General features: G+C 37.5%; 1 protein-coding gene across 1 annotated transcript; it reads right to left on the bottom strand.

Moving 5' to 3' along the window:
- Window positions 1-3050: 3050 nt before the first annotated feature.
- Window positions 3051-41602, bottom strand: SERPINB5 (serpin family B member 5). The gene is made up of 7 exons (XM_001365432.5): window positions 41473-41602; window positions 18769-18943; window positions 14572-14709; window positions 12282-12399; window positions 10557-10699; window positions 6379-6546; window positions 3051-5495 (listed from the first exon to the last, which is right to left on the bottom strand). Exons 2-7 carry the CDS (start codon window positions 18934-18936, stop codon window positions 5103-5105), a joined length of 1128 nt encoding a protein of 375 aa, XP_001365469.1. The 5' UTR covers window positions 18937-18943; window positions 41473-41602; the 3' UTR covers window positions 3051-5102.
- Between the last annotated feature and the right edge of the window lie 30487 nt (window positions 41603-72089).

Consider the following 72089-nt stretch of genomic DNA (forward strand, 5'->3'; position numbering starts at 1 on the left):
TTTTGTCTCATTTCTCTCATTATTCCATGTTCGCCATTTTTTTCTTTCTCTTTTTTTAGGCAAACAGGGTCAAATGACTTGCTCAGAGTCACACAGATAGGAAGTCTTGGAGACCAGACTTGAATTCAGGAAGATGAATCTTCCTGACTCTAAGCCTACCACTGAGCCACTTAGGTGTCCCATGTTCATTTCTTACAACATAGTGATATTTCATTACATTCATATACCACATTTCGTATAGCAGTTCCTTCATTTGAAGGACATCTACATTCTTTCCATGTTTTTGCTACTACACAAAGCTATGTTACAAATAGTTTCGTATACATGGTATCAAGTGCTTTGTTTAGAAAGTGTTATAGTACTCTGACTTGTGCAAACATTTACTTTAGGCAGAGTTGGTCTTATAGTGTGGGGCTTGGGTAGAGTTGGTCTCTTGGTTGGCTCTGCATCCCATTGTCTTAGACCTCAGAGTGGTGACAAAGTCATGAATGACACACATCAAATTTGTAGATATTGCAAATCTGAGAGGAGAGCAAACACATTGTATCAGAATTTTAAAAGATCTTGGTGGATTCAGGGTCAAATCTAATAAGACAAAATATAATGGGTAGAGGTGTAAAGTCTCACACGTGGGGTTTAGAAATGAACCGGGGTTCTAAAAATTAGGAGGGAAGCAGGACTAGAGAATGACTGGTCTGACAAAGATCCAGTGATTTTAGGGTACAGCAAACTTAATATGAATTACACAAAAATGTAATAGGGGAGCTACATGCAACCTTAGGATGGATTGAGAAACAAGTGAGGAAGGAGACATTGCTCCCTGGTCCAGCCATGTCTGGAGTATTGTGTTCCTCTCCATACACCCCATTTTGGAGATGTCTTTGATAAGCAGGGGAGGATCCAGAAGAGAAGTAATGAAAGGCTTCAAAATCATCTTTACAAAGCCCAGTTGAAGGAATTTCCAGAGGAGGGGCATTTACTCTGGAGAAGAGATGAATTGGGGATATGAGCTGAGCATAATAAATGATGTCATATGAAAAAGGGATGAGATTTGGTTTGCTTGATCACAGGAGGGAGAGCTAGGAGAACTAATTGGAAATTATAAAGAAATAAATTCAGGCTTGCAGTCAAGAAAAACTATAACAATTAGAGTTATCCAAATAACTACCCCCTCATTAACCATCTTCACCTAAAAACTACTTTACTACTTATTGGATAATGTAGCAGGGATTCCTGATCAACTGTGAGAGTTAGACTAAATAATCTCTGAGTTTCAATTCTTAGATTATATAACACAATGATGTATTATCTCAAATTATATTGATCTTTAACATTTTTAAAAAATTATCACCTCTGGAATACTATTGTGCTAAAAGGAATAATAAAGTGGAGAAGTTCCATGGAGACTGGAACAACCTCCAGGAAGTGATGCAGAGCGAGAGGAGCAGAACCAGGAGAACATTGTACACAGAGACTAATACACTGTGGTATAATCGAACGTAATGGACTTCTCCATTAGTGGCGGTGTAATGTCCCTGAACAACTTGCAGGGATCCAGGAGAAAAAAACACCATTCATAAGCAAAGGATAAACTATGGGAGTGGAAACACTGAGAAAAAGCAACTGCCTGAATACAGAGGTTGAGGGGACATGACAGAGGATAGACTCTAAATGAACACTCTAATGCAAATACTATCAACAAAGCAATGGGTTCAAATCAAGAAAACATCTAATGCCCAGTGGACTTACGCGTCGGCTATGGGGGGGGGGGAGGAAAAGAAAATGATCTATGTCTTTAACGAATAATGCTTGGAAATGATCAAATAAAATATATTTTTAAAAAAATTATCACCTCGAGGACAGGAATCTTGTCACATGCCTCTTTGTATCCCTCCACATAATTCTATCTCATGGCCTCACATATAGTTCGTTGTTGTCGTCCAGTGAATTTTCAGTCATGCCTAACTCTCCGTGACCCCATTTGGAATTTTCCTGGTAGAGATATTGGACTAGTTTGCCATTTTCTTTCCCAGCTCATTTTACAGATAAGGAAACTAAAGCAAACAGAGTAAAGTGACTAGCCCTGGATCGCATAGCTATAAGTGTTGGGAGTCAGATTTGAACTTAGGAAAAGGAGTCTTCCTGACTCCAGGCCCAGGGCTCTATTCATCTGTCCACCAAGCTGCACCAACTATAGTAGATGTTCATTAATTTTTTTTTTTGGTGAAAAAGTATAAGATCCTTAAGGGCAGGGAGTATTTCAGTTTTGTCTTTGTACCCCAGAACAAAACTCCATGCCTCAAGAAAAGTAGGTCCTTATTAAATGTTTGTGGATTTATTGATGATTAATAGCCAAAGCAACAGTAGAAACAGCAATACAACCTAATCCACCACTGTCAGGAAACAGACATGGTTGTATTCTCATATTCGGTTCCCTTCTGGTTTACTACCAGGAATAGAATGTCTGTTGATTTTTTCTAGAAAAAAAATGGAAACAGGGTATGCCCTGCCTTCTAATTGGGCAACATAGGGAGCCCCAACTGTACCAGAGAATGTGTAGGTTACCCCAAAGTCCCCCAAATGGAAGCCTGCTTCCACCTGTATAGGGAATGTTGATTAGAAGAGATGAGTATCAGGAAGACCAATCATCCTCAGGCTAGGTGGGGGACCAATGAGAAGCAACTTCTTCCAAGTGGGCATGCCTACTTAAGAGTTAGCTCAAGTTATGAGTCAAAATGGTGTGAAATTACTGATTTTAATTTCATGCTCCAATGAACCAATCTGAGCAGAGATTGTTTTTTCCCCAGTTGACTCCAAGGGTTCTGACATCAGGACATCTTCCACAGCATAAAAAGGAAGATCACAGGATCTAAATTATAGTTCTAGAACTGGAAAGGTTGCAGAGACCATCTTGCCATTTTACTGATGAAGAAGTTGAGGCTCAGGGAGGTGAAATGCCCTAGGTTGTACAAGTGCCAGGGATAGAAACCAGGGCCTCTTTTTAACTTCAGAATCACTTCTTTTTCTATTGTAGCACAAGACAAGAATTGTGTCTAAGATCACCATAATTTACTTCAAACAACTGCATAAGATGCTGCAAAAACACATGCTCAATAAGAAAAAGTATTCTTGAAAAGTGAAATACAATTTATCATAACAAAGAAAACAGTCTATTATCCAGAGCCTGAGGGAGAAGGGGGCTCCAGCACTCCTTTGCAGGCCTTTTTGTTTCATTCCATCACATCTTGGTAGGTGAAAACATTGCAGAATATCTTATTTTGTTTCCTTCTTTTCCCTCTTTATGATGAGTTTTAAAAAAGGAATGGAGATGGGGAAGTGGAAATGAGGAAGGTTTAGGGGAATGGATAAAGAGCATGAGTAAGGAAAGGAAGAAAGATCTGACATTTGGTAGGCATCCAAAATAGGGAAAGGCCTGGAATCCTTAGCATTGGAGAAATTGGTGAAGAAAGTGGAGTAGTTTGACTTGTGGGAAAAAAATGCAGGGGAAACATGGTAGTTGTCTTTGAGTATCCAAAGGACTGTCAAGTGGAGAAAGGCTTAGATTTGTTCTATCTGGCCCCAGAGGGCAGAAGTAAGAACAATCCCTAAAAGTTGCAGACTCTTTAGAGCGCTGTGAGGAAAAAAAACTTCTTAGCAATTGGAGCTAGAACCTGTCACATAAAGATTCTTTTTATGTATGGATTGGACTTCGTGGTCACCAAAGTTCCTTCCAACTCTATCAAATGCTGTTTTGGACTTCAAAAATTTAATCATATGTAAGTTTAGCAGATTGGACTTCTCTGACCCTTCATCTTTGATATTCCTATATATTTTTCTCCTTCATTAAGGCTTGACTATGACATATAAAAACAGAATATCATGTAGATATTGCAGAATAATTGTGTCCTCAGAAAATGGCATGCATAACAGAAAGAAAGCTATGGACATTTAACTTAATACTTTATTCTGAACAGGAAAAGGTGAACTCAATATCAAACACATGCAGCAAAAAAAAATAGAGATGGAAATGAAACCAATTTATAGGCACTCAACAGAGGATCCCAGTCACAAAGTTACCCATTAATTAAGGAATCATATTCCTTTTGTGTAGAATTAAAAGATGAAATCAATGTTGTGTGAGTACAAATGGGTTTTGCAAATGCCCATTGACTCCGAATCCCAACTACCCCTTCATTTAATCAATCCCCAAACTAGAAAAATTATAAAAAGGTCAAGAGCCCTTTACTGATTTGAGTTTTATTTTACAAAAACCTAACAAATTCCCATTCTTCTCCCACCACCATGTCACAAGAATCCATTCCTCTAACATTCTTCCTCCCAAGCTCAAAGGTCTTTTCATTTCAAATTGCAAGAATTTATAAGCATTGGAGGCACCCAACATCTGGCGTCCAAAACTTTTTTATTTGTGAGTTGGAAACTACTGCTACCTTCTAGTGGGCACAATACCAAGCAGATACACCAAGAAAGAGTTCACTGCCTGAATAGATCTGACCTTTCTAGCGGGGTTTACAGTGTACCTCCATCCTTAACAATAGACTACTTTACACTCTAGCTAGAAGCACTAAGCAAAACTGGACCAAATGAAAAATCTGTCCAGATCCAATTTGGTATGGCTTCTGAAGTCTGACACAGACTCCTGTATTCTCAGTCCAGCCAACCCTTGCATTGCCCTCGAGACTAACTTCAGTCACATACCAAATCTTTCACTTCATCTGAACCTGCACCTAGAGCTAGCCTTACCAGAATTTGCTACACCTGAATGGCTAAAGGCAGAAGCTCCTCCTCTGGAGATGTTTGAGAGTAGTCCCCAAACAAACAATTACCAAATAAATATTAAATCTGCATAACAAATTTTTTTTTGTTAAAAAATTCACATTATTCTCTTTTTTTGAGAAAAGAGTAAAATAAAAATAACTTTTAAAAGAGGGCTATTCTATGTGATATCTGCATATGAAAAGTATTTATTGCTCCCTAATCCAAAAATATTAATAATATACCATAATTAGAAAGTAATTCTGTGGGTACAAAGTTTCTAGAAACCTGCACCTATAGAGAAGTCAGATGGTTGATTAGAGACTGTGTTAAGGAGAACAGAATTTTCCAAAGAAAATGATATTACGTGTTTTGTTGTGTCTGATGATATAAATAAATGGGTGGTCAGCATTGAATTCATCTTTATGTTGCAGGATTCGAGATCCTGGTACCTCTATAGAATCACCACCATCTTCTGTTATTTCCAGACAGGTTCTGTGGATAACATTAGACAAAGCCACTCCCTTAGTCTCTGACAGCCCTGAAAAATCACTTGTACTTTCATCAAAGACATTTTTCATTCCAAGGCTCTCCAGAACTGTTTTAGGGTCAACAATTTTTTCCACCTTAAATTTGGGAATTGAAAGTTTCACTTTGGTGCTGGCCATTGTACTGGGGTTGGTCCACTCCTGCAGAGTCTCAAGGCTGAGGTCTTTTTCGATCTGAAAGGAAAACAAAAGAAACAAAGCTTAGTTTATTACCAAAGGGAATAAAAGAAAAAAAAATCCTCTTTACCTCAACTCCAAATAGGCAAATGACCAATCAATCCACAAGGACTTATTAAGTGTCTACTATGTTCTAGAAACTGGGCAAGATGCTGGGGACACAAAAATAAAAAACAACACCATCTCTACCCTCATGGAGCTTACAGTCAACCGATGGAAATGACAAACACATGTCTAAGTAGATACAAAAAATAAACAAGATAAATACAAGGTGATAGAGGCTGAGGGGAAGGGCAGAGAGGAGACACTAGAAACCAACAGAATCAAGAAAGGCCTCCTTTTAGGAGACAGAAGTGGAGCTGAGCTCTGAAGGAAGTTAGGGATTCTAAAAGATAGAAGGAAGAAGGAGGCACATTCCAGGCATATTGAGCAGACTGCAAAATCACAGAGAGGAAAAACAGAATGCCATGCATGAGGATCAGAGAACAGGTCTAACTGGCCAATCGAAGAGTTTTTATATGAGGAGGATGATAAGCTACTTGGAACCTAATTTACAATTACTTTTGATAGATCTCAAAGAATAGGATTCATTCCGCTCAGCAGTTTCCCCCCTGTATTTCATTTCTATTGAGTGATGCTCCCATTTCACAATCCCTGCCTCCCATTGAGGCAGCCAAGTACCGTAAAGGCTAGAGCTCTGTGCCTGAAGTCAAAGAGATGTGAGTTCAAATCAGATCTCAGTTACTAGCTAGGAACCTAGATTTTATCAGATCCCCAAATGGCAGTTTACATTTTCTATTTTATTTATTTCTGTTTCACTATTTACTATTTTCCCTACTACAAGGGAATGTTATGCTAAAGCATTACCTAGATTCCTTACCTTTTCCAATCCAGTTGAATCATCCTCCACATCTTTTGGTAGTATAATGAGCATGCTCAGGTGCTTATTTTGAAAGGGAAGTTCTATGATCTTGCAGTTTATATCTTTGATGTTGCCCATACAAAATGTAGCTTCTATATGCATCATCTGCACTGGTTTGGTGTCTGTCTGTAAAATACAGGAGACATGTAAGTATCTACCATGACCATTTAGGCAGTTAGAAAAGACAGCATGTGTGCGCAACTTAATTTGCTTTTATCAGAGACAGAGGACTTAGAAAACAACATCTAACCTACTACCTATTTCCAAATAAGGCCACTTCTCCAAAGTTCCATAGAACAGTTACACCCTCATTTGGTAAGGCATTCCAGGGTTTCACAATAACTTGTCTTTGGCTAGATGGAGAAATTATTAGCACTAGTCTTGGAAGCATTTTGTATGTCATGTACACCTTTTTCAAACTAGTGAAATTTTAAAAAAATATTTTCTAAATGCATAAGATACATTGGAAATTAATTGTAGTGAAGTAGTTATCAAAATGTGTTTTAAATTAATTCAGAGACCACAGTTTAATAACTCCTGCTTTAGTTCCAATTTTATTTTACAGACCCAAAATTGAAGTCCACAAAGAGTAGGTGACTTGTCCAAGATCACACAGCTAGCCAGTGACAGGGTTAGGATTAGAATTCTGGTCTCTTGACTTGTGAGCCACTTACTACTCTTTCTCTCTTTTAAGGCTATGCTCCCTCCCCTTCCATAATTCCTGATGAAGCTAATTTCAATGCCAATGATAATGCAAAATTTTATGTCCTTTTTAGAAAATTACTCTACAGGGGTAGCTAGGTGGCTCAGTGGCTAGAGAACCAGGTTTGGAAATGGGAGGTCCCGGGTTCAAATTTGGCATCCAACACTTCCTAGCTGTGGGCAAGTCATTTAACTACAATTGCCTAGCCCTTACTGCTTTTCTGTCTTGAACAGATACTTAGTAAGACACAAAGTAAGAGTTTTTAAAAACTAGCTATTCTATAAAAGAAACATTCATGTAGAGTAGAGTTGATTGACTCTATTGTTGATTGTATTCCTTCTGGAAACAATGGAATAAAGTTGGCCCTGAATAATCATATAGCTCTCTTATGTTTGCCATTCTGTTTCCTTTATTTTTTTTTTTAGTATTCTCTTGGTTATCCCTTTGCCACATGGTGTAGCAGAAAAGAATATTGCATTAGGAACCAAAAGACCCAGGTTCTAGTTTCAGCCCTGCCATTAACTCATAAACTAGATGTATGACTTGGGCAAATCACTTAAACTTTGTACAGACCTCACTTTTCTTCCTCTGTAAAATATGCATTAAGTGGTTTCTGAGGCCCCTTCCAGTTCTACTGTCCTTTAACTTATGGAAAGTACACTGTTGCCATACTCCTACACACACATCAAAAATTACTTGTCTTAAGTTTATCTCTCTTGTTAATCGATGATCATTTAATTCATACCATGGAATAAAGAATTGGCAAATCAACGAGTCACCCTTCCCAGTGAGGCTTTGCCTTTCCAAAGGTTCTAAAGTTTTCTGGTAAAAAAATTCAATAACTATGCTAAGTTATCAGGGAAAATATTCATGGGCAATCTTCAATTCCCTGGCAGGCAGCCACCTACTTCACTTCCTTCTATTGCCCAGAAACCTCTAGAGCTAGGCTGGCTAAAGTAAGTGACCAGCTTCTTTTCCTGGATTCACTATAGTTTAAATGGGTCAGGGATTAGACTCCAGTTTTTAAGCCTCTATCTAGTTAAATAATTGACAGGCCCTGAATTTAGATGATTGTGGTTTCCCCAAAAGCTTCATTTATTTCATATGCCAGCACTGAATTTGGGTCACCTTTGTAGAAATAGTCAGATGTACTAAACTACTCATAAATAGCTTCAAAAATTTAGGGCAAGCCTTGAAGGAAATGGCATAAGATGTGAGAAAAGCTTTAATAATGTGGCTCAAAAGTGCAAGAACTGACAGAAATCCAAGCAATCACAAGAAAGTAATGGCTTCTGCTGTCCTCAGGAAGAAAGTGTCACCAGAGTCTTCGAGGGACATTTTATTGCCCTATTAAGGGAAACAGAGAAAGATCACTGGCATTCCAGTCCCTTATTAATTCTATTCACAGCATCAGGTTATCAGGCCTGGGTACAGTTTGAACAAGCTTTAAAATTTAATAAATGAGAAAGCTGAAGTGCTAAGGTTTTCCCCCATCTCAAAGAGCATTCGTTCACAGTTTTGACAATTCAAAACTGGAAAGCCTATGGAGATTTCAGGGAAAAAAGTCAAGGATGCTCTGACCTCCCCTTCTCCTCTACCCTCTTCTCACCCTTACAATCTAATTATAATTTACTTCATTAAGGTAATGACTAGCACTCAATACTATTATGGGACACCATTTAATGACAGGTTTGGAATTTCTTTGCAGAATTGTTTCTAGTAAACTCCTTACATGAGGGTCAATGCAATATGACAGAAAAGGAAAATCATAAATGTTAGAGGGGAAATGAGAAAATTGGAGCACTAATACACTGCTGGTGGAGTTGTAAACTGATCCAACTATTTTGGAGAACAATTTGGAACTATTCCCAAAGGGCTAGTCTAAAACTGTGTGTATATAATCTTTGATCCAGCAATACCATTGCTAGTTCTGTATCCCAAAGATATATATTTTTTAAAAGCAAGAGACCTATTTGTTCCCCCTGATAATTATATATATAAAACCATTTCCAACATTTTCCCAAAAATATTGAGTCTTGAATTCTCTCCCTCCCTCCCACCTACCCCCACACTTTCCTTGAGATGGTAAGCAATCTCATATAGATTTTACATTTGCAATCATGTAAAACAAAAAGGACCTAGTTAAATACTTATTGTATCTTTTTATGTCAACAAAGAATTGGAAATTGAGGTGTTATCCATCAATTGTGGAATAGCTGAATAAGTTATGGTAGATGATTATGATGGAATATTGTTGTGCTATGAGAAATGATAAGCAGGATGATTTTGAAAAAATCTGGAAAGATCTTTATGAATTGATACAAGGTGAAGTGAGAGGACCAGAAAAACATTGTGCACAGTGACAGCAATATTTTTTGATGAACTGCTATGAATGACCTAGTTATTTTCAGCAAAGCAGTGATCCAAGACAATCCCAAAGACTTGGGATGAAAGATGACATATTCCCTCTGAAAAAGAACTGATGGAGTTTGAATACAGGCTAGAGCATACTATATTTCCCTCCTTCCCTCCCTCCCTCTCTCTCCCTTCATCCTTCTCCTCCTCAATTCCTTAGCCTAATGCTCCTCCTCCTCCTCTTTCTTCTTCTTCCTCCTCTTTCTTCTTCTTCCTCTTCTTCTCCTTCTCCTTCTTCTTCTCCTTCTCTTCTTTCTTTTTCTTCTCCTCTTCCTCCTCCTCCTCCTACTTCTTCTCTTTTGCAAAATGACTGATATGGAAAAATGTTTTACATGGTTGCACATGTAAAATCTATATTGGGTAAGAGGGAGGAATGGAAGGGAGGAGGGAAGGAAAGAGGAATAGAATTTGAAACTCCAATTTTTAAAGAAAATGAATGTTAAAATTGCTTTTATGTGTAATTAGGAGAAAATAAAGTATTGTTTGAAAAAAGATAAGAGAGCCAATAACTAGCCTAATAATAATCCAACACCATGTGGGAGTGGCTACCCCCCATAATAAATTGCTTCATTAGGAATCTGGCTAACATAATATATACAGATAAATCCTTGTGGATCTTTAGAATCACAGTCCAATGCCTTCCTTTTCAGACAAGAAAACTGATGTACAGGTAAGACAACTTGGACTGCCTCACTTTTCCTCAAATATAAAATGGGGATCAGAGAATTTTAAACCTACCTCTATATTAATACTTACAAAGTAGTTCAACCATTTTACAAACCAAAATACAACTATTCCTATGTCACAAATGAATAGAGGCACTCAGAATGTTAGTGACCAATTATGGAACATCCAAAGATAGGAATTGAAATGTGATAACCAAATAATAAGGGCCCTTTTCAAAGGGGCTATAACTATATGAGACCTCACTCACTGAAATATAAATCCTATAAAATCTAGCTAAACTCAGCCTTTGATAATAAACACTTAAGACTCCTAGGACACTTGGAGCACATACCTTGTTGATTCTAAATGGACATTCTTTTGTTTCAGATTCAGGAAATTTCTTCATCCATTTTCCTATAAAGTAGGCTGCATTTACCACAAGGATCTTGGTTTGATCATTTACATTGTCCTCAGTCAAGATGTTCTCAAAATGACCTGAAAAAAGTTTTTTTTAAACCACACAAATTTTATAAAATGAATTTTCCAAATTTGACATCTATTCTTTGCCTTTAGGTTTATGCAAGGGGAGGTAAAGTCATTCAATACTTCTACCTTTTTCTTCAGACAACCTTGGGCAGGGCATATCCAATTCCTTGGGGTGGGAAAGGGAGAGGAAGCACAAAATAAGCTCAAATTTTCCCAGCTAACTAACTGGCTCAAAAAAAATTCCTTTGTAGAAGAAAGAGGGACTGAAGAAGGAGTCCTTGCTTACATATTAACATAGAAGCAGTAGGCATCTCTACAAACCATAGATATTCAGGGAAGCAGAGGCCATAGGATATAAATAATACCAGGTACACAAGAAGAATTGAGTTGAGAGCCAGAAGAGCTGGGTTTGAATCTCACTTATGCCTCTGACTGTGTGGCATTGGACAAACCATTTCCTTCTCTGGATCTCATTTTTTTTACATCTCAAATTTAAAAGCTGGACTAAGTATTTATACCTACTTCAAGTTCTGAAATTCTATGATTTCTATGATTCATATATCAATTGGCATGCTAAAGCTCAGAGCAAACTGAAGCTGTCAAAGCCAAGAACAATGACATGGTAGAGGAGGTACAGATGGAGGTTGCTTTTTTAAATTCAAGTGGAAGACCACAGAAGCATTGCTCTGAGTCAATAGGGACATAAGAATAAATGACAAGTAGGCAAAATTACACAGATGTTATTTAGCTTCTCTTTTCTCTGATAAAGGGAATGATAATTGGATTGAAATAGATGGATCAAAAGTAGTTAATGGGGACAACCACTTGTCAGGCAAGTTATAGTGGAGATGCCTTTCATATGTGGTTTGGATTAAGTGGCCACTGTGATCTCTTCCAGCTCTCAAATTCTATGATTCTGTCATCTGCCATTCTGTGTTAAACTACAGATGAATAATCAAATCAAGCTATCAGACCCAAACTAAATCCCAAGACTCTAAAAGAAATTATTTATGTGACTGCTGAGGCAACAGTCTTCAAATGATCTCAAAGAAGGGTGTCACATAACTAGAGGATAAAATTGTCTCAATTTTTTTTCCAGATGAAAAAGGAACTGATATGGGGGTATATTATTCAATTCTTTTAAATGCATAAAGATAAAGAACATTGACCCAGAAAATTTGAATTCATATCATGCCTCTTGAGCTTACTATCTGTGTGACCTTGTACAAAGAATTTTAATTCCTTGGGCCTCAGTTTATTCAACTGTAAAAAATGAGGTGGTTGGACTAGATGACCTATAATCCCCTTTCAAATATTATCATTCTTTGTAGACTTATGTAACTGTAAGGTTAAATATTGAGAGCTGATCTAAAGGGGGGAAATAAAAATAGAAAAACTAGAATATGAAGATAAAAGAGAAATGCCTTCATATTGGGGAAATCACCGGATTAAGATAATTTGTTTTTGCCTGAAAACTCAAAGTTTCTTCCAGGTATATAGTCAATCTGACATTGTTGACTCAGAATAAGAGAAGAAGAAAAAAAGCAGAATCTGGTCATGGCTATATAGCAATTAATTAAAAAGTACTTGCCATCGGTAAGGTCTTTAATTGATTTGTTAATCTGGCCTCTAGTGTCTTCCAGTTTATCCTTAAAATCAACTGTTTCCATTTCATTTGCATAGGGCCTTTTGGTGGCACTAATAAATTCCTGAAAAACACATTTTACAATGCAAACTCATTATACGTTACTTAATTAATGTGCTACAACATAATGAAGCATGTGTACACTTTAGATATCAGGATGGCAAACTGTTAGGTGGCACAAAAGATAGAGCCCTGGGTCCACAGGATCAAGAAGACCTGCATTCATATCTTAGTCATAAACATTCACTTGGCTAAGTCATTTAACTTCTATTTGCCTCAGTTTCCTCATCTGTAAAATGGAGATAATAATAGCACTTACCCCCCCCCCTTCCAGGGTCATTATGAAAATCAAATTAAATAATATTTATATAACACTTAGTATGGTGCCAGGCATATAGTAGGCACTATTTAAATGCTAGTTATTATCATTATTAAATCCAGCTACAGTCTATTTTCATACTGCCTGCAAACTAAGAATGGATTTTCCATTTTTAAATGCAGAATTTGATGATTCCCAATTTATACAAGTTGAAATAGTTCTTTAACAATTTTTGGCATCCCTCTGTTGAAATTACCTGAACTTTAAGAATGGGCACCTTTCTTGCCTGCTGCTAAAAGAAGTATAATTATGGTAGGATATTTAGCTTAGGGGTCTGGTCGCCAGGTTTAGCATGCTTGAGTCTCATAGTGCTTTGGGGGGAGAGAGCATTCCATAAGATGCTTGCTGAAATTTGGGACTTTTCTGCTCATCAGATTCAGAACTGATTTTTGTTTAACCTACCACCAAACAACTGAAATATTTAATATTGGACAAATTGGTGACTTTTGAAATATATTCTCTCATCCTCTAGTTCTGGTACTGTGGGAGGTTTAAAAAACAAGACAAAGCATTGTGTATAATCAAGGTGAACCAGGGAGATGAGAGAAATATCCAGATAATTGAAGCAAAACACTCTTGAGGAAGAATCTAGACTATCTAGACTGCCTGCTATTGCTGATTAGATTCATCACAATTTGTCTGGTTCTTTGGCTGTTTTTGTCCAAGTAAATGTAGTCTAGGGGTAAGAATAGAATGCAAGAATATTGGAGATTAGATATGAAAGGGGTACAAATAATCTTCCACCTTATCTATTTTTTCTGTTAATTGATTCTATCTGTATCCCATCTGTAAGGATTGAATTTATTTTCTAATCCACTAGTGGTTTTAAACTTGGATCATTCTAATAAAAGCTTCCTTATAACACTGTCTGCTGAAATAAAGTTGGGGGAAAGGCTATATGCAAAAATTTTGTGCAAATACAGCACATAAAAATAGAAGGGAAAGAGATTTTCTCTCCTGTTACATCAATATTATTGGCTGAATGAATGGTCAGAGAGCATTAGGCCAGGCAGCAATGGGTTTAACTTGTTGCTATGACATCAGTAACTGGGCTAATGCTAACTGCTAGGTGGCACAATGAATCTGGCATCAGAACTCATTTTTCTGAATTTACTTCTACTTACTAGCTTCGTGTTGTTGGGCAAATCACTTAATGTGCCTCAGTTTCCTCATCTATAAAATGAGATACAGAAATAAATGGCCAACCATTCCAATATCTTTGCTAAGAAAACCCCATGTGGAGGTCATGAAGAGTTGGACATGACTGAAAAACAACTGAACAACACGATCATTGACAGCTCAGTCAGCTTTTAAATGCTAATAGATTTTATACAAATATATACATATATAAAACATATTTTGCATTATATAATATATATCACATATAACCTAATATGTATATCTTTTCCATATTGGGATCATAGATTTAGATCTTTAGAAAAGTCATCTAAACTAATCTCCTCGTCTTATAGACTGTAAGTGTTTTGCCAAAGATCATATAACAATTGGCAGGTCTGCGGTTTGAGTCTAAGTTCTCTGACTTCAAATCCAATCTTAAACTGAACATTTCCTTGATTCAACCCAACATGAAGTTCCAGGTACAAGTCTAAAGGTACAGAGTGGGATCTGCTGGTCTAGAAGTTTGGAAGCATCATCAGTTGTCAGATGCCCTGGCTTTTGCTTAGTACCTCCCTAGTTGCCCCATAGATAATTAAGAAGACCAGCTGAGGCTTGGATGTCCCCAAATGGTCCAAGAATCCCAAATGTCCCAGTGAGGCTACGACCCCGTGTGCAGTTCTAAAAGTGAGAAAGGAAGCATAAACCAAGTTAGTTTGTTCATTTTTTTAAGCAACTTACCGTACACGGGTTTAGAGATTTATCTATGTAGAGTCTTTTGATGAGCTTCAAAGAGTAGAAAGAACTAAGTTTGTTTACATCAGAGGTCACTGTTTGAAACCCAAAAGGCACCTCTTTGACATTTTCAAAGTGAAGGACCTGTGAACAAAAGAGGAAGTTGCTTAATGGAAACCATTGATCTTTTCTGTCACTTTTGGACAGCTCAATTCAAGTAACAAATACTCATTTATTGAATGCTGGCCAAGTTCAGTGTCCTATGCTAGGCACTGGGTAGGGACCAAGACACAAATCACATGAACCACAGTTCCTGATTTCACAAAGCTTGTATAATAGGGGAATGTGGCACAGGAATAAATAACTATATGCCATTCTCTGTTAATTGTTTTAGAAATAGATTTGGGGGGCAGTGAGGTAACACAGTGGAGAGCCAGGTCTGGAGTTGTGAGGTCTTTGGTTCAAATCTGGCCTCAGACACTTCCCAGCTGTGTGATCCTGGGCAAGTCACTCAACAGCATTTGCCTACCACTTCCTATTCTGTCTTAGAGTTGTTACTAAGTCAGAAAGAAAGGGTTTAAAGAGAGAGAGAGAGAGAGAGAGAGAAATGGATTCTCCAATTCGATGCTCTAATGTTAACATTGGACACTGTTCAACTATGATAAGTTTCAGGCTTCCTCAGAGAAGGAACTAGGATCATCATCTGAAGGATGAAAATGATAATATTTAATAATAAATGGCATTTGTATAGCACCTTAAAGTTTCCAATGTCCTTTATTTTTTTTAAACCCTTACCTTCCATCTTAGAATCAATACTGTGTATTGGTTCCAAGGCAGAAGAGCAATAAAGGCTAGACAATAGGGGTCAAGTGATGTGCCCAGGGTCACGCAGCTGAGAAGTGTCTGAGGCCAGATTTGAACCTAGGACCTCCCATCTCTAGGCCTGGCTCTCAATCCACTGAGCAACCCAGCTGCTCCCCATCCAATGTCCTTTATATACATCACTCACTTAGCCTTGAAAAAACTGCAAATTAGGTATGATAGGTATTATTTTGACCATATAAGCAAGGCTGGGAATTTCTGTGAATAAGGCTAATAAATATCAGACCCAGGCTTCTGCACTCAGGTCCTCTTCTGTCTGAGTCTATAATGTGTCACGCTACAAAACTCCTGTGAAAGGGGTGTACTGGTGAAACACTAGCCCCAGACAGTCTGGGTGATTTAACCAAAGCCTCCCACAGTGAAGAGGGATGAGTCCTGGTTAGAAGGCAGAGCAGGACAAATCAGGTACTGATGCTCCTAGTCCTTTCAAAAATACTCATTTCTCCAGAGGGAAAATGGACTTATTGTTAAGGTGCAGCCAGGGAAACAATAACATCATCTTCATCATAATAGCAACCATGTTTACTGTGTGCCAGGCACTTTATAATCTTTATCTCCTTTGATCCTCACATCACCCCTGGGAGAAAGCTATCATTATTCCCATTCTACAGTTTAGTAAACCGAGGCAAACAGGGTAAGTGACTGGCCCATTGTCACAATAAGTCTCTGAGGCTGGATTTGAAGTTGGGTTTTCCTGACTCCAAGCCTCATGCTCTGTCCATTGTACCAGCTAATTCCTCAAAGAGTTGTGTGTCTGAGGGAGTAATAATCCTAGAGGAAGAAAAATGTATGGGAAACCCAAGAAAGCTGTTCTGAACCATTCTAGATTTGGTCAGTATAAAAAAACAAACTTGGTAAGCCACCTCAAGCCCAGCCTTTTAAGGTCTTTCATAAGCTGAACTCCACTTAGCCTGGTCAACCATATCTCCTACCCTTCTTCTGCATTCATTGTCTGCTTCTGCAGCCTCTCTCACTCTCCTTTGGCCAAATCCTATGCAGTTCCACCTTCAACTCCTTCCCCTACCTGGATTACATCCTCTTCTCACTTAAACATTTCATGGAACCATAGAGGTAGAGGTGGAAGGGATATGAGAGATCATCTAATCCAGCAGACTTTTTCACGAATAAAGAAACTGAGGATCAGACATGTTTTGTTTTTTGCCCAAGGTCACACAAGTCCCAAAGCTGAGATCTGATCTGGAATTTGTTTGACTCCACACCCAGCACTGCTTCCACCATACTGAATCACTCAAATTCTGCCCATCCTGTGGAGTCAGACTCAAGTCCCATTTACTCCTTACAGTCTTCTCCAACCTTTCTAGCCCTGGTGGTTTCTCTCCTATGATTTCTCATTGCACTTAACTTTAATACTCCAATTTAACAACTCAGAATTATCTCTTGGTTTCATGCAGTTTTGCTTGCCCAAACATCAAAAAGGCTGGTCTTATAAGCTTTTTGACCCTTTTCAATGAGCAGCTAGGTGGCACAGTCACACATTTCACATCTGCAGTGGAGAGAGGGCTGGGCCTAGAGTCAGGAAGATCAGAATTTAAATCTGGCCTCAAATACTTAATAGCTATAGTCCTGGGGAAGTCACTTAACCCAATTTGCCTCAGTTTCCTCATCTATAAAAATGAGCCAGAGAAGGAAAGGGCAAGCCACTCCAGTATCTTTGCCAAGAAAACAGCACAATAACAACACTTAAAGCATTGAAGCATTGTTATCAGCTAATAGTTAATATAGAGTTTTGAGGAAACAAGGTTGTTTGCCAGGGAGAACATTCTCTTTATACTTTCCAGAAAAATGGATTGGAATTGTGAGGGGGAAAGTAGTAGGGAAGAGACAGATGAGGGAAGGGCTGAACTTATATGTCCAGACCTCATGCAACCATGACGCAGAGAGCCTGACCCAGGGAGCCCCCAGAATGCTCAAGGGCTCATCCAGGCTAGAAGTTCTTGAGTTTCTTGGAGGGGAAAAAAGTGCTATGTAAATAAAAACATAATCATTAGTAGAGTAATGCTAGATAATAGATAATTTCTTCTGATGACTACAAATAAATAAGGGTGCAGATAAAGGTAACAAGATGCTTGGAAATATAATCTATGGAAATAAGCACTGATGTGGAGACAAATTTGGGTAAATAAAACTTTGCAAACTTTACTGCACATTACTGCCAAAAGAACCAACTTATCCTCACTAGCAATGGAAAGCATTGATTAGGCCTGGTACTCTATTGGCCATTGACCAAAACTATAATGACAAGGATACCTTGATATAGAGGAAAACAATAATATTTTACATTTGCAGAGAACTTAGTAAGGAAGGTCTCCAGCATGTTGGGTGAGCCTCCTGTGACAAAGGTATGGGAGAATATATCTAAGAATTGATAGGTATGGATGGGTGGTAATATGTGTTACTGGAAGGAACATTCAAACTGAGGAGATCCAAGATCTGTTTGGGCATAGTAATTCTCAAAATTTTTTTCATATACATTATGTTATTTGATCCTTACCACATATACCCTATAAGATTGTAAGGAAAGGAACTATCTCACCCATTTCATAGTTTAGGAAACTATGATGAAGAGATTAAATGACTTGTCATAATTATTGACAAATCTTGAACTCAAATCCAGTTTCACAGAGTTCAAGCCTAGGGATCTTTCTACTACAACACACTTCTTTCTCTTGGGGCTCCAGTGGTATGAATCAGAAAGAGACCACCAGCATCTATTTCAAAATAGTTGAATGGATTCCACAAAACCATGCAATTCAATTTCAGAAATTGCCTATTCAATATGGGAACATGGAGATGAAGAAAATGGGCCATGCCTTAATTTTTGCACCTTTTATATGCTCTTCATGTTAGAGTGTTTTGGAGCAAAATATATAATTCTCTACATCAGAAAATTTATAAAGAAAAAGAAAAAACTTAAGTCCACAAGTTTAAATGTGTTTCTTTTAAGTAACATAATAATGAATTCCATTTCTTATTTCATTCCTTACCTCATTTTTTATTTAATAAAAGGATACAAATCATTCACCTTTATGGTTTTCATTAATATATTTTATTTTTCTTTTGTCATTTTCTCTGGCTTTGATACTTATTTTTATATATTTCAAATTTCATACTAAGCAATGTTTTCCTGTTTGACTGTCACTTTATCCAAATACTAATGTTGAGATTTTAATAGTTACACTTTTTAGAAAAATTGCTTATTTTAAAATTAATACTAAAATTCTTCCCATTCCCCCCCATATTGTTCAAGCAAATGCAAATTATAGCAGCTCTTAAAAATGAAAAAAAAAATCCAAAGCTCACCTTTCCAATTTCATTTGCTGTGTCACCTTTGGTGCCCACTTGAGCCAGGGACAGAGAAGTAGAAAGACATATTGGAGAAAAAAGGACATTGTCTGTCGTTCCTTTGTCACACAGCTGTTTGAAAAGATCAACTGCAAAAGCTGAATTTGCCAGTCGTAGAGCATCCATTGTGAGTCTGGGAGAGAAAAGAAAAGGAACATATTATACTCATAAAATTACATACTATCTTAGAGTGGGAAGGCCCCTTTGAGTCAATTTAATCCAATAAGAATTTTCTCTATAGCATAAGAGATAATCTAAGCCTTCATTGCTACAGAATAGGGAGGTTGAGGGAGAAGGACATGCAAGATTCTTCAAGCAAAATAAAAAGCTAAATTATTTTTTCAAAGAAGAGGCTTTCTTAAAATTTTGGTCTTGAAATTATTTCTGAACTGTACCACTTCTACACTGTAATGATTCTGTCTTTAATAAGTAACTGTTAACCAAGCATGATAGCACACATCTGAAATTCCAGCTAAGGAGACTAAAGCTGATGGATTGCTTGAGTTCTGGAGTTCTGAGGTGCAATGAAGCATGCCCATCTAAGTTTGGCCTCAATTTAGTGAGGGCACCTAGGAGGAATTGGAGAAGGTCATGAGATTGACTAAAGAAAAGCAGACTGACCCAGGTCAGAAACTTGGGTACCACAGAGAGTTCCCCTAAGCATCAGGGAGGGTGTCCCAGAAAACTGGCTCAGTTTCTTTAAATAGCAGGGGTGGGCTATGAGTATTCCCTGAATTCCAGTTTAAGTGAGATAGAAGTACTCAGTCTTTCAAAATAATAATAATAATAATAATAATAATAATAATTGCCAAGTTGCTTTTGAGGAACAAGATAAAACATGGAATAAAGAGGCAAGTGGATAGTCATAGAAACCTCTAAACAAATATTTAAAGGGTTGAGGACTTTAGGGTTTGAGTCCTCCTAGGCTGGGGCTCTGAACCTTTTTGATATCATGGGCCCACTGGGTAGTCTGGTGAAGCCTATGAACCCTTTCTCAGAATAAGAATAATGTTTTCAAATGCATAAAATAAAATAAACACCATTGCAAAAGAAACCAATTCTATTGAAATGCAGTCATCAACATATTTTTTTTTCATATTTTCAGACCCCTGAAATCTATACATGGAAATCCCAGAAAGGGATTTGGACCTCCAGTTAAAAACTTCCATCCTAGACTATTCTTGAACCTGAACTTTGCCCTCACTCACAATGACCATTCATTAAAACTATGGTAGTCATTCCTCTCCCCAAGATTCAGGTAGTCATGCCAGTCAATCATGGTAGTATCTGTTCAACAGTTACATGATAACATAACACAGTAGCAACAATTTTATAAAAAAAATTATATCAAGCCATTCTCCAATTGATAAATGGGCAAGGGATGTGAATAGGCAACTTTCAGTTAAAGAAATCAAAACTATTAATAAACACATGAAAAAGTGCTCTAAATCTCTTATAATCAGAGAGATGCAAATCAAAACAACTCTGAGGTATCACCTCACACCTAGCAGATTGGCTAACATGACAGCAAAGGAAAGTAATGAATGCTGGAGGGGATGTGGCAAAGTAGGGACATTAATTCATTGCTGGTGGAGTTGTGAATTGATCCAACCATTCTGGAGGGCAATTTGGAACTATGCCCAAAGGGTGCTAAAAGACTGTCTGCCCTTTGATCCAGCCATAGCATTGCTGGGTTTGAACCCCAGAGAGATAATAAGGAAAAAAAAAAACATGTACACGAATATTCATAGCTGTGCTCTTTGTGGTGGCCAAAAAATTGGAAAACGAGGGGATGCCCTTCAATTGGGGAATGGCTGAACAAATTGTGGTATATGTTGGTGATGGAATACTATTGTGCTAAAAGGAATAATAAAGTGGAGGAATTCCATGGAGACTGGAACAACCTCCAGGAATTGATGCAGAGTGAAAGGAGCAGAACCAGGAAAACATTGTACACAGAGACTGAAACATTATGGCACAATAAAATGTAATGGACTTCTCCATTAGTGACAATGCAGTGATCTGAACAACTCAGAGGGATTTACAAGAAAGAACACTATCCATATTCAGAGGAAAAACTGTGGGAGTAAAAACACCAAAGAAAAACAACTGCTTGACTACATGGGTCAAGGGGATATGGCTGGGGATGTAGACTCTAAATGAACATCCTAATGCAAACACCAACTACATGGAAATAGGTTCTGAACAAGGACACATGTAAAACCCAGTGGAATTGTTCAGAGGCTATTGGGGGGGGAGGGGAGGGAGAGAAAGAATATGATTCTTGTAACCAAGGAATAATGTTCTAAATTGACTAAATAAAATAAAAAAAAGAAATGTATAATTTACAAAATGCCTCTATCTTAATAAACCTATGAGGTAGGCAATTCATTGTTATCCCCATTTCACAGATGGTGAAACTGAGGTCCATAGAAGTTGAGTAACTGACCCCTGGTCACAAAGCTAGTGATTATGGCTGTGGGTCATTTTCTCACATGTCTTAGGGATCTATCAGAAGAATAACACATATTCCTTACTGTGAAAGAGCTTAAAATCTCAGAGCAAGAATGTGATATATTCACACAAATATTATTAATAGAAGATAAAATGTGAAAAAGCAATAAGAAAAATATAAAGTACTATGAGATTAAGGAAGAGAGACTTTCTATTGACTCGGGTAGCTGAAGGCCACCTGGAGGAGGTGATATTTTGAATCAGATGTTTAAAGATGGACAGGAACTGAATAGGCAGCGATGAAGGAAGGACATTTTGGGCTGAAACAATAGTATTTGCAATAGCACAGAAACAAGAAAATTAGACGGGCATTCAGGGATAGTAATATGAGATGACTGAAGATTAAAGGGTGTAATGAGGATGTGACATATTTTTCAGCCAATCTGAAATAAAACAAAGAAGCAAAGTTCCAAGCCAATAGCAGGTTTATTGAGAGAGACCAGGTATCTCTCAGAAAAGTTGGGTCATTAAGTTTTCCTCCCAGCCTAAAACAATTGAATGAGAGTTTCCCCCTCTTTTTATACACTAAAATTACAACATTTAAGATCCCATCCCAATGTTCAACCACCCTAGGTCTCAGTGGGCAGAAGATATGTTTAGGAACAATGGGTGGGAGTTCCACTTAGGGATCATGGGTGGGGGAATCCATTTAGGATGAATGGGAAGGAGATATATTTGGGATGAATGGGAGGGAGACCTATTTTCTAGCAATGATTGGGTTCTGTCTTCTTGAAGAGATGCACTGAGTCTTGGTTGGCCAGGATGGCCTTCAAGTAGACATGCTAGGTCAGGAACTCATATTAATGAGAGGTTCAAAGCACCATAACTCTTCTAGATGTGCCCTGTATGGTGTAACGATGAGATTAACTCTCCCCTGCCCATTTTTAGATTTAATCACCAGAAGTGTATACACCCCACTTACACTGGAGTAGGGGAGGTCTGTGACTCATGTGTGCAAAAGTGGGTGATGAATCAGAACCCACAGACTGTACCTTGGGCAGTCCTAAGCAGTTAGCTTAGTTAGTTAGCTCTAATTGGTACCCGTAAAAGTGTAGGAAGGCACAGGAAGTGACACCAAAGAAGTGTCTTTAAAAGGAGTTACAACTTCCTGTGAGGTAGTTCTTCATCTCTGGAGTTCCGAGTTCAAGTTGGAGGCTGATGAAGAATCTGCTTACTGGACCTGAGACCCTGGCCTTGGTGAGGTTGTTCTTAAATCTCTCCCTTAGAACTACCATGTAAATAAGTGAAAAAGATTGACTCCTTTCCTGGATTTTCTGAAGGGACTAGCCTCAGGAGAGGCCTCCCCTCTTAAGAGAGGCTTTGTGACTGACACTCTTGCTTTATTCATCCCCAGGCCCTTGGCTCAAGGCTGAGGTCCATCTGGCTGAGGACTAATTAGTCCTGCCTGGGTTGAGCCAGGGGTCGGAACAAAATACTTAGTATGTAGGTTAGATAGCCTATCCCCTCTCTGATTTTCTTACTTTCACTCTTTCTATATTTTATATATAAATCGCTAAAAAATCATTTGGAATTGATTCAAGTCCTGGTGACCAAACTCTTAAATAATCTAGTCCAGCTCCTTACAATGGTCATGACCCTTGGGCATACTGCCTAATATGTATGATATAGAGTTGTAGTGAAAAGGAGGAAGTAGCTAGATTTACCATGTAAATTAAAATTTTCCTTACAAAATATAATTTCTAGGATTCTATTAATCTTACTCTAATTCTGTTAATCATTGGTTAATCATTATTCCAGATCAATCACTTCTTTTGGCTAAATACTTATTGATTCTAGAATCTGAAGTTTCATTTAAATGGGTCAGGGGTCAGAGATTCTTTCTCTTCCAGAAGGAGTGGGAAAGAGAGTTGACTAGGTAAAATAGGGCCAGACCTGGATAGGCTCTATCTCTTTTAGAACTGCACAGGCAACTTCAGGCACTAACCATTTAGTGGCTTTTAATTTCAAGGGAATTATGATAGGATTGGATTACAAAAATTGCATTAGAAAGATCAATCTGACAAAAATGTGTCAGATGGGACTCTCCAGGGATACCAGGTAGGAGGTTATTATAATAATCCCAGTGAGTTGATCACCTTGGTAGCAGTGAGAATGAAAAGGACTATTGTAGATTCCATAGAAGGCCCCATCCAGGGTTCTAATCAGACACTGACTTACCACTTTTATGATCATGAACACCTTCCTTAATCTCTCTCCCAGTTCTAGTTTCATTGTCTATAAAACAGGGATGGTAATACTTGCCCTGCCTACATCACAGTGTGGATGCAGGGAAAGTGCTTTGCAAACCTTTGAGTGCTACAAAAATGTGATTTCTTATTTGAGAAACACTATGGAAGCTGTAATGGGCAGAATTTGGTCACTGACAGACTGTAGGGGGAACAAGGAAGAGAGTAGAGTCAATGGTAATAGGGAGCCAAAGTGCCTAACACAAACAGGAAAGACAGAAGGAGAGAGAACTAAATTTAGGTACAGAAGCCACATTATCTCCAGAAAAGCAACAGCTGAAACCACAAGAGTGAGTAAAATGAGAGAGAGAAAAGAAAAGGACTGAGAACTGAAATCTGGGGAACAAAGACATTTTGAGGATGAGGGAAAAGAAGAGGAAGCATTTGAGGAGAGAGTGAAGGAGCCACCAAAACAAGAGAAGAAAATCTACAGAATTCAATATCACAAAAACCACGGGACAAGTTTCAAGGACCTGGTGGGTCACCAGAGCATCAAAAAGAGCAAAGGGCAAAGAATGAGAAGTAGATGGTCCCTTGTGAAGGTTTTGAGCAAACAAATATTTGACTCGATTGAACAAGCACTTATTAAAACTCTGTGTAAAACTCTTGGCCAGGTGCTGTGGATATACATCAAACTAAAAACAAAACATTCCCTACCCTCACAGACCAAATATTAGATGGGGATGTAACATGCACACAGATACTAAATTCAAGGTAATTCAAGAAGGAAAAGAATATTACTATCCAAAGGGATCCAGATAGTAGTCAGGGAGCAGGTGACACCTGATCTGAGCCTGGAAGAAGACTAGGACGCCAAGAAGCCCAGAGGAGAAGAGGCTGCTTTCTAGGTAATGATGATAGAGCACTGCTTGTACAAATGCATGAAAGTGGGAGATGAGCCCATGAAAGTGGACTTCAGGGAATGACTAGTTCTTCTGTTTGGCAGGGAAGGAGAGTATGTGAAAGGAAATGGTGTAAAATAATCTAGAAAAATGTGGAGAGCCTGAAATGTTAGCCTGAGGAGTCTGAAGTTTATCCTAAAGGCAATAGGGAGTTATTGAACATTTTTCAGCTCTAGAATGACATTGTCAGACCTGTGCCTTAGGAAGATTATTTTGGCAGCTGTGTGGAGATATTTTGAGGAGGGCAAAAACTGGAAGAGAAACTAATTGCAATGAAATGTGAGAGATGTTAGAAGTAGAATTGATAAGGCATTGATTGGATTTTCGTATTGAGGAAGGGGAGGGGTTCAAAGATAAGGCAAAAGTAAGATCCTACTCAGACATTTGAGGATGGTAATGCCCTCATCAGAAAGAGGAAATTTCTTCTGAACCTGAAAATATATGTTCCTTTTTAGATATGCTGACTTTGAGTTACTGATGGGACAGATATCTGGGTAGAGATGTCAAACATGTAGTTGGTAATGCAAGACTGGAATTCAAGAATGACAGTCAGTCAGTTAATAAACATGTGTATGAATGTGTGTATGTATATATGTGTATATAAATATATGATATATGATATTTACACATGTATTTATAAACATTAGGACTAGATATGTGAAATTAAAAGTCATTTACAGAGAGAGAATAAAAGAAGGGGTGGGAAGAAATAAGATTATCAGATGAGAAAATGTAGAGAGAAAGGGGCCAAGAACAGACAGAGCAATACCCACATTTGGGGGGTGGGGGTGGGGAGGAATTCTATGAACCAGAGAAAGAAACCAAGAATGTTTACTGAATGCCTACCATCTGCTTGAGCACTGGAGAGTACAAGGAAGCATAAGATACAATCCTTGACTCCCCACAATTTGTAAATTGGATGAAGAGATGATATCGATACAAATAGTCCTGATACAAGGATTATATCATTGCCAGGTTAGATAAGAAGTGGAATTTGTTGTTTTTTAGTCCGTTCAGTCATATCCAACTCTTTGTGACCCCATTTGGAGTTTTCTTGGTAAAGGAACTGGAGCAGTTTGCCATTTACTTTTCCAGCTCATTTTACAGAAAAGGAAACTGAGGCAAATAGGGTTAAGTGATTTGTCCAGAGTAACATAGCTAGTAGGTATCTCAGGTCACATCTTAACTCAGGAAGATAAATCCCAATAAATGAGATATGAGTTCATATAAGTAAAAGAACTTATGGCATGAAAAGAGCATTGATTTGGAATAAAAGACCTGGTATTACATCCTGATTCTGTTCTTTCCCTCTTGAGTCTGAGTAAGTCACTTTTCCCCCTGTGGAATAATGGCCCTCATCTATAAAACAAAGGGGTGGGACTAGATGCTCTGTAACATTTCTCCAAACTCTGAATCCTATGATCCCATAGTCCATTCCCATCTAAAAATAAAGAATGCTTATAAAGAGGATATTATAGCTATATAGTCACTTCGTTTCATCAGAGGAACAACTTCCTAATTAAAGACCTGTCTTGTCTCCTCCTCTATATATCTGGTCTAAGTATGTCTAGGTGAAATTCTCATATTCCTTTGAAGAAGATCTATAAGAATAAAGCTTCTAAGGTTACTTCCAGCTCTTAAGTTCTGTGACTTGGTGAATGAAGATATCTGGAACACAGTCAATGATCTCTTCAGGTCTTGAGAGAGAGGTAGCACAGAGAACCAGGCATGGAATTGCTGGGGGCCATCAGACCACGATGCCTTGACAGAGTCATGCGTGGTAGCTAGGGAGACCACAGAGTGGTCCTTGGTGAGATGTGATTGCCCACCCAACCCCCTTTGCATGACCTCTTTCATCAATGTCCCTTACCTATGAATTGGCATGATTATTATTCCCCCTGGTCTCAAAAGAAATAATGCAAGAGCAAAATACCTGTACCCTAATTCCCTAAAACATCACCAAAAGATCAGACCCTTAAATCCAATCTCAAAAAAGACTATCATGGGTTAACTTTTATTTAGGTACATAATTCCCAGCAAAACCGCAGCTACAGGTCAAGCCCAAAACTTTCTCATGAAGCCAGCACACAAATCAGTCATAAAGGCCCATACGATACATACAGGTACAGTACAGGCACACTAAGCTTCAATATGCCTCAGTGACTCAATTACACAAATCAGTAACTCAGAAACTTCCTAGTAAGCTACCTGTGACAAAATAATTTATCTTGTATTCTGTCTTTAATCACAACACAAAAATATAGAATGTTAATCAAGTGATTTGTTAAAAGTTAATGTATCACTTTTCCAATTATCTCTCTTTGAACATGTGTGTTAGGTAATGTGTTTGCATGCCAAGAAAATGGGTATAAAAATAAATCCCAGGCTTGGGAATGGTGGAGCAGCTGTCAAGATGCAAAGCAGTCCCATGGCCATAATGATTAAGCTGTCTTCTGTTTGTTATTTATTTTGACTGATCATTCACCACCTGTTGGGAACCCTGGAGTCATGAGCGAGGCTGGACCCTGACCGCAGCATGGAATTAAGAAAATATGAGTTCAAATCCAGCCTCATATACTTTCTAACTCTGTGATCCTGGGCAAGTCACTTTCCTTCTTTACTTTTCTCATCTATAAAATGGGGATTGGAATACACCCCACCTAGCAGGGTGATGAGGATAAAATGAGATAATATTTGTAAAGTATTTGTCACATAGTAGACACTTAATCAATGTTTATTCCCTTCTCTTACCTTCTTATCAAGATCTAGGATCCTGTATTTGGGGATACCTAAACTTAACATCTTTTAGATGGATAAAAGCTTAAATAATGAGAAGTCTACCTATGGGGGGGGGGGATGGGGTCCAGGCCTATAATTTGATCAGTGTAAGAAGTGGATTTGACAATTCATCTTGGTTTTAGAGAGTTGACTGGTCACTTAAGAGCACAGTCATAAGAGGAAGGGGGAAAGGAATGAGCATTGCCTACACTTTACAAATATTATCTCAATTGATTCCCACCAGTTCCACAAGAAAATGAGGCAGACAGAGATTAAATGATTTACACAGAGTCATATATCTCCTATCTGACAAAGGATTTTAACTTAAGTCTTCCTTGTCTACAGACCCAATAATCTATCCACTGCACCATGTAGCTTCCTCAGTCAATGCATGCCAGAGACAGGACTTAACATGGTCCAAGATTGGCCCTCTATCCGCTAAGTAACTCTAGATTAGGTTGTTCAGTTATTTCAATTATGTCCAACTCTTTGTGATCCTTTTTTGAGATTTTTCTTGGCATAGATACTGGAGTAGTTTGCCATTTTCTTTTCTCACCCATTTGGCAGATGAGGCAACTGAAGTGAACAGGCTGAAATGACTTGCCAAGGGTCACATAGCTAGTAAGTATTTGAGACCAAATTTGAACTCAGAAAGAGGAGTGTTCCTGACTCCTGGCTCAGCTCTATCCATTGTGCCACCTATTTGCCTATGATTAGGAACTATCAATCAAATTAACACAGTCCAATAGTGAGAAGAGTATAAATGCAATCTCAGTCAATATATGTAGGTTTTGATACTCATCTTTATCAACTACATCACAGGAAAAATAGTGATGAACTTTCTTTTATCCCATCTTCAAAGATAGTCCAAATCTAAAGGCTAAAGTCATATGGATGAATATGACCTAAATTTGCAATTTAAACAAAATGTAAAAAGCTGAGAACTGAGAAAAAAATATCATTAGTGAACCCCCTAGAACTGAGCTCTTACTGGTGACTGCCTTTTCAAAAAACATAGTACATGATGACAAAGATAACACAAAGCATAGATATCTTGAGTGTGAGACTGTATTATAGACATAAATCTCTGTGCCTGAAAAAGCTATTCAAAGGAAAGAGATATTTCCATTGAAAATATTAATGCTTTCCAATGTAAGCATCCTCTCCTAGACATGCCGTCGTCTCCTTCCTCCCACTCTCCCCATCATTAGATTAAGGAAACAAAAATGAAACCAAGTATACTCAGTGCTGGCTCATCGTCAGAATTCTCATTAGAAACCCAGGGAATCCAAAGCAGAGGCAGAGATCCTGAAATGTCTTTTTGGACCCCTACCTGATTTCTTTGCCCTCTAGTCATGTGACCTATTTGCTAGCAAATCACATAACCTCCCCTCAATGGGATTATACCATCCATTAGAAAAGTAAAATACTGAAAGAGATATTCATTGAAAAAGATCGATGGATATATATTTAATTTATTTGTTACATTAAAGTTCTTAGGTATCTCTCTCCCTTTCTCCCCTCCAACTATAAGAGAAGGCATCATTTGACAAAGAGATTAATATTTTACTGAAAACTACGTCTTGCCTGTTTTGATTTATCAGTTCTTTTTCTAGAGGTAGACATATACAAGTTATTTTTTAAACAATATTTCTTTTTCTGAATACAAATGTTCATTTGGTTCTACTCATTTCTCTCTTCACAATGTCATTCATGTCTTTCCTTGTTTTCCATTTAATTAACCTGCTTGTCATTTCTTAGGACACAGGAATTTCCCATTACAATCATATGCCACAACCCTCAATTTCCAGTTCTTTGCTCTAACAAAGAGAGCTGCTATAAATATTTTAAAACATATAGATTCTTTCCCTTTTTCTCTGATCACAATGAATGTAAGAGTGGTTATTGCTGGGTTTTCAAAGGGTATATCTTGAGTTATTCATCTCCCCAGATTAAATTCCATCCTTGAGTCTGTATTGTTTCCCTTTACAGAAGAGAAAATCCAACTATGATTCATTTCAACAAAGATTTATTAAGTTCAAGCTAGGTGTATAGCATTGGTTTTTGGAAATTTCCAAGGTAGGCTCAAAGCAGATCAATTAACTTTTTCTCTAAATCTGATTTTACAAAATAGACTTAGCCCTTCTTATCATTTTTAAAGTAGGTATTTGCTTTAAAGACCAGGGAGGTTCACAAATGTCATTGTGATGCTCTCTGTGACTTGTATCTTCATTTAGCTTAGCTAACATTAGCAAATTGATAAGAAAAAAAACCAGAGATTGAAAGTATGCCAAATAGCAAATTATTATTAAAGTTAAAGCATGTGGTATTCCCTTCTATTAATGAACAGTGACTACAAAAGCAGGAAATGCCATATAGTATCAGTGAAAATTGTACTGTTATTTGGTTTTGCTTAACTCTTTTAGGGAGATTTGTAACTGCCATATAAAAACAAAATGCATCAGTATTTCCTTTAAGTTTTTATTTCCTTTTAAGAAAAAGCACACCAAACAAAATGTGGAGCAGGAATCTCCAACCATTAGCTTGGAATAAGCCAGTAAATCTTAAAGTTTTATCTCATAGATTTTCAAGCAGCTGCCAGCCAATTCCATCCCCATCCCAAGGATTCACAATGGAAAGCACAGCTGACATCAGCACTCTTTCCCCAACATTCCACTTAATTGTCAACAATTACCCCTTCTATCTCACCCTAAAAAGATACTATTAGCAACTGATCATCGTAAGTCTTCAAGAACATGAAAAGCAGCTCCCTCCAAAAAAGACTAAGGATTCTCATAGGAGAGAAATATTCAAACGATCTACCATCTCATCAATTCAGGTGATCTAAATCACAACCCATCTATACCTGCCCTTGCCCATGACATACCAAAAGGTCACCTCTAATGGTGCCCCTTGTGATATCCATCATTTGGGGAAGGGCTCCACAAGTTGTGGCATATGATTGTAATGGAATACTACTAAGCTACAAGAAATTATGTAAAGGATGATGTAAGAAAAACCTGAAAAGACCTACATGAACTGATGCAAAGCAAAGGGAATAGAACCAGAACACTACACAGTAAGGGCAATACTACAATGATAAACATTTTTTATGACTTAGTGGTTCTTGGCAATACAGTGACTTAAGACTCAAGGACTCATGATGAAAAACACTATTGTCTCCAGAGAAAGTACTGCTGGAGTCTGAATGCAGGCTGAGACATATTAGATTTCACTTTACTTCTTCACTGCTTTTGTTTGTTCCAATTCTCTTTTCCAAAATGCCTAATGCGGAAAGATGTTTTACACTATTACACATGTAAAATCTATAGCAGATTTCTTACTTTCTCAGATTAGGGAAAAGGGAAAAAGGTGAGGGAGGGTGAGAATTTGACTCAAACAAAAACTAAGGATAAAAATTGTTTTTTCATGTAATTGAGGAAAATAATTAAAAGTTTTAAATAATTTAAAAAAAACACTTCATGGTGAGGCATCCATTTAGTAAGGATAACTAAATTGCCTCAAACTGGTAGTGGCATAATTTAAGAGAAATAAGGACATCAACTTTCTGAATATGTGTTGGAGTTCTCTTACTGCCAAGAACAGAGCATTTGTCCTAGAGACTGTAATAGAAGAAAAGAAAACAGATTGAGAGCCAAGTCAGGTGATGGGAGGTCTTGGGTTCAAAGCTTACCTCAGATGCAAGTTACTTAACCCCCATTGCCTAGCCCTTACAGCTCTTCTGCCTTAGAATCAATAAGACAGATGATAAGGATTTGGAAAAAAATGAAAAGAAAACTATTTGAGGGATTGTCATACATTTTATGTTCATCAGGAGGGCTACAGTGTGAGATGACCAAGTTTCCCAAGATATATTTCCTGCAACCTTTGGATTCATAATACAAATCATTGTTGCAAAAAAAGGGGGGATGCCCTTGTTATGCTAGAAGCCTCCCTTACTTTTTTTTTAAATCCTTACCTTCTGTCTTGGAATCAATATCAGGTATTGGTTCTAAGGCTAGAAGAGTGGTAATGTCTAGGCAGTGGGGGTGGGGTGGGGGCTCAAGTGACTTGCCCAGGGTCACACAGCTGGGAAGTGTCTGAGGCCACATTTTAACCCAGGACCTTCTCTCTGGGTCTGGCTCTCAATCCACTGAGCTACCCAGCTGGCCCCCCTTCCTCACTTTTTCCTAGCAGGCAGAGAACACATAACACACGCACATACACACACACAAGACCAATGTTTTCATTTTTAACTTCTCTCTCGCATTATACAAGCCCTTCCAAACCTGGAAATAAGAGCTTCCCTAATATGAAGTGGCACATAACCACACTGGTTTTAAAAATCAATGCTTAGCAAAGTACTGACTATTAAACAATCCCCACGTGTCTTTTTTGCGCAGCTCCCTTGGGAATCTAGTGAGTGCCACTGCATCATCAATAGTGAACTATCTTTTTTAAAAATTATCTTTCCAGGAAAGGAAATGCTCTGAATTTTCAGAATAATTGATGGATACATTTGAATGCAAAACTTATAGCATAACTGGGCGTTATTGTTCTATGAGAACATTTGGATACAATGACCTAAACTTGCAAAGGAGAAAAATTAACTTTGATCCCTCTTGTGCAGATGAGGCATTATTCATTTTGCAGTGCATTTAACCTGAATGACACTGCATGAATGAAAGACTTTCATGACTTTTAAGCAATTCATGACACAATTTAATTAATGCTGTATTTCAATTAAAGGCTCAAAGCCAACTCATTGTTTGGGTGCATACCTCACTAAAGATGATGCATCAGAGAAAGGGCTTCCCTGCCCCCCAACAAGCAACCTTCCAATTGAGAATGCTTCCTGCTCTTAGGTTAGGGATGACCATGCATGAGTCACTCATGAGATCAGACGCCCTCAATATGTTGACATACGCCTCTCCCACAAAATTCTTCTTTATGTTTTGGAAAGGTCATTTCAACCATTAATATTTGATGTACAAGCTAAATGGGCCTTCCTGAGAACTCCTTTCTAACACTGGATATTATTCAACCAGCCCTTATTTAGCTTTGGCTGGAGGCAAAGCACTGTGCTTGGTTCTGGGGAAATAAAGGCAAAAACAAACATTCTTTGCTTTCAACCTCTTACAGTCTATTAATGGTGAAGGTACTCAAAAGCATGTGGACCGCTGGGTGGCTCAGTGAATAGAGCATCAGGCCTGGAATTGGGTACACTCTTCCCAAGTTCAAATCCAGCTTCAGACATTTACTAACTGTGTGACCCTGGACAAGCCTTGTTTGCCTCAGTTTCCTCATCTGTCAAATGAGACGGAAAAAGGAAATGACGAACCACTCCAGTATCTTTGCCAAGAAAACTCAAAGTCAGAAAGGACTAAGAAAATCAAGTAAACAACAAAAATCAAAAGCATCAATATGGTGGAAGAGAAAGAAAATTGATACTATGTCTAAAGGCAACATCCCTGAGTGGTGAGCAGAGTAGAGCCTGTAATCAAGAAGACTTGAGCTTAATTCTGGCCTCAGATACTTGCCAGCCTGGAAAAATCACTTAGCCTCTGTTTTTCTTAATTTCTTTATACATTAAATAGGAATAATAACAAGACTATTTCATAGGGTTATTGTTAGAATTAAGTAAGGCACTTTTCAAATCTTAAAGTGCTCAATAAATGTGATCTATATTATATTTAAACAAACTCTCCTAAGTTCTATGGTCCAATATACTTTTTTTTTTCAAACCCTTACTTTCTACCTTAGTAACAACTCTAAGACAGGACAAGGGCTGGGCAAATGGAGTTAAGTGACTTGTCCAACGTCACACAACTAGGACATGACTGAGGTCAAATTTGAACACAGGTCTTCCTGACTCTAGGCCTGGTGCCATATCCACTGAGGCACCTAGCTCCGACATCCTATATACCTTTAAATCTTGTGATTAAATTAACCCTTATTTGGATCATAATGACTGTAAAAATGGAGATTAGAACCCCAGACTTCAATCTACAGAAGTCCTTGGTTCTTCCCAGAATTCCCTATAATCTCAGCTGAGTCTCCACCTAGGTGAGATCACAATTAGTATTTAACGGGCTCTCTGCCTCCCAAGGGCTCTCTTCCTCTCTGCTCTTCCATTTGCAAGGATGTAATGAGTAAACTAAGCTCAGGGGTTCTGAAATTGGCTAATCAGCCCTAGGCACATGGTTTATTATTTGTATCCTTGTAATAACCAATGAAATTGTGCATTGGCTGGGGAAAAGTGGGTGGAGGGGAGGGAGGGAAATAATGTGATTATTGTAAACAAGGAATAATGTTCTAAATTGGCTAAATAAACTTATTCAAGTGGGAAAAAAGATGAATAAAAGTATATAGCCTAATAAGATACAGAATTTCCATTAAAGTAACTATTTCAAAGAGACAGAAACTGAAGAATTAAGATTCAAGTTTTCTTTACAGAAAAAAATCACATAAGAAAGATAGTATATTGACTGAACACCTAATTTATTCTAAATAATTCCTTATTAACCAGGAAAAAATTATTTTGTATCCTTGATTTCTAATAATCTTTAATAAACCTCACAAAATATAATACTTTTATTTCTAGAAACTAATTTAATTGTTACATGACCAATCACACATGGTAGATAGAATCATCTGCCCAGTGATTGGGCATTAGTTACTGAAAATAAGGGGTTCAGTATTACATCCATATAGGGCCCAAGTTAACCCAAGGTTTGCCAGTAATCACAGTCAGGTATCAACCCAATGACATGATGACACAACAAAATCTTTTTTAAGCAAATGTCAGCACCATTAACAGCACCTCAACTTCCTACAGAAACAATTATTTTATTTTTATTTATTTATTTTCAAACCCTTACCTTCCATTGTGGAATCAATACTGGGTATTGGTTTCAAGACAGAAGAGTGGTAAGGGCTAGGCAATGGGGGTTAAGTGACTTGCCCAGGGTCCGTCTGAGGTCATATTTGAACCCAGGACCTCCCATCTCTGGGCCTGGCTCTCAATCCACTAAACTACTAATACTAATACTCCTAATACACTACCCAGCTGCCCCCAACAATTATCATTTTAGATAGGAATAGAACAATGATGCTTAACAGAGAAGCAAGGATGTTTCTTCTTCCTGCCAATGTTTTTATGACTTCCTTCCAAAGTCCTTCAAATAAGTCAATTCAGGAGCTTCTGATTAGTTATTCCCTGGCTTCAAATAGCTTTTCTTTCTTTTGCATCTCAGTAAAGTCTAAGGCAGTTGTTCCTTAGAACAGGAATCCATTTTAGAGTTTCTACAGAGAATACGCTCTACATATCTAATCACACTTACTTTCAGAAACAACATTCTTTCTACATTTCCTGGACATCTCTAGCAGCCTTGATCTCTTCTTCCCCTCCCAGCTTTTTTTTTTTGTATGTTGTCTTCTCCCATTAGAATTTAAGTTTCTTGAGGGCTGGGACTATCCTGCTTGTTTTTACATGCATCCCCATCACTTAGCACTTCTGCTTGGAACATAGAAAGCACTTAAGAAATGCATTATCTATTTATCTTCCATATTAAGACTGAATAATGTAAATCCAGTTTTAGGAGAAAGTGGCCATTTCATAGGATCACAGATTTTCAGAGATAGAAAAGGCCTTAAAGATAATCTTGCATAACTCCCTTACTTTTCAGGGAAGGAAACTTAGGATGAGCAATGTACAGACTTACAGTTTTAGAAAGAGAAGGAACCCTTAAATATCATTCAAATTTTCCTAGCTGTTTTTGATTCATAAACTCCTTAGCAGTCTGATGAAGGTTATGGACCCCTTCTTACAATAATATTTAAAAGCATAAAATGAAATATTTGGGATTACAAAGGAAACCAAGTTTATTGAAATCTAGTTATCAAAATAGTTAAAAAACAAATTCACAGTTTCCAGGATACAAAACTCTGAATCATACAATTAGTCAAAGACAGGGTAAAAACTGGAATTTCGACATCCAGTTTTCCCAAACAGTGTTCTTTCCAGTCCCCTACTCAGCCGTATCAGCTCCTTTCTTAATAACAAAGACATAATTAGAGGCTCACTTTTCAGAGGTTCTAAAGATTTGATGTCTCTCTAGATCCAAAATTATATTTCTTTAAGAATAGAGAGAAACTTTTGACATTGCTATTTTTAAACTAATGCTGATTTTTCTTACTCAAAGACTATTTCTTGTAGAAACTTTAGTATTGGAAGGGTTGTTGCTATTAGAGATTATCTAGTCTGGCTCTTTTTTTGACAGAAGAGAATTCCCCAAAACACATTAACAAGTTCAAACCAGCATATCCTGTCTCCCAGTCCAGTGTGGGCTCCCATAATGCCTTTTTCAGTCATTCATGTAGGTAGATTCATTAGCAATGTATTTGTTGAATCATTTCATTACTGCCTCTAAAGTTTTTGTTTGTTTAATTTTTCAACAATCCATCACACCATGTTATCACTTTATATTAAATCCCTGCCTGGGAACAGAGGGACAAAGACTGATACCAGAGGGTGTTTCTCCTTTTCCAGGACCAAAAGTGTTGTTACATCTGCTTTTATATATATATATATATATATACATATATATATATATATAATTTATATTTATTCATATTTATATATATATTATTTATATTTATTCATATATATTATATATATATATATATATATATATATATAGAGAGAGAGAGAGAGAGAGAGAGAGAGAGAGAGAGAGGGTTTCATTTGCTTCTTCTCAGCTAGGTTAAAAAAATCAGATTCCTTGATATTCACCAAACCTCTCATGGCAAGTCCAAGTCTCAAGTATCCTTAGAATATCATTTTTTCCAAGTTGTGTGGAACCTTCTAATTTCATGTTCTAATACTAGCTACCTGTTCCTCATCTTTAAAAATGAGCTCGAATTTTCAACCCACAAATGTCTAAAAACATAAGATTGAAAGCTTTGCCATTGTCGAGCCAAATTCAGCCTTGAATTCCTCTCATTCGTTCAACCTATCCTTCTTGTAAATGGCAGGCATTTGCTACCCATATTCGGAGCACAGAATCTTATTTGTACTTCTGGTGGCTTGTTGAAAAGATGGACTCACTGTGTATACAAGGGAAGAAGAGCAGAGAGGATAGAGAAAGAAAAGAGAATGATTGAAGAACAAGATGGTTAGTGCTTCTGGCAATATCTGATTTGTTTATGACTTTCGGGTTCTCTTTAGCATTTGTAGTACCAATACAATAATTCTTTTTTGCTTACAAAAATGATCATATATCAGCATTGACTACAATAACCTATCTCCCACATTTGTTCCCTCCCCTCATCATTATCATGGCCATCGCCCTAGTTCAAATTCTCATTACTTGGTGGGGTTGGGAGGTGAGAGCTATTGCCATAGCCTGCCTCTCCACTCCCAGTTTCTCCTCCAAGTCATCCTTACACTTGGCTGCCAGATTAATCTGCCTAATGTACAGCCCCAATCACATCATACTGAGTTCAGTGCTTAGCGACTGAAAGGCTGGCCTTCAGTGTCCTCCAAAGTCTGGCTCCTATCCACCTTTCTAATCTTATCTCATACTGCATCCTTGCAAATTCTCTATATTCCTGCCAAAATGAATAACTCACCTTCCTTGAACACACCCTGTGCTTTCCTGAATAGATGCATCTGTTTGCTTAGTTCTGTAAGCCTGAAAAGTCCCACCTGGCTAGTTCAGTCTATTGAACTTCTACTCAAGACAGTTTAAATGCCATCTCTTAAGGAAGGCTTCTCTGTTCCCACCTAGTGCCTTGTCCTGGAAGTACCCATTTGATGCACTCTTTTTCATCATATTTCTGTTTGTGTCTGACCTATCTTACTAGATTGTAACTCTTTCAGGATTAGAGCTGTGCCTTAGATATCTTCTTTGTTACTGTTATTCAGTTTTTTCAGTTCTGTCTAACTCTTCACAACCCTACTTGGGGTTTTCTAGGCAAAGATCTAGGCAAAGGATTCACCATTTCCTTTTCTAACTCATTTTACAGATGGGGAAACTGAGGTAAACAAGGTTACATGACTTGCCTAGGGTCACCTAGTTAGTTAAGTGTCTGAGACCAAATTTGAACAGAGGAAGAAGAGTCTTTCTGACTCTAAGCTGAGCATTCTATCAACTGCACCTAACTTCCCTAGTCTAGCTCCATAAGAGTAGTAGGTGCTTCATAAATGTTGAATGAATGAATAAATGACACTCATTGATATCATCCTTTGTATTTTAACATGACAGTAAAGATTGTTGCTGCTAATTATCTTTGAACTACTTTTTATCTTCTCTAATTAGCTTTCTAGTGACTTGGTGTTACTTTTCTGAATCAGTTTGCTGACTCTTAGAATTGTACTTTATGACAGGCCTGTCAACCTTTCTTAATGTTGAGAAAAATGAAGCCACCCATACTATTCAAAGAAAGGCATTCAGCAGTCAGGAGAATGTAGATTGTCGGAGTACAGCCTTTTGCAGGTTTGGATAAAAGCACTTACAACCATCCACCTACAAAAACAATGTTCAGCTTGAGCCATTGCAGTGAAATGAAACTAGAATTAATCAATCAATATGAATATATTAAGTACCAATTATGTGCTAGGCCCAGGGAGACAGAAATGAAATTGGCTCTACCCTCAAGAGGTTTACATTCTTTCTTTTTTTACATGACCATATGTAAGTAAATGCAAAATATATCAATGTATATAATATTATAAATATACCTATAACTATATAATATATACAATATTATAAATATAGATTATATATATATATATATAAAGCTAATTTGGAGGAGGCCCACCCTTTCAAGTGGAGGAGGTGATCTGAAAAAACTGATGTGGGCTTTCCACAAACAGGGCCACACAAAAATCAAATCAAATCGTTTCACCTGAATTTAAAAAGTTTTAGGAATATATTCCTTAAATTTTTAGGCATTTGAATTTAGAGTTAACATTATATTGCAAAACACACTTTTGAAAATGTGTTATACTTTATTTCAGTGCACAATGTCTTGAGAATTCCTGCTAGAAAGAATTTGGAACAGTTTAAATTGCATGGCATACATAGCATACATTCAAGAACTATTTATTTTGCCCCTATTGTGTGCAAGGCATTATTCTAAGCATAGATGATACAGAGACAAGGAAAAAATAGTTCCTCCTCTAAAGAAAGGCAGAAAGAGTATTAGAAGTGGAATAAAATCGGAGCCTCACTTAGGTTCAAATGGAGGCTCTGCTACTTTATTTAGGTATGACCTTGGACAAACCATTTAACCTCTCATGCTCAAATTCCTTATTTGTAAAATGAAGGGATTGAACTAGATAGGCTCTAAGGTACCTTCCAGATCTAAAGCCATGATCCGAAGAAGCTTACTGAACTTAAGAAATGGCATTAAGAAATGTAAATTGAGGGGGACAGCTAGGTGGCACAGTGGATAAAGTGCCAGGCATGGAGTTGAAAAGACCTGGATTCAAATCTTTCAAATTGCAAATCACTTTCTAGCTGTGTGACCCTAAGCAAGTCACTTAACCTCATTGGCCTAACACTTGCCCTTTTGTCTTAGAGTTGTCACTGGGACAGAAAGTAAGGGTTTAATAAACATTTTTTTAAATAAATGTGAATTGAGTGGAATCAAATCAAATCAAATAGAACAGAGAGCTTCTGATATCCAAGAGTTCTAGGCAAAAAAAAAAAACCAACCACTCAGAGCCAGATGAGGAAAAGAAGTCTTTGAAACACCATAGATACAGATGTTTTAGAAATTCATTCTTTGATTTTGTGTGTTTAACTACCATTGGTTTTGCCAGAAAAACCTATAATATCAGCTTTCTTGCCATTGCTATGAAAGACAGATCTATTGCTATTAGCAATGTTGCTTGGTTGGCAGTTCTTTCCCAATAACCAGAATTTATTACAGAGCAGCAGTGGTAATCCTAGAGGGGCAGCTAGGTAGCACAGTGAATAGAATGCCAGGCCTGGAGTCAGGAGGACTTGGGTTGAAACTTGGCTGCAGACACTTCCTTGCTGTGTGACCTTGAGCAAGTCACTTAACTCCAATTGCCTAACACTTTCCCTTCTGTTTTAGAATTGATTCTAAGACAAAAGGTAAGAGCTTAAATAAATAGCAATATATTAACAAATAGATATTTAAATATATACATATATATTTCAATAAGCAAAGTGAGAGACATCTTCTACTGAGAATTCTTAATTAGGATTAAGTAAACCCATAGGACAAGCCCTCTGCCTCTCCACCCACAAGGGAATTACTCAGCATCTGCAATATGTCTGGGAACCTGTACAGGCTTTTTAAGATCAGAGCTCAGTTAACTTTGAGACCCGCCCAACCTGATTCAAAATTGCTTGGGTAAAATGAGTGGGCATTAGGGGAAAAAAAAGTCTGGAAAAACTAATGTTTAGAATATTCTATATATGTAAGATCACTGTGGATATTGAATAAACATAACCCATTTAGGTAGAACGACCCAATAAACTACCTAATTCATTGGTCAATGGCAAAATTGAATTGGCAGAACAAATGTATCCCATACAAAAATGTCCAAAGAGGTCAATCTCTAGCTTCATGGAGTCTAAGCTTCAGTGCTCATAGCAACATAACTTCTATCATTTTTTCATTTCATCCCATTCTTCTAATTAGTCTCCATACCTTCAACCATCCAAAAATTCTTTGGGCCCTGCTTTCTTTATATGAGAAATGGGGATGTTAGATGGCATGACTTCAAAAATCCCTTCCAACTCTGATTCTATGAGGCCATGTCAAGACAGCCTTTTGCCAAGTTACTTTTTACCTCCATGAAGATGGAATTGTAATGATGGTAGGAGAGCATTAAATTAAATTAAATATTGCAGTAAGACGGGGACCCATCTCCTCAGAAGATCCATCTCTTCAGAACAGTAACAGTCAGCATTTATGGAGTACTTTAGGGTTTGCAAAACACTTTACAAATATCACCTCATTTGATCTTCACAATCACCCTCTGGAGTTGGAGTTATTATTATCATTTCCCCACTGAGGAAAGTAAGGCAGATTAAGGTAAAATTATTATTTTTCTAGAGTAGCACATCTGGTAAGTGTCTGAGGCCACATTTGAACTCAGGTCTTCCTAACTCCAGGAGCAGAGCTCTCTCCACTGTACTACCTAGTTCTGCCACTTTGTATCTGTGTGACCTTGGACAAGTCACAAACTGGGCTTCAGTTACCTCATCTGTAAAATGAGAGGGTTGGATTAGATGATCCCTAAGGACCCTTCCAGATGTATATCTGTGATCCCATATTCTCTGGTAGGAAGCAATAGAAAATAAGACTTTTTACTGACCCTGAATTAGTGACTGAATTCATCAATCAAAAAAAAAAAACCCACATGGGTAATGTACTGAATTTTGTCACTTTGGTGTATCTGTGACTTAACTAGTGTGATATGCCTTTCACTTGGGCAGCTCTCCATGGATCTATAATCTTCTGGCTATTTTCTAGTACACATTTTCCCACAAATGAGACCAAATAAGATAATGTAAGCAAAGCATTTTACAAACTTTAAAACAATATATAAATGCTAATTTGGTGTTATAAAGTATTATTAACGTTAATATTGAGCCTCCATAAATTGCTCCCATGTCCTAAAAGCCATCCCCTGGTGTTTGTTGTTGTTCTTTTTTCACATACAGAGTACAAACGTATTATATTAATAAAGTTAAATCCCAGGTAAGCAGTACCTACTAATAAGAGTAAACCAGTCATTCCAGTGTTTCCCTTGTAATTAGCACATTAAGAAGTCAAAAAACCTTGCTTACTTTTAAAGCTACACGCCCTTTCTGAAACTGATAAGAAAACCGGAATGCGTTAGCCAAATGGATCAAAGACAATCTGAATTGTAAGGTAGACTGAGAGAACCCTGAGCAAACCCCTTTCTTCCTTCTAGAACAGGGGATCACCCGCCTGGGCAACCTGATGGGTTTCTGCCTTGTATGGCTGTCTGAGTTCAGCCGCAGAAGAAGCCCTAAAAGCTGTCTGGTTTATGCGGCAACAGAGTGATGGGTAGGAAACCAGCCATCCATAAGAACTTCCCGAGGCATTGGGTCTCTGGAGCGTCCATCCCTTCCTACTCCAAGTTACTATTTTCTTTTAAGACTTCAGAAGCTAAGAAAGAAAACCCACCCGTGGCCCTCCCTTCCCCTTACCTTGCTCTGCAGTGATTCTGGGAAAAGCGACAGCAAAAGAGATTTAAAGAGTCGAGCTGAAAAGCTGGGTGTCGAGGCAATGCCTTTCAGAACCGAAAGAGCCAGTTAGCTCACCTGAGCCCTGCTGCCACTCCCACTGTAACCACTCCTAATTTGCACTCTCCGGGCCCCTCCCCTCCCACTTGCTTTCTCCTCTTACTCATACATCTTGGCAACTTTTCCAAAACTGAAGAAGAAAAAATGATTCAGCCTAAAGTTGCTGTTGTCTGCAGAGTTTCCAAAGGCCAACGACATGCTCCGACAGGGGAGGATGTGGAAAACTTGGAACACTAATGCACTGTTAGTGGAGTTGTGAACTGGCACAGCCATTCTGGAGAACAATGTGGAACTAGACCCAAGAGGTTAGCAAACTGTGTACAGCCTTTGTCCCAGAAATGCCACCAGTAGGGCGATATCCCAAAGACAACAAAGAAAAGGGAAAAGGAACTGTGTACAAAAACATTAATAGCAGCCATTTTGTGATGGCAAGGAATTGGAAATCGAGGGGAGACTCATCAATTGAATGTCTTGGTATATGATCGTGATAGACATAATGAGTAGGATGGCTTCAGAAAACCCTGGGAAGATTCATGAGAACTTGGGCAAAATGAACCATAAGAACACTGGGCACAGTAACAATAGCTTAAGGATGATCAACTATGCTACTCAGATCACGACAATGATCCAAAATCATTCCAAAGGACCCAAGATGAAAAATGCTTATCCACCTCCAGAGAGCTGAAGTGCTCGGAATGCAGTGCAGCATATTTTTTTAAAACGTTATTTATTTTTATTGATTCATTTTGTTTGTGTTTTCTTTTGCAATATGGCTTATATGGAATTGGTTTGGCCCAACTTCACATGCATGATTGAAATCAAAGTGCTTTCCTTCTTGAAGGAAGGGGTAGAGGAAGGAGGGAGAGAGAACTTGGAACTCAAATTTTTAAGTGTCTATTAAAGTTATTTTACATGTAATTGGGAAATATTTGATGAAATGTGTTTTTTAATGCTCCAACAGGAAACAACTGTCTGTGAAGTCTCTCTCTCTCTCTCACACACACACACAGTATCATTACACTAGGAAGTGAAAAGAAAATGAGTAAAGGGAAAGGTGGGTAACAGTAAATATCACAAAATCCTTTTTTGTTTGTTTATGACTAAGCCCTGCCACTTGGAAAGACCTTAAAAGAGATAATATCTGTAAAAATCACATAATATCTATAAAATCGCTTAGTAGACAGTGCCTGCCACTCAGTAAGCCCATAAAAAATGCTTGTTCCTTTTCCCTTTCTTTTTCCTTGCCTCATCCCTTTGCAAATCACAGATATTAGAATACCTATAAAGCTTGGCCCAAATTATAGACAACTGTACTACGTTCAAATATCTGTGTTTTGTTTTGTTTTTTCCAGAGGGGTAGAAGATTGAACGAAAAGAGACTAAACAAGACAGATATCTGAATCACATACAGATTACTTGCCCAGGACCATTCAACTAAGGTGTCAGACTTAAGATTTGAACTCAGATCTTCCTGATCTGGCCCAACTTATTATCCATCATACCTGGCTATTTTTACGTAGCTATCATTATTTCCTTCATACTTTCACACAACATTTAATGAGTAGTTTCTACATGTAGGCACCTAGAGTGGTGGGTCTGGAGTTAAGAACACTCATTTTACTGAATTCAAGTCGGCCTCAGACACTTACAAGTGGTATGACCCTGGGTGAGTCATTTAAGCCTCATTACCTTAATTTCCTCATCTGTAAAATGAGGAGAAGAAAATGGCAAATCACTCCAGTATTTTGGCCAAGAAGCCCCCAAAGAGTCATATACAACTGAAACTCAACAATAACAACAGCAACAACAACAAGCTCCTACATGCCATACATTATGCTAGTTCATATGGGAGATTCAGAGATGTTTAATAGTAGATGATCTCTGCCCTCAATGAGTTTATGGTCGAGTGACATTTGAAATGAACCTTGAAGAATGTTTTAGAAGGCTCCAAGCAAGAAGGAGCAGCATAAGCAAAAGCTCAGACATGTCCAAGGTGTATTCCAATAGTATCAGTATTTGTCTCCATAAATAGGTGTTAAAAGGAAGAATTTCCATGGGACAAGTTATTTTTCTTGGCACAAGCTGGGTAGTCCACTCTAAGAGATTAGTACAATTCAGAGTTTCAACCCCTGATTGAGGGTTTGGCTATTATAAGTCAAGCTCTTTAGTCTTCTTAGATCCTTTGTCATTTCCAAACATGGCTCAAAGATATTCTCTACACATCTTGATAAAAAAGTGGAAAAAACTTTTTCAAAGAAGTTTTATCTCCATTGAAGCCATACATTTGTCTGTTTGGAAACTTCTATTTGGTGCCATGTTTCTGTATAGCCTGAAACCTTCCTTGGTTTTATGTATCCACCAGAAGATGAAGTTATAATCAGTGAATGTTAGAGCTGAAAGGAATTTTAGAGATCACTGAGATTAACCCTCTCATTTTAAATATAAGGCAACCAAAGCCTAGAAAGTTCAAATAACTTGCCCAAAGTCACGTAGATAATTGGTGGCAAAATATGGACTACTCTAATTATGTCCTAGTATATCAGTTCAGATCATCTGGGTATGGTAGCTTTCTTAGAATTAAAAGAGAAAGCTCTTAAACCTCAAGCATCTGGTATTCAGGGTGACAGATTATCAAGATAAAACTTCAATTCTCATCATACATATCTTTTCCTCTTTCTTACTGTGACACTGTGGACAAGTCACATCCTCTGTGCTCCATCCATAGGTTGCTCATCTCTAAATCTGGATGATAATCTTGCCTGCTCTACCTATCTTGTTGTCAGGTCCAAATGTACACTGCATGTGAAAGATTACTTTATTGAAGTATAAGGGGGAGACAGGTACCATATTGGAACATGTTGGATTTGGGATCAGAGGACCTGAGTTCAAGTCCTAGCTCTAACTTATGTGACCATTACCGAATCTCTCCAGGGCTCATTTTTCTCATCTATGAAATGAGAAGTTAGATTAGATGATATCTGTTGTGCCTTATAGATCCAATTTATGATCATGTGAGATTACATGGAATGTAAGCTCCTTGAAGACAGAGTAGTCTTCATTTTATTCTATCCCAGTGACTCAAAGTAGATTGCTTAAAAATGTTAGTTGAAGGGGCAGCTGGGTAGCTCAGTGGATTGAGAGCCGGCCTAGAGATGGGAGGTCCTAGGTTCAAATCTGACCTCAGACACTTCCCAGCTGTGTGACCCTGGGCAAGTCACTTAACTCCCATTGCCTAGCCCTTACCACTCTTCTGCCTTGGAGCCAATACACAGTATTGACTCCAATGACGGAAGGCAAGGGTTTCAAAAAAAAATGTTAGTTGAATGAATTACCAAATGAATGAGGATCATAGCAAACACCAAATAGATAGAGGATAATTATTATGGGAGACATAAAAACTGCTGATCAATTTTGAGTAATAAAAGATTTATATATGTTCCTGTTTGCTCATTTATAATAAATAACCTTATGATGATAGATAGAGCAATGGACCCTATAGAAATAGTGAAAAATAAATCATTTCCTTTAAAATGGTTCTCTAGAAATGACATTTGAGGAGCTAAAGATTGTTGACAGCCCTGTACTTACCAGAATATTTATAGAAAGCATAACGAAACCATAATAAAGTTACTGGAGCTTCAGCTAACAACTAAATTGAACTTCGTCACTATACAAAGCTAATAAGAAGACTGGAAAAACAGTTTCATAAAGGCAGCAGCAAAGGACCAGTTGTTTTCTCCCCTGTAAAGGAATAGCTTCCCCAATTTATTTGACCAAAGGTCCAATTGTTAAATCCTACACTGTCCTCTACTGAGTGATCTCATGCCACCATCATGCCCCTGATAACGCATTGCCAAACCTCAAACTACATAATAACTTCATCATCTTCCCTCTCTACTGTTAATCACAGGCTACTAAATGGAATTGGAGGAAGTTATGCAACTACGCTGACCTGGTCCACAACAAATTTGTGTTATCTGAACTGAACCATTACTAACACAACATCAACCTATTACTCCTCCCTAATTAATTCTCTATCCCACAACGCTGTTTCAAACCTTCCCTTCTCTCTTCAGGCTTCCCATACTACTTCTTCCCCATGGCTTTTCAGATAAGGACCTCCCCTCATACATTCCTGAGAAAATAGAGGCCCCTTGCCTTGAATTGGCCTCCTCCCCTCTTCTCTAAATCCCCAAACCTCCTTTCCCTCTCTTTATTCCTACCACTAATGAAAAGTGGCCCTTCTTACAAAGGCCAATCCCTCTTTATGTACCTTTGATTCCATTCCTTCCCACCTTCTCCAGCAGATCCTTCCTCACACTCACTGTCTAAAATTATCCATCTCTACCTATCTTTTGGTTCCTTCTCCACTGCCCAGAATCATGTCTAAGTCTCTGCCATCCTTACAAAATTCACTAGACTTCCATTCTCTCAAGCTGTTATGATCCTATATCTCTCTCTTTCACCACCAAATTCCTAGAAAATGCTTTTTCTACTTATTGCCTTCACTTCCCTCCCTCTCTTTACATCTCATTCCTTTGCATTCTGGTTCTGACCACATCACTAAAATGAAACTGCTTGCTCCAAAGTTATCAATGATCTCATTTTCTTAACCCTTCCCTTCCCTCTTAGAAACAGTACTGTGTGTTGGTTCCAAGGCAAAGCAGTAAGGGCTAAGCAATGGGTCGTGGTCACAAAGCTAGGAAGCATCTGAGACAAGATTAGAACCCAGTTTCTTCCATCTCTCAGCCTGGCTCTCAATCTCCTGAGCTGCCTAGTCACCCCCTCAACGATCTCTTAATTGTCAAACATGATGGTTGAGTCCTTTCTCAAACCTTCTTTCTTGATTTCTCTGTAATATATGAAGTTGTTGATTATCCTTCCTCAGATTCTCTCTTCACTGATTTCATGACACTTCTCCTTTTCCTTCTCCTACCTATCTGACTCATTTTCATTCTTCTTTGCTGGTTCATCATTCCTATTACCTTCTTTTACTAGAGTTTGGGGCCTGTCTTCTCTTTCTGTATGCTCTCATTTGCTAACCTCATCATTTTTTGTAGGTTCAATTATCATCTCTCCGAAAATGAGTTGCAGACTGAAACATTAGTCAAATAATCTCAACTTCCTATTAGATATTCCATATCCCTTATAATCTCAGTCTCAGTATGAACAAAACAGAATTCATTATCTTTCGGTAAAATTCTTTTTTCAAATTCTCCTATTTCTGTTGATATCTTTCTAGTCTTCCAAGACTCCAACCTAGTTATTATCCAGGGCTCCTCACTCTATCTCACCCCCACATAGACACTAGTTGCCAAATCTTATCATTTTTGACTTCACACATTTTCTTGAATCTGTCCCCTCTTTTCCCACACCACAACCACTCCAATTCTGCCTTCATCATTTCTTGCCTGGACTGTTTTAATGGCCTCTTAATTGATCACACAATCTCAAGTTTCTCCTCTTTCCAACCCATTCTTCATACAATTCTCCAAGTAATTTGCTCAAGCACACCTGAATCCATCCCTCCCCTACTCCATAATCTGCCATGTTTCCCTATTGTTTCAAAGATCACAATAATTCTTTTATCTGGCATTTAAAGTCCTTCATAATCAGGTTCCAAACCTACATATTCAGTCTAAAGACTCAACATCCCTCTCCATGCCTGAGATGACCTTCTTGTAGCTCTTTGAACAGAGCACTCCAGCATCCGTCTGCACAACTTTGAACTGCCTGTCACCCATGCCTGCAGTGCCCTTTCTCCTCATTTCTGCCTCTTAGAAGTCCTTGTTTCCTTCAAAACTTGACTCAAATGCTAACCCAACCCCTCCACATAGCCCTTCCTGATTTCCTCCAGCAGCTAGCATCTGCCCCTCAAATTTCCCTCACTTAGTTTGCATATGATTACCTGTACTTAAATATGTATATCCTTGAAGATAGGAACTATTTCTCCCCACCCCACCCCATCTCCAATACTTAATATACTGTAGGTGTTTAATCAATGTGTACTGATTAATTACATCCTTTGATTAACAGAAAAACATAATGTAAGTAACTAAACCTATGAGCAGAAACATAATCCTTGTTCTGGTCATTTTAGACTAAAATTTCTCCCAGGATCAAAAATGGATTTAAAAGCCACCAGACTGAGTGAAACCAAGGCCAGAAAGCCTCCCTGGCAGGAGACTGCCAGAGTTCTGTCCTTGAATAGTAGATAACTTTTTTCTGTGGACAGAGAAAAAAGACAGTCAAGACGCCACAATTTATCAAACTGCCAATTACAAGATTATTGTGAACAAAGGCTTTCATCGTGTTATGATCAAAATTATTTCAAGAAACTGATTTTTGGGTAAGAATTTAATTTATTGAGTATATCAGGTTTATTGCTTAGGCCAGCATCATAACCAATAAGATGATATAGGTCTCCATGGCTCTTTCAGGACCAGGGACGACCTGAGACAGATTTTTTAAGACTTCATTTTTCAGCCCCTCCCTTGAACATCCTAAGACATCTTTAATTGGTATTGGCTAATTAAGAGTTGGTCTATCAACCTATCCATCCCACCCTATACCTACAAGTGTACAGATAGGTCATACACACTGGAAAAATCCTTCTCCCCTTCATTTAAATATTCAAATTCTGTTAAAAAGGAAGATATTCTTTGGAATTTCCAAGAAAATGCAAAAAGTAGCAAACTAGATGGTATTTTTGACCCAGATCCAACACAGGAAATCACTCCAATATACAAAAATTAAATACAATATATGAAAAATAAATTCTCAGACTAATAAATATCTGCGAATCAAGAGATATTATATGACATAACAAATAGTGTACTAGCCTTGAAGTCAAGAAGGCTTGAGTTTAAATTCCATCTCAAATACTTATTAGCTGTATGACCCTGGGCAAGTCATTTAACTTCCCTGGACCTTTAAAATCCCTCTCAGCTCTACACTTATGAATGCTTACCCAATAAAATGTTTGTGATTTCATTGCAATGTAAGGTAAGACAAATCTGCACAAACAGAAAATGACATACAACAAAGCTTTTAACCCCCTTTCCATGGGAAAGGAGGAATACCAGTAATAGCTAGGCACTTTGTGGTTTAGAGGATAACCAATAGAAGAGCCAAAGCTGAACTGAAGGGCAACCAGGACAGGCCTGCTTTCTCTGGTGGTTGGCTTTGTACCAATATATTTCTCTCTCCATCTCTGCTTCTCTGTTAGGTGTCCATGGAAGTTCTCCTTTGCTACACGTTCAGCAGCTCTCTCCCTTTCTTCTCCCACCCCTCTTCTTTCCCTTTCTTTCTCTTTCCCCTTTTCCTATCTACCTATCTTCTTACCCCTCTGAATTCTCCTCTCTTCAAATACATCTGTTTTTCTCTTTCTGTCTACCTAACCACATCTAGTCTACCAAGAAAAAAAATTACTAATGCTTTTAAATTAAAGCAAATTATTTACATTTTGTTCCAAATTGAACCTCTAATTCTTTCTGCCTCTGTGTTTTTGCATTTGAACCTCCTCCTCCTTAATACAAACTTTACTCTGTCCATCATTCCTCCTGTGTACATGCCCTCCCTTTAGAACACTGGTATGGGACTTATAGTTAGAACTCATTAAGAGTTGGGGGGGAGGGAGCACAAGAAGAAGAAGGGAGATAAGGATATGACAGAAAGGGAAAAAAAGACTGGAGTGCTGGTGCCCTTCTGTACTTCCTGTTGATGGAAAGGTTGAGCCTGGTGGATCTTATGAGTTTGGGAACTGTGACCTGAAGTTTGGCTAAAGTTGATTAGGTGTCTGCTCTGTCAGGCCCCAATATGGTGAGGCCCATGGAGCAGAGGGTCACTTGGCTGTCTAAGGAGGGACAAACCAACCCAGGTCAGAAAAAATAGAGCAGGTCAAGACTTGTATGTGGATTGGTTATTGGGATCAGGTCCAAGAGTGGTCACTGCACCGACAGTCTGAGTGAGAGAGGAGGACTCAGATTTTAAAACAAAGGGTAAGGAAAAGGAAATGAAAAAAGAGGATCATTGAGGTATATTTTATTTTTTATAAACAGAGAACAGAAGGAAGGCCAGACAGAAGCACCACCAAACAAGAGAGCTCTGCAAGCTACAAGAAGAATTTATTGTAAACTTGAAAAGAAAAGTAGACTGTACATAATATATATTCGCAGTTTCATATGCAACACTATTTTTCTTTTTGCGATGTATAAGGAAATGCCCATTTTAGGTGAGGTTTCTCATATATATGTATATATGCATGTGTGTATACATAGTTGAGGTTCAGCTGTGTCCAACTCTTTGTGACCCCATGGATTATACTCTTTTCAAAAGATACTAGAAAATGACTTGCAAAGGGTAACATAGCTAGCATCTAATTCCAAATTTGAACTCAGGTCTTCCTAACTCCAGGCCCAGCACTCTATGTACTGAGCCATGTAGCTGCCATAGATAGATAGATACATAGAAGATATATAGATAGAAGATAGAAGATAGATAGATAGATAGATAGATAGATAGATAGATAGATAGATAGATATGGAAGAGATATATAGATAGAAGATAGATAGATGGAAGAGACATATAGATAGAAGATAGATAAATAGAAGAGATATATAGATAGAAGAGAGATAGATACAGAAGAGAGATATATAGATAGAAGATAGATAATATTTTTAAAAAGAAGACATCAAGACATCTTCCAAGCAAAATATTTAACAAACTTAATACCCTATTTTTGGAATAATCATTTGCATATCTGTCTTTCCTCAAGATTATTAATGCCTAATTATTATGTAAGTTTAATAAATTTCCATTCTTGTTTTTAAGGAATGAGTTGTGTATTGTATGAGTTGTTGACATGATTTGCCAAGTCACATCATCACCAACATCAGCATGAAAGAGGGTTGATAATAATGCCTAGAAAATTATTCCATATCCTGACTTACCCAGCTATCCAAGGAGTCTGTGGGCATGTGAGTAGCCTCCCTATTTAGTGGTATCATTGAGATGAACTGGCATTTTCTATCTCAAATTCAATTTAGCAAGTATTTATGAAGTACCTACTGTAATTGCTGACTCCCACCCTCCAATCAAACTAAAGAATAAGGACTAATGAGAGATTTGAATATAACATTCTGGATAAAGTCAGAGTCTCTCCAGGACTTCCTTTTCTAAAAATGCAGGTTGAGTCTGATGATGATGATTGATTGAACTGAGTATAAATCTTTAACTGGTACCACATAATCTAGTTTTACCAAAATATTCAGACGTTTTAAGTTCCATCCAATGACACATTTGAAAATAGAGAAAAGAGAACAGGCTAGAATTATTTAAATATTAGTTTTAAAGGACATCCTTTACTATGCCTACGTTTTCTGGCGTCTTAACGGCAGTGTCAGTTTTACAATGGTTGATGAATTTGAGAACAGTGACCACTTCTCCCAACCTTCCTTTACCCCTCAGTCAGTGGTCCCTTTTGTTCCCTAACCTTTCACACAGATATTTACCATCCTCCCTCACCTTCACTTGGACTAGGCAACCTCTAATGTCCCTTCCCAATCAAAAATTCTTTGATCCTATGATTCTATGATGTAATGAAAGGCAGGGAGCCAGGGAAGTAGGAGAAATGACCGAATGGAAAGGGATGCTGGTCGGAGACTCAGAGTCTGAAATCTAATGAGAACACAGAGGATGGCCAGAGATTTAAGAGATATAGGTTAGAGACATGGCAGGTCTGAGTACTGGTCTGAGCCAGGAAAACCTGAATTCAAATCCAGCCTTAAGCACTTCCTACCTGGTTACGGCTCAGAGCAAATTGCTTAAACCCTCACAACCTCAGTTTCCTTATCTGTAAAATGGGGATAACAATTGCTCCTACCTCCTGGAGTTGTGAGGATAATGTTTATAAAGCATTTTGAAAACCTTAAAGTACTCCATCCATGCTAGTTATTGTTATTGTTCATTTTAATATCTCAGAAAGCAGGGCAGCCTCAATAACTATGCTATTTTTATTCTTTTAAAAGCTTCTGAAAGCTTCTTGCCACCTGACCTCATGAAAGGCTAACTCTGGAGTTCTTTTGATCTCGTTCAACTTGGGGAAGCTTCTGTTTGTGCTGAGCTTTTGTAAAATCTACACAAACTCTATTTTGGTTCTACTATTAAGATGAATTTGAGGGGCATCCAGGTGGATAGAGTGCCAGGCCTGGAGTCAGGAGGACCTGGGTTCAAATATGATCCCAGACACTTCCTAGCTGTGTGACCCTGGGCAAGTCACTTAATCCCATTGTCTAGCATTTGCCCTTCTGTCTTAGAGTTGTTGCTCAAGACAAAACGTAAGGGTTTTAAACAAATAAATCAATAAAAAGATAAATTAAGAGTGAATAAAACCTTAGCATATTGGAACCAAAAGGATTTTGCTGTCTCACTGGTTCATTTTATGTATGAAAGAATGGAGGCCCAGAGAGGTGAGGTTGTTTGCATAAGGACAAGGGCACAGACAGAAGTAGGACCTCATCAGTGGTCACCGGTGCTCATCAGCTCCCTAGCTCAGTGCACTTTACTTTGCAATATGATGAGATAGATGTAGGGGGGAGATCTGGTAAAACCTTGGCTTTCACAGTTCTTATTCCTAGCACCTTAAAACTTATCAGAATCAGTTAGGCATCGTTCCAAATGACTTCCGCCATATACCTGATGCTCCTTCTTAAATCTACTTTATATGTCATGATTATGATGCCTGGCACTTCCTAATTGCTTCACATTCTTATAAAAGATTTCAAACAAAAAAAAATACTTGGCACCAATTGATACCTGGATTAAAAAAAAAAAGTATTTCTTAAACATTTTTAGCAATGGATTTTCTTCTTTCTATCATTTAATTTGCCATATAAATCATTTTCCTAATTTCGAGTTTGGACAATATTAATGGAGAAAAATAAGTTTAAAGAGAAACTAACTGCCTCATGAAATTTCATTAAAACATTCCTCATGCCCAATAGTATTAATATTCGACCTGAATATTCAATGACATAGAAGACTTTTTTCTCTGTCTTTCTTTCTGCCAATAGGTCAAAGCATCGCACACATTACAACTCCTTTACTCAGCATTCTCCTGGGAAGACGTTTTGACACACCCTGCCTCTCCCATTGAGCAATTTAGAAGAATCCAGTTTCAGCATGTCTAAAATCAATTTTTTTCCTCCCTTTTACAGAAAGTTCAACCGGAAATTCTTAATCATTCTGCATTTAGTGTTTTCAGTCACTTAGGGGGTTCATTCACCTAATGAATAGCAGATAAATGGACCTAAATTTTATTCATGAGATTCTCCCACATGGTCATAAAGGAATAATCTTAAGTCCGACTATTTGCAGTAATTCACAAAAATTGCTCAATGAAGGTTCCCAATGAATAACTAAATGTTTATTAGCCCTATTTCATAAGTGGAGAAACTGAGGTAACTGAGATGAAATGATTTTCTCATGATGAGTCACTGAGAAAAGCAGAAACAAAATCTAATAGCCTCCTAACTGCAGCAATTACTGTTTTTAGCATATCAAAAATTAAATATCTTAACATGTTTTATTTTTCTTAAAAATTCCCCATCTTTCAAAACTAAAATGAAATTTAGGAGAACTTCATATTGAAATGACTTAGTGGCTAGAACACTACTACACTTGGAGCTAGGAAGACCCAAGATCAAGTGCCATCTCCAGCATTCCATAGATGTATGACTCTGGGTTTTTCTCTGAACCTCAGTATCTTCATTTATAAAATGGGGATATTAGTAGCTGTAGTGTCTAATATACAGGACTGTTTTTAAGGCTTAAATGAGTTAGTATATGTAAAGTGTTTTACAATCATCAAAGAACTGTCTCAGTACTATTATCATTGTAATTATTATTATCATTATTAAATTCACATCTAACTTAATGGAATTATAGTATTATTATTAAAATCTCATAAAATTTGATGGCAGATAGAAATGGTCTCAGGACAAGCTGATATCCTATTATTATTCCTTTTTATTTAATGTTATAAGAACTGTTACCCAGGAACATATAAAAACTGTTTTTGATAGTTGAGTAAAAATAGTAAGATGTAATCTCATCCTCTCAGGCTTACTGACAACATCGCCAGTACAATTCCTGTAGCAGACAATAAAACAGGGATGATATGTGCCTAATTCCACATGCTTTTGGTCTCTCCTGATCAGGTGCTGTATTTTGAAAGCTTTTTGTTTTATGCAGCTTGAAGACTAAGAGCATTTGGTAACAGTGACATATGTTAAAAACATCCTTGAAGTTGTGAATTGATCCAACCATTCTGGAGGGCAATTTGGAACTATGCCCAAAGGGCAACAAAAGAATATCTACCCTTTGACCCAGCCATAGCACTGCTGGGTCTGTACCCCAAAGAGATAATGGACACAAAGACTTGTACAAAAATATTCATAGCTGCACTCTTTGTGGTGGCCCAAAACTGGAAAACGAGGGGATGCCCATCAATTGGGGAATGGCTGAACAAACTGTGGTATATGTTGGTGATGGAATACTATTGTGCTAAAAGGAATAATAAAGCGGAGAAGTTCCATGGAGACTGGAACAACCTCCAGGAAGTGATGCAGAGCGAGAGGAGCAGAACCAGGAGAACATTGTATACAGAGACTAATACACTGTGGTATAATCGAACGTAATGGACTTCTCCATTAGTGGCGGTGTAATGTCCCTGAACAACTTGCAGGGATCCAGGAGAAAAAAACACCATTCATAAGCAAAGGATAAACTATGGGAGTGGAAACACCGAGAAAAAGCAACTGCCTGAATACAGAGGTTGAGGGGACATGACAGAGGATAGACTCTAAATGAACACTCTAATGCAAATACTATCAACAAAGCAATGGGTTCAAATCAAGAAAACATCTAATGCCCAGTGGACTTACGCGTCGGCTATGGGGGATGGGGGGGAGGAAAAGAAAATGATCTATGTCTTTAACGAATAATGCTTGGAAATGATCAAATAAAATATATTTAAAAAAAAAAACATCCTTGAGTTTCTGATCAATGTGATATCCAGATGAACATAGAAAACAATTCCCTCCTTATTCTTGCTTTGATTCCAGCATTATTTATTTATTTATTTTAAATCCTTACCTTCTGTCTTAGAATCAATACTAGGTATTAGTTCTAAGGCAGAAGAGTGGTAAGGGCTAGGCAAAGGGGGTTAAGTGACTTGCCCAGGATCACACAGCTAGAAAGTGTCTGAGGTCAAACTTGAACCCAGGACCTCCCATCTCTAAGCATGACTCTCAATCCACTGAGCTACCCAGCTGCCCCTGATTCCAGTATAATTTATTGATGAAGGTGTCCAGGATATTTTGAAGTCCTTATTGGTAATATGGAATTGATCATCTGTTAATTTTAGCCACCAGTCATATGTAGCAAGGTATTTGATAGAAACTATAAATTTTTATAACCTATAGTGATGGGTTGCAGTTCCTACTATCTCCTTAAATAGTCTGCACTAGTCACTAAATGTGGGCTACTTACGGATAAATCTATGACTTCTGGTAGTATGACCTAGTTCTTATTTATTACCATAAACCCCTCAGGTTCTACAAATAAATCTGTTGGCTTGACTAATATGACTAAATCCAGAGATTCCCTATTACTTCCAGGTTCAAATAGAAAATCCATTATTTGGCATTCAAAGCCCATGACAATTTGTTCCACCACTACCTTACACTACTCACCCTATCCTCATTTACTCTCCAATCTAGTGACAATGGCTTCCTTGCTAATCTTCAAATAAGACATTATATTTCCCTATTCTGAGCATTTTTGCTGGCTTTTCCCCATGCCTAGAACACTTATCTCCATCTCTTGGCTTCCCAAGCTTCCTTCATGTCCCAGCTAAAATTAAACTTTCTGCAGAAAGCTTTTCTCTATTCCCTTTGATTCTAGTGCCTTCTCTCTATTAAATTCAGTTCATCCTAAAAGTATGAACTCTTTGAAAGCAAGGACTGTTTTTTGCTTTTCTTTGTATTCCCATCACTTGGTACAATGGTTGGCACACAGTAGGCACTTAATAAGTGGGTTTTTTAATTCTATAAGTATTTATTCCTTCCTCTTCCCTTCCCCTTTATAAATCAACAAATACATCCAAAAAGTAATTTACTATAATCAAACTGATTTGGACAAGATGTGCAAGGATTGTTCACCACTGATGATGATGCACAGTACATGGCAAACAGTAAACATTTAATGCTTATTGACTGACTACTAATAAAACAACTAACATAATCCACAAAAATGTATATGATTACTTCAATAGTGCGGAAAATAGTTTTTAAAATTTTCGTTTTTAGATATTTTCCCATATTTACATGATTCATTTTCTTTCCCTCCTCTCTTCCCTCCCACCTCCCAGAGCCAACAAGCAATCCCACTGGGTTGTACAAATGTTATCACTTGACACCTATTTCCATATTAGTCTTAATAAATATTTATTGACTGATTTAGTCATTCATTTTATGCTTCATTGTTAGCATATTATTGGCTAATTTTGTGCAGATATCAACAGTAGAGGACATTTTGACTCATCTCTAATATCTTAGTATTTTCAATGGTTCCATCTGAATCTTCTACCTAGTTATCTCCTTGATATCTCAACCAAGATTGGCATAAGAAATTAAATAGGAATTTTGGGAAAGTTTTGCATAAAACCACAGGTATATGCAAAGGCCAGCAGAAGACACAGAAAAAGTTTAGAAACTCAGAAATGTATATTTGACCCAAAATTCGCAATAAGATCCTGTAAACAAATACTCCATAAAAGAAAAAAGAAAAAATCAGACCTTCTCTGGTATGAAAGGAGGGCCAGAAAATTTTATGCAGATTTTCCATATTGCAAGGAATACTACCCTAACCCCTGTGATGTGGAAGGGAAAACTGTAACAACAAATCTAATAACATGTATCTGTTGCCAGCCTTTATCATTGCTTAATGGAGTTATGGCTTCTAATTCAAAAAGTATTTCTGTAGACTTTAAAAAAAACAACAACTTTTTTTTATTATGTACTCCAAGAATGTATCCCCATTGTTTCTCTTTTTTTGATGAAGTTCTCAGCTTCCTATAGCTATCTTGGAGGGACAGATTCCATGTTCCTTTAATATTTTATATAGTTTTGTTATAATACTTTGCAAATCTGCTATGGTTCATTTGACAGTTATGAAAGTGTACATTAACACTGGTATTGCAGAAGTGCTAATTATTTTAAATATTTTCTTTTGATGCAACTTTGATTTCAGAATGCCACTAAGCTTCTTAACATATTCAACCACTACTTTCTCTTTGATATTTTTATGCTTGATGTGTCTGACCTAAAAGAGATCAAAATATTTATACACATCACCTTCATCCATTGGTTTAATCTGACATCTATTTTCAAACCTGAAATTTTCATTCTCTATCTTTCCTTGGCAAATATTGAGAATTTTACCCTCATTGAGTACACATTTGATAACTGGCTCTGGAGAAAGATTCCATGAGAACAAGATTCTTTTAAATGTATTTTTTGTTGGAGTCATATAACGTGTCATTCAAGTGATTAATAAGATATCAGGTTCAACTCTTTAATTTCAAAAAATTTTATTTTTTATTAACATGCAAAACAAGCTTCCATATTGATCCATGTTGTAAGAGCACACTCATACAAAACCAAAACCCCCAAATAAAGCCACAAATATGCTGACATACAGACAGTAATGCTTTGATCTGGATCCATTCAACTCCAACAGTTCTTTCTCTGGAGGTAGCATTCCCTGTCCTAAGTCTTACAGGATTGTCCTAGATCATTGCATTGCTGTCAATTCTTTAATTGGAAGATAAAGTTTCTTCTGTCCAAGAGAGATTATAATAGACTTAAGACCAAACAATCATAATGAACTTAAGCTATTTCTCTGAGGGGAGGGGTGAATCACATTTTATATCAGCTTTGTTGACATTTGTTGACATGTTTCAGGTTCATGTTTTAAATAGAGAATATTTTCCTATGTAGACACCAAACTTGGGTCTATTTAATATATTTTCAGGGCATGAATAAGCCATGAGTTTGGAACTGATTTAAAGGTTTTGGAATAATTAATGAAGATTGCATAAATGTTATGACATTTTGCAGCAACTTGTTTGATAATTACTGAATTGATAATTACACCAATGAGACTTTGTGGTACATCCTTTTTTAAAATATGCTCTTATTTTTAATAATATTTTTTCTATGGTTACATGATTTGTGTTCTTTCCCTCCCCCCTCCCAGAGCTGTCAAACAATTCCACTGGGTTATTATCACTCAAAATCCATTTCCCTAGTATTCATTTTTGTAATAGAGCAATCTTTCAAAACCAAAACCCCAAATCATATACCCACATACACAAGTGATAAATCATATGTTTTTCTTCTGTGTTTCTACTCCCACAGTTCTTCTCTCCATGTGCATGGCATTCTTTCTCATAAGTCTCTGGATTTTCCTAGAGCACTGCATTGCTATTAATAGCAAAGACTATTACATTTGGTGGTCCCACAGTATTTCAGTTACTGTGTATCATGTTTTCCTGATTGTGCTCATTTCACTCTGCATCAATTCATGTAGGTCTTTCCAGTTCACGTAAAAATCAAGCAGTTCATTATTCCCTATAGCTGTGGAAAGCACTAAAAAAAAAAACTCCTATCTCACTCCTATCTAAAGCTTTATTGAAACAAAAACAACCTATTAACTCACCACTTTCACTACAACTCCTAACCCCATTCATCACCCTCATTCATAAAAAGAAAGCCCCCTCTTAAGGGGGATAGGACCTTATATAGAGACCAATCCTGTGCCCAGATGTAGGGGGCGTGGCCCATTCCTAGCATGGAATTGGTCCAATTCAAGACCAATCCCACACCAGGAAGTAGGGCATGGTCCCTCCCCCAGCATGGGACTGGTCCATTCAAGACCAATCCCATGCCAGGAAGTAGGGGGGAGGGACACTTGGGGTATGTTGGGGGATGCAGTTTCCCCCAACACATAACATTTTAAATCCCACATAGCACAATAGTATTCCATCACCATCATATATCACAATTTGTTCAGCTATTCCCCAATTGAGGGACAATGGGGAACATACTTTTTACTGCCCAGATAATATATCATTTTTTTCAGTTTATGTATTTTTAGTAATATAAGCGTATTATTATTGATATTAAATATTCTACATGGAATATAACATAGGAAAGAAATAGAATGGAGTTCCTAAGAAGAAAGCAATAGAACATTATGAAAATTAAATCAGGGCCCTGCATAACTTAGTCTACATAATTTTCCTACTCATGCTTTTAATGAAAACCTCATTTGATGAGTTCATTCTATTTAGGAAACCATACCACATAAAATGAAGGGTGTGGGGAGAAGGAAAATAAGCATTTTTCTAGTACCGATTATGTGCCAAGCACTGTGCTAAGTGCTTTACAAATATTATCTCATTTGGTCCTCATAGCAACCTTTGTAAAGAAGGTGTTTTTATTATTTCCATTTTACAGTTGAGGAAAGCAAGGCACTAAGAGATTAAATAATGACCTAAGTAAGTGTCTGTAGCCAGATTAGAACTCTCACAATCTAACTGTAGGCCAAGCACTATTAACCATTGTGCCACCTCACTGCTTCTGACAATTTGATGCACTATTTATTTATTCAGAAGTTAAAAAGTTGATAGACTCATAAAGTTTTAGAACTGGAATGGGTCTGAGAAACCACTCAGCCTTAGCTCTTAATTTTACAGATGAGGAAAGAGACCCAAACAAGATGAAGGTCCTTTCCCTCGATCACACAGTTACTCAGCGGTAGAGTTGAGACCTAGGACTTTTGACTCAAAGTGTAATGATCATTCCTCTATACCAGGGTCCTTCTCAACAGCAATCTCATTAGTGAGATTTGCCAGCTAGATGTATAAAACTAAGGCATGACTTCTTGACATAGCTTCACTAAACTTTCCACCAATACCTCTGCACTCAGCACAAATTTAAAATACATTCTTGAATTTAATTACTAGGCTAAAAAAGTAAGTAACATATGGAAACGAATAATAACAGTTGATAATAGCACAAGGAAGACAAAATATCCAAAAGTCAGATTGGATGTACAAAGGAAGACAAAAGAAAATCATGATGATAAAATAGTGGACCTTGGAGTTTGACAATGAATAGATAGGCAACTTTATAAATGTATCTCTATTAGCAAAGACAAATAAGAAATATGGCTTAATGATAAAGTTTTGTAGGGTACTGACCACATGATTGTTGATTTGAAATAAGAATTAGAAGATAAATCTTCATAAACTAGCAGTAAGTCTTTTTAAGTTATGCCAGGCCATTGGGGATTGCATTTGTTAATTATTAATTTATTTATATGACACTTCACACTTAATTCTTCAAAGATTTGTACAGAGAGAAAAAATAGGTATACCATTTCCTTCTTGGAAGACGTCACTGTCCACAGAGAATCTCTCTTCAATTTGCACTTTTAGACATCTACCATAATGATGGTAAAACTTTTTGAATGCCATAATCACTCAAAAGAATTTGTCCTAGCTGTGTGACCCTGGGCAAGTCACTTTTCTCCTGCCTTGAAACCAATACATAGTATTGATTCTAAGGTGGGAGGTTAGTGTTTTAAAAAATGGATTTAATATGGTATTCATCTAGGTAGATATTTGGGAAGAAATAAAAATTGAAAATTATATTGAATATAAAAGGCAGTTTGTCTGAATTTTTCACTTTTCAACTAATTATTCTGATGTATAAAAAGTCAAAAATGATAGCAAAAAAGAATATGAGAAATAGGTAAAATGGACTTGCTAATGGCAACATAGAAGAATCGTTCTTTAAAATGAATGAAATGGAAAGACATAGGCACTAATGCATAGAAATAAAGTAACTAATGCCAAATAAACAATGCTGAGAATCAGTGATTACAACCATGTAAATTAATTAAATGCTCAATGATAGCTGGAAGTTGTTGCTGCAGTGAATGATTTTGGTCATAGATGATAAAACTCACTTTCTTCTTACTTTACTTCATTGTTTTTAAGAAAAGAGACAGTTCAATGGAGGCAGCACATCAGGATGTGACTATGTTGTTTCAAATTAAAGTAACTAGTTAAAACTTTAAAAAGAAATTTTAAAAAAGGGATCCCTTGTTTCATATTTCCTATATTGCAAAAACTTGTATGAATGGAGAAGCTTGAGAACAGTAAAAATATAAGAAAAAATCAAGGGGCTCAGTGAATTGAGAGCCAGGCCTGGGGAAGGAGGTCTTGGGTTTAAATTTGACCTCAGACACTTCGTAGCTGTGTGACCCTGGGCAAGTCTCTTAACTCTCATTCTTCTGTCCTTACCTTTCTTTGCCCTGGAACCAATACACAAAATTGATTCTAAGATGGAAAATAAGGATTTATTTTTTTAAAGGAAACAAAAGGTATAAATAAGGTTAAAAAGAAGGGTTAATATGTTATAAATTTGGCAGCCACTTAGCAAATTGGTCAAGGAAAAGGGAATGAATGGAGGAAAGAATCCTTTACAGTTTCTATATGCTTATCTGTGTACTTATTACACATCATTTCTAGAATGTAAGCACCTTGAAGGCAAAGGCTATTTCATTTGTTATTTTTATATCATCAGTTTCTAACAGAATGTCTAGAGCAGGGGTCCCCAAACTTTTTACACAGGGGGCCAGTTCACTGTGCCTCAGACTATTGGAGGGCCGGACTATTAAAAAAACTATGAATAAATCTGTATACGTCTGTCTGGGATAGCGGAGGCTGCAGCACTGGTTGTGATGGGCCTGTCACACCTTGCACAAGTCCATCACTGCCACCACTATACCTGGCAGCAGTATACACAGTGCAGAATCCCCTCCCCCAGATCTGACATCTTCCATTGTGCAGCCACACAATCCTTTGCTCAGAGCCTCATTCTCTTTCAGTTACTCTCAGAACAAGGTTCCATGCAAAGGATTATGTCACTGGAAGTAGTACTGTACATGAGCAACACCATACTTTTTGGTGCTGCCACATAGAGTGCTCCTCTCACTGACCACCAATGAAAGAGGTGCCCCTTCCGGAAGTGCGGTGGGGGCTGGATAAATGGCCTCAGGATGCTGCATGTGGCCTGAAGCCTGTAGTTTGGGGACCCCTGGTCTAGAACATAGATGGTGGTTAATAAATGATTATTGAATTAAATTGACTCAACATAACACAATTAAATTTCAGGCCAATTTTTCTCTCCTAGAGAAGTATTAGGAGAAGGAAGATTGCAAAAGTAAAATCAAGAGGGAGAGAATAGAGTCTATCAGGAAGGAAAGAAGAGCTTTCAACAAGAGTATGATAGAAAATCACATAGATAAGTATTTATTAAGTGCATATAATGTGGCAGGAACTTTGCTAAGTACTAAAAGAAAAAAATGAATTCTACAATAGCATTTTTAAACTCTCTGAATTTTCTCCAAAGAGCAGAATGAGAAAAGGAAGTGAGTAAATGAAGCAGTAGAAAAATAAGAGAACTTGAAATAAAAAATGAAGATTGTTTTCCCGAAGCAGAAGAGAATATAAATGTTCAATGCCTTGGACCCAAGGTCCAGCAGATCTAGTGTTCTAAAGCATCCCAAAGAGTCTGTGGTTCTCTTCTGTGATATAATAGGAAATGCTGGCACAGGACCATCCAGCATGGCGAGCCCATATCAAAGAAGATGTTTTAAATGATGAGCAAAGCAGAATCATAGAAACCCAAAGAAAACTTGAGCTACATCAATCCAGAACCACTTTCTCTCTAAATGTTCAAATGGGCCGTTCTTGCCTGATACATGTTAGTACCTTCTGAACTCATATTGGTTTGAATAGCCACAGCCAAACACATTGTCACCGAACCAATGACATGATGCCATTGGTTTTCTTTGAAGACCGGTAAAAAACAATCTCAAATGACTAGGCTATCCCCCTTCATTCCTATGCAAAGGTGTTGGTCCTTGAAAGCCCAGGACCTAATCGTAGAAAAAGCGCTGAAAACAAGATGTTAGTTAGCCTAATAATATAGCCACCACCGGATATGTAGTAGCATGTACCTTTATGAGGTACCAACAAGTCCCCCCAGTGAATTAGAAAGGAAATAATCATAAGATAGACAGTGTTTGTCCAGGGCCTCCAGAGTGACTTTTAAAAGTAGGTTCAGTTAAAGTTAAAGTAGAAGTAAGATTCAAAGAGGAATCCAGTTTCTGAAGAGTGAAGAAAATGTCTAGAGTTGGAGATAGTATAAGAAGCTGTTTAGAGCTGGGGGGGGGGGGGGGGAAAGTGGGCAGCTAGATGGCTCAGTGGATGGAGTGCCGAGCTGGGTGTCAGGAAAATCTGAGGTCAATATGGCCTCAGACAATTACTAGCTGGGTAAGTTACTTAACCCCATTTGCCTCACTTTCTTCATCTATAAAATGAGCTGGAGAAGGAAATGGCAGACCATTCTTTTCCAAGAAAACCACAAATGGGGTCACAAAAAGTTGGACACCATAAAAAATAACTAATAACGAGTTGTTAGTGTAGAAGCATGAATTGAGGAAGCCACTACTAAAACAGGAGCTGACTCCAGTAATAAGTCTATTTGGCCCTGTTGATTTCTGTTGCAGATGCAGAGCTGCTGAACCCCTCTCCCCACCTACCTCTCCTACTTCTGACCCCAAGGAAATAATTTTGTACATTCAGGTCATGGCATCTAAGCAAAGATGCTGCCCCCTATAGTGGGACACTCACCCTCTCCTCTCTCACCCAGCCCCTCCTTATATTAGTCATACCCACTGGTGACAAATAAAAGTCCTTTCTGCAGCAAAAAATGAAAATTAAAAAATCAAGATAATTTCTTTGAGTTTCCCCAAGAAGACCTAAAATGTTTCCCTCTGGACAGAGAGGAAAGCTTATTATTTTTCTTTCAGAATAAGAGTTGTGAACTTTAAATATATATGTGTGTGTGTGTGTGTATTTACACACATATATATGTACCTGTATTGCAAATAATTGGCTTCCTTTGTAATCTGATGTATTTTATTTTATGTATTTAAAAACATTAATTTAAGAAGGGATCCATGACACAAAAAGTCACAAAACCCCATTTTAAATGTTTACTTTCTCTTTATGAACAGTATTAAACAACAGGGCTTCACTAATCTGAATATATTTATTTAAATACAGTTGACAGGAGACAACTAAGAAGGAAAGCATCCCCAGAAAAGAGAGAGGAAGCTCAGACAAGGATGTATTTTGCCAAAGCTCTACCTAAAATATGTAGAGAGAATTGCCTATCCCTTGATATAGCTCTAAGGCAAGAGGAGTATTTATATTACAGCTTTCTAGGTAATGATTCTGTAAGAGGGTAGAGGGAAGGAGAAATGGGAGTGATTGAACAATCTTGCCCCACTCTACCCCTGCTCTACCTAGATATCCATTATGGATCTATCATTCAGAATTTTATCTAAACCTTTGTTGAATCTATTACATTTATATTTCTACTCCATATGGCTTAGAATAACAAATTCTAAAAGCATACAATCTACTTTCTTTTATTTATTCTAAAGCTATCTCTCTAAAGTTGCAAGAGATACTTTAGAACTAGTTTTTAGGATTAAGGGCAACTGGATACAGTAACAAGCCTTCAGTCAGGAAGATATCTTCCTGAGTTCAAATCTGCTTTCAGTCATTTACTAGCTGTGTGACCCTGGGCAAGTCACTTAACCTTGTTTGCCTCCTTTTCCTCACCTGAAATAAAAATGAACTGAAGAAGGAAATGGCAAGCCATTCCAATATCTTTGACAAGAAAATGTATATAATAAGAAAGCTGGTGCTTAAAGAAGGAGAAAAGTTAACAAGGAAAATGGTTTTTTTGTGAGGCAATAAATTTTTGGCACAAAAGTAAGGCTAACTCTAAGAGGCTTTATGAAGTGCTCTACTTATGTTACCTCATTTGAGCTTCACAACAACCCTGTAAAGTGGGTACTACAAGTGTTATAGGCATTTTACAGATGAGGAAGTTGAGGCACTGAGGGGGGTCACAGAACTCACCCTGGTTAATAGAGTTGGTTAAACTTTAGAGGCATGATTTGAATCCAGGACTCCTGATTCCAAGTTTAGCACTGCTGCTTCTACCTCTTTCAGCACATTTGTGAAACATTCAGTATGTGGCTCAGGAATGAAACATTTACAGTTTAGGGTAGGTATTTGTCATTCTTTCAAGGGAAGAAAGGAATCACTGATTCATCAACCAGCCACACCACAGGAGAGTTGCTTTGTTTGGGTTGCGTTGTTAGGGTGACCTGTACCCAAAGAGAAAATTCCTTTGCCAGAAAAAGGCTCTCAGTTTCTTCCCTCTGAAAATGTCTTTTCTTTATTCTCTCAGTGACAGCAGTATTATGTGCTGATGAGGCATACTTCCCCTGGCCCAGCCAATTACAGACTGTTTGGGCAATTAATGTGGGTGGAGGACACTTTCTATTTTCCAGTCCTACACCTTGGATTATTTTTTTTTATTTCAACACTTTTGAAATAAAAGAGGAAAACCACCATTCTCCTAAAGCTGATACTCAATAAACATATTACCTTTGCACCAGGCACTGGGTAAAGAAATACAGAGACAGACAGAGGCAGAGAGGGAGAGAGAAAGAGAGGAGAAAGGAGACAAGAGCAAAAGAGGGGGGGGGGGGGACAAAGAGAGAAGGAGAGGGGGGGAAGGAAGGAGAGAGAAAGAGAAAGAGAGAGAGAGAGAGAGAATAGATTTCCAAAGAATCTGATTCAGAATTATAGTTTACTTTTCGTGTACCTAAATTTGTTGATTTTCTTAACATAAAATCCTTGTTTTCATCTCAGAAAAAAGTAATCCACATACACCATGTGTAATTCCAACAAAGCAGATTATAAAGTGATCCTTTTTCCCCTGTGAACTATCTTTACATTGACATAGGAAAATGTGATTTTTTTGTTTGTTTTTGGTCTTTTTTGTTGTTATGTTTCTGGTTTTTATTTTTTCAGAAACTTTAAGCAGTTTAGTAATACTGGGCTAAAAAAAATTATGCTTCTCACCCTGAGCACTCTATGAACTAGTCAAACCCAAAACTGTCTCTGGCTCTCCCCTTACTCTTTGGGAGTAAAATGGGAAAGAAATTAAATAAACTATCAGCTCAGCTCATCTCTTAAGGCACCACCCTCTTCTCTAGCCTGAAGCGAAGTCCAACTCTGTCTCTGTTTTCTTATCTGAAAGATGAGGATAATACCTGCTTCTCTGTGGAGATGGGAAAATAATTAGTCCTTAAAGTGCTTTGAAGATGAAAAGTCCTCTATAAATACCATATTTGTCATCTGTACCCATTTTAGGACATAACACATAGTCCCGTGTGCTAAATTTGCGTCTGATGATTCTTCAGGAAAACAATGTATAAACTTAGAGTTGTAGGTATGTTGAAATGTGTTTCCACGGTTAAGCCTTGACCAAGACCCAGGCCTTTCTATATTTGTACTCCTCAGGGTATATCTCTAATCTCTAGTCCAAAAGGAAGGAATAATATAATGCCTAATATAATGGGGGAGTTAAGGGAGGAAGATGTGGCACAGTGCAAAGGATGCTGGACCTAGAGTCGCTCAGTAGATAACATTTATTAAGCTCCTAATTTGTAATCAACACTGTGCTAGGCACTGGGTATACAAAAAGAGGCAAAATATAGGCTATACCCTCAAAGAACTGAGTTCAAATTTGATCTTAGACACTTACTAGCTATGTGACCCTGGGCAAATTGCTTAACCTCTAACTGCCTCAGTTTCTTCATCTATAAAATGGAGGTAATAATATCTCCCTCCCAAGGTTGCTGTGAGAATAAACATGAGGTAATATTTAGAAAGCACCTTGCAAACCATAAAACATTACATAAATGCTAGCTATTATTATTGAGGGAAAGTTATCGGTTGCCTTGGATAGAGAAGCAGTGAGATTCACAAGATTTAAAGTTGAGAACTTAGAGATCATTTAATCTAATTTTTTTCCCTTAACCTCATTTTTCAAATAAGTGAAAGGGCTTGTCCAAAGTCACCTAGCAGAGCTGGGAGTTGAAACCAAGTCCTCTGACCCCCCAATCCAGTGAATGCTCTTTCCACCGGTAGAGCATGAGAGGTGAGATCTTTCTGTATGGGGAGTAGTTTGAAGTTGGGGATAATCGTTTCACATAGAAGGGATGCAGGGATTGGGAAATTCACCCCACTCATATTCATTGGCTTTGAAATGAAAATTAATTAGGTTGGGCAACCTTTAATTGTCCAGGTTTGTTTTTATTCTGTCCTCTCCCCAGATTCTAATTTATTATGATTGGATCACAGACCATCTTATGAAATTCTTTTAAATTAGGTCATGGGAGGACAGCAATACGAAAATAAAAAGAAAATGAATCCCATAAATTTGTGACCCAAAAAGAATGTAAAAGGTTTCTGTGGAGCAAGAGAAGTGGGGTTGTTCACATGGTCACAGTCCAAAGAGCTGCCTGCTCTAGGAAGCAGGAGTAAGTCACCATGACTGAGAGCAGGGAAGAAAGCAGCCCCCATTCACATGCCTCACCTTGCAGGAACTCAGGCTTCAGCCCTGACCTGTCAAGTCCCAGAAATAGACACAGGAGGGAGTTTGGCCTGAGTGGGGAGAGAGGCCCAAGCGCAAGCGCGGTTGTTTAGGAAAGACTGAGTTTCTGCCATGAGGGCCTCCACATCTTTTACTCATTAAGGGGATACTCTTTTTGGAAAAGGATTTTAAACAGTTAAAAGTATTTAATGACTTCTAATGACCTGGAAGTAGTGACCTGTCTTCTCTTCTTCACTGTCAAAACAAACAGGATCACAGTATTATTGGTCTAGAGCTGAAAGTGACCTCAGAAGCTATTCAATTCAAACTCCAACTGAGGGTGAGGGAGGTTAAGTGAAATCAAATAATTTTCTGATGAACTTGTTTAGGAAGAGCAATTTGCATTCCTAAATATAGAAAACTTCCTTAGGTCAGCTATTTGTAGAAATTCAAGTCCCTCCCTGAACCAAAAAAAAAAATTCTGAGTTTTATAAATCATTGTGCTTGCACTGGAGTTTTATCAATGGATAAAACAGTTTGCACCTTTGGAATAAATAGAAACGTTTATGGTATGAGGAAATAGATTTGCTCAGGCCACGCTGAAAAGATTACATGTTGATGTGGACATAAATGTATGAGTTGGAAGTTGGAAGTGTGGGAGATGGAAAATCTGGTTCTTTTCTGATATAAAGCATAACCTAGAGCCATGGGAGCTTTATCCTAAGCAGTATATGATCAACCAGTCAGAGATGGGAAAATGGATCTTATCTATCTGTGATAGCCAAACATGGCACTTGTTTTCAATAGAACTCAACATTACTCTATGCTCCAAAACTTCCCAACTCAGCTTCTTCCTTTTGCTGTTCAAGCTTCTCTGCTTCTGAGCACTCATTTCAAAATAATCGGAAGGAAGTATTGGAACCAAAACTACAATCTAGTTCTTCCGATACCAATTCCAGTGTTCTATGTTAGTGGACTCCACATTTTTTTGATCACTTAGCCCCATTAGTAAAAAATTCTGAGTATGCATTTCCAATATAGGTATGTTTATTTATATATAAATTATATATACATGTACTATTATTTAGGTATTATAAATTATTATAATATAAATCTATTATAAGTTAGGCATATTATAAAACACAGAAAATAGAACTTGAAAAAGGAGATAGATATTAAAAATATTTGATTATATATATATAGTTAATAGAGTATAAGTTGTTTTTACATTTATATAGCATGTTAATGCCTTCAAGGCATTTTCAAGTAATTTTATCTAATTTCTCTGTGCCTCAGTTTTCTTATCTGTAAAATGATGATGCCAATATCCCAGAGGTGTGGTAAGGCTCAAATAGTATAGTATGTCTAAGTGTGAAATTTTGAAACCATGAAATAATATGTAAATGTAAGGTATAAATCAATATCAAGCTAATATTTCCACAAATATTTATTGACTACCTACTATATAAGTCACAATGACCCTCACTGACATAAGTAAGCTATAATCCCCGACCAGGAGAAACTTATCATTTAGTAGGGGAGATAGGACACATATTGTAAAGAAATGTTAAGTATTTATAAGTTACAAAGTGCAATAAGAAGGAGAAATAACTACTTATTGTCTAAAAAGTCAGAGATTTCAAAGATGAGGAAGAATTTGAGGTGGGCCTTAAAAGAGGGAGAGTGTTCAAATATGGAAACGGAGAGGGTGGCATCCAAATGGAGCTATCAGTGAACTAGAGTTCAGGAGAGGAGACAAGGGACAGATCCCTAAATGTCTGTGAGACTAGCATTAGAAGTCTATAATGTAGGAAGAAAATCATTGGTGCTAGTATCCTATATCAGTTTTGACTGTCAACACCTAATTTTTTGTTTTGCAGTGATTCCTTGGCTTAAATGCTGATATCTTTGTATAGTATTGCTGCCAGAATTTGCATAATACATAGGACTAGAAAATGTTGTTGAGCCTTGATTTTTGAAGAGGACCAATGACATCATAGGGGATGTCTTGACTTGTCAGTGAATTGGATTAAAGTGAGGCAGAGCTGCCCAAAGTAGTCAGCCTCATTCTCTCTTCCAGAGTCATCAAAGTCCAGTGGCAAGACAAAAGTCAACGTTATGGCCCAGGAGGCAGTGAATGAAGCACTCCACAGTGCCCGCTTTAGAGGCCAGGAAGGCCATTAGAACAAATTGTTCTCATCCACCATTCTTTCCTGGGAAGTCCTCGCATGCCTGGAGTAGACATCCCCTATTCTCACTGATGAGTTTGAGGCCTGTCACAGTGACCCTCAAACTGGTTTAGCCTGTCTGCCACAGCTTCTTGAGGCCCCAGCTGAGAGTTGGGTGATAGGTGGACACCAAAGGTGGATGAGCAGCCTTGATAAATTCTCTGCAAGTCCTCGCCCTAGATGTGCTAATCCTCCCTAATACCCCAAGTTAGAAAATACATAGGTATGAAATTAAACTGAACCAAATTCAGCCACGAAGAATGATGTAACAGAATGAAATCCATCTGTAGATCATTTCAATTTAATCAACATTTTAGGAGAAGGACATATTTGGGGTAATTGACTTTTCAAATAAATGAAGTCTATCTAATACTTACAGCTTTAAATCCACAATGAAGTAAGTCTAGTTTTAAGGTCATATTCTTCAGCATCCACAAGATTCCATGCTACCCTTTCCAGAATAGGAAGTTCATTTGTTTTCTTTCTTTTTAAGGATGGAAAGATAGCGTTTATTAAATATCTGTGCTTGCAAACCCAAGGCAGAATTTTTAGGACTCTGTTTTCGTAGATGTGAGTCAATGTGAAGAAGTAATTAGAGTCAATCATAGAATTGGAAAGACTTGGGTTCATTTTTTTCTCTGTGACACATTTCTGTGCCATCATTCCTGTGCTCTAGCCACAAACCACATTTTCCCTTTCCATATGAACCTTATACTCTGCCCCTGGGAATCTGAACTTGGAGAAGTGAGGTTTTGCCTTATCCAGCCTAAAACCAGGACTCTTGTCACTTTCCATTCACCAAACCATGCTGCCTCCTCATCACCCCACCTACTTCCAAGATTTCATTTCATGTGTTATCTTTCCTTATTCAAAAATAAACTTGTTTATTTGTATTTATATCCCAAGCACTCAATACAGGGTCTAGAACAAAGTAATTGTTCAATATAAGTACCCTTTCTATCTCCACTATGTGATGCTCAGCAGGTCACTTAACCTTTTTAGAGCTTTAGAAGAGTGCTGGAGTTTAAAATATTGATCTTTGTTTCAAAAATAAAATTGCCACTTAAAAAAAACAACAACAACAACCATATAGTTGGGGCAGTTAGGTAGCACAGTGGACAGAGTGCCAGGTCTGGAGTCAGGAGGACCTGAGTTCACATCTGTCCTCAGATATTTCCCAGCTGTGTGACTTTGGGCAAGCCCCTTGTCCTTCTGTCTTAGAGTTGTTACCAAGCAGAAAGTAAGAACCTTATTTAAAGTACAGTTTTCCAAAGATAATTCAGCTCATTTTAATATTTCCCTTTAATTCTGGGACCAGCTTCTTTTCTAATCACGATGTCTGTCCAAGATATATGTACTCATAGATAAATTCGGTAGGTTTCGCATCTAATCATACGGCATAGTCTGAATGCTAGATTTTTTTAATGTACGTGGCAATTCCAGTATAAATAGTTGAGTAATTATTTATCTCACTTGTGAGCCTCTGCAATATTCCAAGGCTTGATGCAATCAATGTAATGTCATTCACAAACCAGATAATCGGCAGACCTCACCATCAAAAGGAATTGTTCTACAATAAAGTATGTAAACTTTATAAAATGCATGCATATTTAACATTGTAGACAAAATGTAAAGTGTAATTTAATTCAACATATTTTGATTAAAACAGTTGACAAGTACTTTTTAGATGCCAACTGTGCCAAGCAGTATACTAAATTCTGGGGATATAAAAAATGGTTAAAATCAAACAAACCAACAGTCCCTGGTCTCAAGTAGTGCCCATAATAATAAAGGATGAGAGAGTGACTACTGGCCCATAAAAGTATTATGTTAGATGCTGAGAATATAAAGATAAAAAATAAATAATCCCTCCCCTAAATAATTCTAGCAAAATTTCCCCTTTTAATTTAGGGTGAAAGACCATGTCCCCTTTCCTTCCTCCACCAAAAAAAAATTCCAGAAGAATCTCTAAAAATAAATTTTGTATATATCCCTCACTGGATTTTTCAAATAGGGAGTGAAATTTCAAGATTTATTATCCCTATTGGCTATAATTAACATAAATAAAGCCCTCAGAGATAACTTCTAAGAGTTATTTTATCTGAAAATGTTAGACAAGTTCTTTTTATTGTAGAACTTAGATCTTGAAGTCTTCTGAAGATTTCCATGTTTACTATAAACAGCACATTAAGAGCCTTGTGAACTATTCCCAAGGATACACTGGAGAGCCAATGGTTAAATTTTCAGAGCGAACACTTTGAAAATCAGCAAACACTACAAATCAGAGATTGATTTATTTTTTAAAATTCTTTTTGTTACATTTTGAGTTTCAACATTTAATAGAGTTATATATGTATAACCATTCAATACATACTTTTTATATATTAGTTCTTTCTCTGGAGGTGAATAGGCTTTTTCTTCATCGGTCCTTGATAGACAATTTTAATATTCATATTACTCAGAACGGTTTACTCATTCATAGTTACTCTTCTAATTATATTGCCGTTACTATATACAACATTCCCTTGGTTCTGCCTATTTCCCTCTGTGAGAAACTGATTTATTATTTTGATGATAATCTAGACTCATTAAATGATAATCTGATTAAGAAACTGATGGAGAGCACCTT

Source organism: Monodelphis domestica, chromosome 3 (assembly GCF_027887165.1).
Source record: "Monodelphis domestica isolate mMonDom1 chromosome 3, mMonDom1.pri, whole genome shotgun sequence".
In the NCBI taxonomy this organism is placed as follows: Eukaryota; Metazoa; Chordata; class Mammalia; order Didelphimorphia; family Didelphidae; genus Monodelphis; species Monodelphis domestica.

Bases quoted from the DNA above. Each gene is read 5' to 3' on its own strand.
- SERPINB5 (XM_001365432.5), bottom strand. From the start codon at position 18,936: ATGGATGCTCTACGACTGGCAAATTCAGCTTTTGCAGTTGATCTTTTC. The intron at 12,400-14,571 runs GTAAGTTGCTTA...TGTGTTTTTCAG, and splicing joins AATCTCTAAACCCGTGTACG to GAATTTATTAGTGCCACCAA. The intron at 5,496-6,378 runs GTAAGGAATCTA...TTTTCCTTTCAG, and splicing joins ATTCAACTGGATTGGAAAAG to ATCGAAAAAGACCTCAGCCT.